Here is a 56,100-nt window from a genome sequence, read left to right as displayed (position 1 = left end):
CTAACAGCAAACAGATCACCCATCTTCCACTTTTCCTTGCACATTTATAATGATCAAAAGGTAACTCAAATAGCATAAGAGAGGCTTTTGGAGCACAGTTGTGCTACAAATGTACATCAGTTTTAAATCAGTTTGATTGTCATTATTTCATCTAAAGAAGTCTGGGAATTATAATTGAACGTGGAAGAGTACGTGTGAGTTTCCTGGGACCAACAGATTTTGAGATAGAGGGGAAGACATTCTAGAACCGAGATTATGGGAGTAGGTTGAGGTGTGGAGATTTGTAGAACCAGAGGCCTCTGCACATGATAGTGCACATTACTACAACACGCCATGATGACTGATCTCTGAAATGCTGTGTCAGAGGCTTTAATTCAACCTTGCCAGCCTAGCTTGTTTCCTGTTACAGAATCTCCCCATCATGGCTCTCCTCAATCAGAGGTAAATAGGAATATGTAAGGACAGCTGAGGGAGGTGTGGTCTTCAGAGAAACAGGACCGGAGTCAGAGGGAGACAAGAAAGATGTGTTGCTATAACAGCGAATAAGACTTTAAAGATACCCCGCACAACCAGTGAAGCTGAGAGGAGAGAAAAGCACTTCAGAAGACCAAGTGGCAAACTGGAAGTAACAGAGCTGGAATAGGTACAGTCAGCTTTAGGAGCTAGCCAGAGAGCCTGTCAGCAGAGGGGAATCCTCTGATGAGCCAACTAAATGACCTAAGTTGAGGAAAAGGAACGAGGAGGATTCCTGTCTTAAAAAGGAGGTCAGAATGTCCTGAATCTGGGATGAAAGGACATGAAAAGGAAGGGAGGGAGCACAGTGTTGCAAGCCTGCCGTGGGGGAAAGCACAAATCAGATTTCCTGTAACTGGGCCTGGTGTCAAAGTCTCATTACCTGATAGAGTGGTCCTGTGCTCACCTAACAAAAAAAGTGAAAAGGTGAAAGAATGGAACACACAGCCTCATTACTCTCCTGTTGTTGTTCAGTCACACAGTCGAGTCCGACTCTTTGCAGCCTCTTTGCATGCCAGGCCTTCCTGTCTTCCACCTAGAAGGCTGTAAAAAGACAGAGAATAATTTCTATCAGTGGGTTATCCACTATTAAATGGAACCTCCACACACAGAAGCACTATACTTCTGGATGCCAGAGTATCTGGATAATGATAATCTGGGGAGGGCTGTTGCCTTCATGCTTTGCATGTAGGTTTCTCCCAAATAATATCTGGTTGGTGCTTGGAAATAGAATATTAAAGTTTGATGAACCTTGCATCTGATCTAGTAGGGTAGGCTTGTTGTTTTAAAATGAATGCTTTATTAATTTAAATGTATAAAATAATTTACAATTCATAATTTACGATTTTAAAAGGAATAAAATCAATATTGTAATTCTTTTAACACAGTCTTATTAGTTATTCACATTAATTATATCTTGCCCTTTATCCCAAAACTTATAAATACATCACAGACAGATAATAAAGCTCAAATATATACTCAGGATCACCCCCCCAAACCCATGTATTTTTTTTTTTTTTAGCAGGAACGCACAGGAGCACAGTTCCGGTTGACTTGATGTCAGGGGTGTATGGCTGAATATGCAAATAAGTTCCTGCTGGGCTTTCCCTACAAAAAGCCCTGTGTGAAACAATGGTGGTGTCAGGGGGTGTAGTCTAATATGCAAATGAGTTTCTGCTGGACTTTTTCTACAAAAAAGCCTTGCTCATACCTTTTATTATAGATTAAGATTGAAAACGAAAATACATAAATATTTATTAATCAGATTTTTATCTCCTTCTTTCAAGGAGCTCAGAGCAGCACACATGCTTTGTTCCATTTTATCCTTATGACAATCTTGTGAGGTTAGGCAAGGACAGAGTCAGACAGAGCACAGTCTGGCAATGAGTTTAACAGTTTAGGAGAAGTTTGATCATGGATCTCTCCAGTCACAGTTCAACACCATAACCACTACACTGTCTCTATAATGCTACTGAAGGCCACACTACACAATAAATTTTTAAACAGATGAGGTCCAGGTTCCCATACTTGACTTGCTTTCTCCACAGAACAGCTTTGAGGAACAGCATTTTAACGGTCTTCAGGGCCCAATTTGGGACCACGGTGTGAGGACGGGAAAGTCTCCTGTTCTGTTGCACCATTTTCCTGAGCCTAAAGGGACTAATAGCTCCATTTTGTAACTGCATTTTGGAACCTGAGCCAGACTAGTTAAAAATGTGTTGACTAATTTGACCCTAAAATGTTGGAGTTTACTAGTAAGTACCTTGTTAGTATCCGTGCAAGCTAGAAAAATGATTGTGTTAGAAAAATGTCTAGAGTGGAAGTGTATGTTAGTGTGTAACATCCCACATAGTCTTGTGCTATTTAAAATACTAACAAACTTGTTACAGCAGTTTTTGTTTTATAGCCTTTTGGCACCAGCATTTACAACATTTTTGTCTAGTATAAACACAGTAAGACTAGAGAGCAAGCCTTGTTGATTAATACTATTAGATGTTTGTATGCAGCACAATTAGCACTAATCTCGGGAGGTTCTGCATATGTGTGAGTGCAGATGGTAACATAGTGAGGCAAATGGGTGGACAAGGAGAACATGCCAGTGGAGTAGAGCAGGGAAGGTCAATTCAGATGGGATTACTAATGCCTCAGCCATGGGCCTGGTGGAACATCTCTGGCCCTGTGGAACTGCATCTTGGAAAAGTGTTTCACCAGGCTGGTGCGAGAGCCAAAAAGGCTCTGGCTCTAGTTGAGGCTAAGTGGATCTCTTTGGGACCAGGGAAACGTTGGTCCATAAAGGAACCCAATGAATGAATGACCTTCAAAATGTCCTATCATTAAAAGCCTTACTCAGGTCTTGCAAACAGAGGGCCATGGCTTCCCTGCTTGGGTCAATCCATCTCATGTTGCGTCTTCCTCTTTTCTTGCTGCCTTCAACTTTTTATAGCATTATTTTCCAGTGATTCTTGTCTTATCATAATGTGACCAAAGTAGGATAACCTGAGTTTAGTAATTTTAGCGTCTAGGGAGAGTTCAGGTTTGATTTGATATAAAAGCCACTTGTCTTTTTAGTATCCATAAATCTCTTCTATCACATTTCAAACCAACTAATTTTCTTCCTGCAAGTTTATTCATAGTCCACTTTTCACACCCATACATAGTCATGGGGGATACTACGGTATGAATTTTATTGACCTTGGTCACCAGTCCTTATACATAAAGATCTTTTCTGGCTCCTTCATGGCTGCCATTCCCAGTCGCAATTTCCTTCTGATTTCTTGGTTGTAGTTTCCTTTTTGTTTGATGATTGAACCAAGGAACTGAAAATCTATTAAGTTTCTTCAACATCAACCTTAAAGTTGTGTAATTCCTCATTACTATAGTCTTCTTGATGTTCCGATATAATCCTGTTCTGGTATTTTCTGCTTTAACCTTCATCAGCAATCATTTAAAGTCTTCATTATTTTCTGCCAGTAATGTGGTGTCCTCTTTGCATATCTCATACTGTTAATGCTCCAAATTGTCACACAGCCATGACCACGAACTCTCAGTCAGGCTGTATGCTCAGTTCAACAAGCAGGTCCCCCTCCTCCTCCACTGATTTTCCCGTTTTTTGTAGTAAACTCCAAGCCCACTTAAGAGTTCAGGTGGTACCAAAAAGCTTGCAGTGTTGCATCATTTTGGTTGGTACTAATAACAAATTACACCGGAAGCTGGGTTCAGGTAGCCGGCTTGAGGTTGACTCAGCCTTCCATCCTTCTGAGGTGGGTAAAATGAGTACCCAGCCTCTTGAGAAATAGCCCTCTATTTAAACTAACAAAGCCAGAATGTTACCTAGATTTATGGCACTTCACACCTACAACACCAGTCTGCTTTTTATCTGCCCTGCTTTGTTCTAACGCTAACAAACACAGATCCCTGATTCTTTTAATCTGCTAAAAACATTCCCATGATTCCACATACCAACTCACTGCCCACTGGTATATTAAGAATTGCTGCTTGCCATTCCCATTTTGTCTGAAGTCTGTTTAAGAGCATACGAAAGCTTACATTCTGAATAAAACTTAGTTGGTCTTAAAGGTGCACTTGTCTACTGCTTTGTTCTGTTGCTTCAGACCAACCCGGCTGCCTATTGGGATCCACCCTGTAAAAAGTCTGCCGTGAAAACGTTGTGAAAGTAACGCCACCCCAGATTCGGAGACGACTGGTGCTTGCACAGGGGACTACGTTTACCTTTTTTTTTACACACTACAGTTGTTTAGGTGGGAGCCAAATTGAGGAGATTCACACAGCGACGCATATATATTTATTATGACAGTTATTATGGTGACGAGTTAAATTTTTGCGCCTTTGCAAGTCTCCCCAAGAACCTGTTCGCGCTGACAAGAGGGAAGAAAAATATTTTAAACAAACGAAACCCCCTAAATTCAAACGCTGGGCATAAATTTTATGGGGGTCCTCCTGTGAGTCAAAGAAGACTCATGTAATTATCCGTTTAAGAAGACGATGACTAACGATTACCAACGGAAAACCTCTCTAAACTCCGCCTGAAACATCAATCCCTCAGCAAACGTCTTTAGGCTGCACTTCGCAATCCGGATGTGGTTTTTGATACACCGGAAGTAATAGCCCGAGAGCGGGGGGGGGGTGTTGGGAAGAACTGAAAGTAGCTGGGGAAGGTGGAGAGAGAGGCCGGCTTGCTTGGACAGTGGGTCAGTGGCTGACGGGGTACTTGTTGAAGGGTTGCGTTGCTGGTGGTGTTGGGGAAGCTTTCGAACATACATAGTATGGTGAGGCCGTTGCAGTCTCGTTTCTCAACGGTTAGTGTGAGGGGAAAATGAAGGAGAGGAGTCGGAAAAATTGTCCAGAGTTTTTTTGGGAAGAAGGTTGGGAAGGAATTGAGATGGTCTTTCCCTCCACCCTTACTTATGATGAGAGGCAATAAGGTCGCCCTTTCCTGTCTCACAGTGTGTATCCTCTTTCCCAGCTGAATAGGAGGAGGTAAAACAGCACCAATACAAAACCCTCCCCAGCTTTCGTGTAATATGATATATATACGTCAGCGTTTCCCCCCCCTCTTCTCTTTAATTCGTCCATTTCATATAAGGTATCTTTAAAAATAGCAGTGGTCACTATAATGATGCTGTGCACATACTCAGATAATTTCAAAGGGTTTTTAAAAATTTCATCAGAGCCACTGTTTATGCAGTTGGTAAAGCATGGAGAGAATTGCTGCTGTTAGTGCTAAGGGAGATGGGAAAGCCCCAAGTTTTCAAAGAGCTGATAAGGTTTGTCCTATTTAAAAAAAAACAAAACATTTTCTTTTGGAAGGGAAATATAATTTGCACATTCTGCACAGTATTTTCCCCACAAGCTTCCCCAAAACAAAATTAAAAAACACTTGTTCTGTTTGAGGTACTCTGGGGAAGCCTTCAGTTACCAGAGGTCTTGAAAACAGAAGGAAGCAATCGTAGATAGCTGCCTTGGTGTCCTGTTGAGAGCAGAAAGAGAGTAGTGTTGGTGTTACATATTTTCTAAATAAAAGAAATGAAATAGTTGTGTGAGGCAGACTGAAGCTAAGCCATAGTGTGATTAGGGAAACACTCTTCTCCTCTCCCCCCCCCTTCTGTAAGGTTAAATTTAGCTCATCACTGTATCTCCATGGGGAAGGGGAGCTTCAGCGGCTGAATTTCTTGTACAGTACAGGAGGCCTACAAGATGGGGGTGGGAAGAGAAACCAGCAGCCGTTGTCTTTTGTGAGCTATTGTATTTTAAAAACAGTACAATAGCAATCAGTATAGGCTTATGTAATTGTAAAATGTTTGTTGACTAATTTTCATTTTGCCTTGCCTGAGTGACATAATAGGAGGTTACGGAAGCCCTTTGGCAGTGTTGTTCTGCAGGAATCATTAGGTTTCTAGTGCCTCATGATCCATGTTTGCGCTAAATGTGTTAAATGGACATGTGATTATTTTTCACGTGTCTTGTTATATGGCACAGCTGTTTCCAAATTTTCTAGCCTCAAGAACTATTCCTGCATTGTCTAGTGAGCTACCCAGGTAGAATCCTTCTGAGTTGACTAGGATTCTGAGGTACATGCTAGGGAGCACACTTAGTTCAAGCCTTATAGTCTAGTACAAACCACAGCTTGGTTCAGACATAATGCAAAATGGATGTTTATTTTAACAAAGATATTGTTAAAATTTGGTTCACAAATGATTATTCAACCTTGGTTTGCCTTGGCAAATTGTGATTTCAATACCTTTGCTCTTTTCCCTGTCGATCCTTTAGCCTGCATTACAGTGAGAGTACCAAAGAACTCCAGAATGTCTACATTTGCACATTATGCAAAACCATACATAAAATTAGGGTTTCACATTCTGGGCTTGATGTATTAACTAGTTAACAGATAATCTCATAAACTATAGTTTAGTTAAACCGTGGTTTTGTGTCTGAAATGCTCCTCTGTATCTGTATGTGGCAAGGAAAGGCAATGGAGGACAAAGCATGTTCCATGGAAGTCTGACTGTCACTACGGAACTTTTTACTGAGTACCTGATATGTTTCTAAGGAATGCCACATTCCTTGGAACACACTTGGAAAATGGTCATAATTGCTGTAGATATGTTCTTTTTATGCTGTCCACAATTGTACAAATTAATTTTGGACAATACAACATTTGAAAACTTAAATTGTTAGGTGTGGCATAGATAAGCATATAATTATCCAGTCAACAAATTATACTTGCAAGTATGTTAATGCTTATCTCTTCACTCCGTGTTATCTAGATGTGAGGGTTAAAAGTAAAAAGGATTTTTAAAAGAGAGGTGGTTATTCTAGCATTTATGATTTGATGCCTATATTGGATGTTCCTGTTCCTATGTATATAAGAAAGTTTAAATCCACCTCAAGTCTTAGCAAGAAAGGTGGAGTGTAAATAACTACACATAGTAAGCTAGTTTGACTTAGGTATAGTGATGGTGCAAAGGAGTTCTTCTGCACAGGCCCCATTGAAAGGAGTAGGTGATGTGTAACAATACTTTTGTAGTGTCCTAGGATTGTTCTGTTACAGCGCACAATTTGTGGAATGAAGGTAGATAAACACTTTTCATGCATAGAAGCAGTCTGCTCTGAATAACAGCTGTTGGGGGCAAGCAATGGGCAAAAGCTTCTAATTTAATGCCAGGTTTTTTAGTGTCTAGACAGAGACAGCTAGTCAGCCATTGCTGACAACTGAATGCTCAGCTAGATGGTCTGGTCTAGCAAGGCAGTTCTCTACTAATCTCTCCTGTTTTGTTGTCCTTAATGGTGTCCCAAATGGGTCACTTGTAGTAGTTTCCTTTTCTGGGTGCATTTTCTTCTGGGTGTTACTTGCTAGAAAATTACACACACAATTGTGTTTCTAACATCCAAGTTTCCACATCTTGACCCATGCTATTGTGTACAGCTGGAGATAGAGATGGTATTCCTAGGAAAGGCTGATAACTACTCCGAAGCCCAATTACTAACACTAGGATTCTTCCTGTTGTGCTGTTCCCAGTTTTGTCCCTGTGAGTCAAGGATGGTAGGGGAACACACATAAGATGAAGACTTAAGGCCCATGGAATGCAGTCTGATCCTGTTTATTTTCCCCTTCAATCAGCAAAAAAGTCTGTATGCAGACATCAGTCATCTTTTTTAAAAGTCCTGAACTCTTCCAGAGTGGCACATAGTTCTCCTGTCCTTTCTGTTATCATCACAATAACTCCGTGAACTATAGACGGTTTTAGTGACTGGTCCAAATGTCACCTGGGGAGCATCAAGACTGAGTGGAGATTTTGTGGGGATCCTTTAACTGGCCAAGTCTGTCGCTGAAAAGCACCTTGCAAATAATGGAGTGATTCTTTATATCCTGTATTGTTTGCTCATGTGTGTGTTTTTTAAAACTATATCCTTCCCTGTTCCAGTAACCATCTTCCAGCTGATAATGCTCAGATGACCAAGTAAATCGTCCCCTGCTGCTGTTTCCAAGACAGATACACTTGTTGGGGTGGGAAGGAAGTAATAAAAGTAAAAACAAGGAGTTTTTTTTTAAAGTGTGTCCATTTTTTAGTGTATCAGTAGGGACAGGGGATTATTTGATAATTCTTGGAACACCAGCCTGCTCAATCATGTACATACATTTCTACTAAGTCTGGTGGCATCAGCTAGGACAGGGGTGGCCAAACTTGCTTAACGTAAGAGTCACACAGAAGAGCTGCAAGACAGGAAGGAAGGCAAGTAGATGGGGGATGGGAGGTAGAAAGAAAGCAATTTTAAATGCATTCTACAATCCACCAGCTGGCTTGGCTTGGAGAAGTGATTTAAAGAGACAAATGCCTTCTCTAAGCCGGACAACAGGGCAGTGAGAGAGCCACCCAATATGTGTGAAAGAGCCATAAGTGGCTCCTGAGCCACAGTTCAGCCACCCTTGAACTAGGAGGACCATCGGATTGAAATGATACTGTTTTTCTCATGTGTGCTGAGAAACCAGCAATGGTGGCTGGCTTTCTTCAAATTCCATCTGCATCCCCTCTACCCAAAGAGCTGTGAACACACTCTTATCTTCTGTTCTGAAAGTAGATCTGTCTGTATGCAGCCTAAGGTTTACTAAATAGTGAATTGGAACCTCCATATTCAGAGGTGTTATTGCTGTTGGGTACTACCGGTTGGTTGGTTGCCCCTCTTTAGTTCAGGTCATGACCTTCTTAAAGGTAATTGGTTGCAGTGTATTTGACTAAATGGCCTGTTGCAGCAGAGCATCTCTTGACTTCCTTTTTGCAAACAAATACTTTGTGCAACACAAGTGATTTGATATCAGTCAAACAGGAATTCTTTGGGTTGGTCCTTTAGTTTATAGGGGCTTTTAAATTGTTTTATTCCCTAATGCATGGAGACTGGTGGGCCACATTGCAACAGTTCTTTTTCTGTTTTTCCTTTAAAGTTAGTCTTGGTTTGTGTGTAACACAGCTCATGTCTCTAAGTGCGGCTGTTGAATCAGGAGCAACCTGTCTTGTTTGTTGTTAGTTCTTGAAAAGTTTCTGATGTTTCCTCTGTGTGTGTATATGTATGTTTTAAAGGGAAAAATAACACAGCAGCATGCCAGCATTACCACTGGATGAGCTCCAGTTTACCAAGAAGGATTTGCTGACTGGGAAGCTGAAAACGTTACCAGCACTGGTAAGTGGAGTACTTCTCTCAGTAAAGTTTTACACACTGTCATCTTATTTCAGTGAGTAGTGTGAGTAAAACTGGCCAAGAGTCCAAAGTGCAGGCTCACCCATATAACATGAAGTGGGTTATTAGTAAATGGGCCTGAAATCAACCAGTGATCTTTGTGGATGGGAGGGAGGGGGGATGAATTTGGACCTACGCAGTTCTAATTTGACACTCCAGTAATTATAGTGGACTGGCTTTCATAATTCATTCAGCTTGATTTACTTTGCTTCTGCTAGTCATGGGGAGAGGCTGTACAAGGCATTGAAGCTCCACCCTTTGACTACTGGAAATCTTGTTCAACAACTTATTTGGCTTCTGAGAGTCTAGCCACAGGCCAGTGTGCTTTAAAGCATATTTTTAGTCTTTAGGACTAGAAACTTGCTTTTTTAAAAAAGAAAGAAAAGAAGCTTGTAATTCTCAGAAAGCTAAACTCCACGTACAATGCCACTGTTTGTAGTTTTGCTGTACTTTTCACCCACAGCGAGGAAATCAATGGTTCTTTGGTGTTTAACTGTGCATTGAAGTCCTGTTGATTTAAATGGGGATGAAACGTGTAATATTTTATTTAATGTAGCCCTTCAGTGAGTTATCAAACATCATTGTGAGCTCTTCAGCTTAAGCAAATTTCAAGTTTTAATGAGAAATCCTGAAGGGCCGGAAAAAACAGTGTAGTACAAACAGTGTTTTGAAAGACAGCCTATGTGTTCAAAAGTCTTGGACTGGGGAAGACCTGCATTCAGTTCTCACTCACTCAAGAAACTGAATGGCTGCCTCTTGGCTCTTGGCTGATTATACACTCTTAGCCTAATATACTTCATAGGATAAAATGAGGATGGAGTGAGAATAAAGTGGATGAGGGATGGAATAGTAGTGTAATGGATAGACGTCAATCCCACAACATTACTTCCATCTCACTGTAAAATGATAATCTGCACAGTTTCAGAATACATATTTTCTAGGTTCACACTCTGACCATGATCTGTTAATGCAGGATTCTGGAGCATAAACATGCATCATGTCCATCTATTTCTGCTTTGTTTTGGAAACATGGAAAGGTAGAGAAGAAGCTGGAAAAAACTGTTAGCTACTTATCTTCATGGAAGCAGGGCAGAAAAATGTAGTGAGGTGTGTGAGATTTAGGATATCCCTGAAACTGCTGCTGTGCAGAGCCTTTTGATTAGAAATAATGGAGAGCTGCCAGCATATGCTAAAGAGAGCAAATATGAGGGATGGATTCTTGCTAACCACAGACCAAGTTTCCTACCAACATGAGACGTATCTCTGGCTGTCAGGGCTTTTGCAAGATGCTCAAACAGCAACACCAAGGGCTACTGTTTAGTCTTTTGGTCAACTTGTTTTGACTTGCGGCATTTTGTTTTTCTGCAGCATCCTGAAAAGAAAACAGAACGTTCTTTTGTGCTCTATAAGCCACCACCTAAAGCCAGAGATCCTGCACTGGTGGAGGAGTTCTTAGAACGGGCCAAGTTCATCACAGATGATCTGGATTGGCTTTTGGCTCTGCCTCATGATAAATTCTGGTGCCAGGTAAGATCACTTTGTGCAAAGGGATTGCAAAACAAACAAATGTGCTTTTGAACGTTATATCTGTAAGCCTGCTTTTGCTTGGGTTTTGTGTGTGTGTGTGTGTGTGTGTGAACGTGTTTGTGTTCACCTGGAAGCCAAGGCAGCCTCTGGTGACTGACCCCTATTGGGGGCATGGAGGGTATTCAGAGAGGTGGATGAATAAAGCCTGCCCCTGCTCAACTGACTTCTGATATTCCAAGGAGGTCTCCCATCCAAGTACTTGCCAGAGTTGATCATGCTTAGCTTCTGAGATCTGACAAGATTGGGCTTGCCTGGGCTATCTAGGTCAGGGCTTTTGCCTGTCTTGAGGTCTTGGGGCAGGGATCTATATAAACAAGGGCAGTTCCCAAAGTTCCCATCACCATCTACAGTGACCAAGGATGAGCAACTGCAAATATGGTCATGCTTCACTTTTCAGTGGCAGAGTTGGTCAGTAAGAATAGTATAAAGAAGCAAATTTAGTTCACCACTGCCTCAGCCAGACCCCTTTTAAATTTTTATCAGCACGGCTGGGAATTAAATACAGGCTTCTTATTTTTTGTTTGTTTTTTAAATTCTCCTATATTAGTGGAGTAAAAAAGGAAAAAGAAAATATTCAAGATGGCATTTTCTAATTTAGTCTAACAAATTTCTTCTTTCATTTCCTTCTGTGTCTGAAAAAGGTAAATTCTGTGGACTTGGTGGACAAATGTATTCATTTGGGTTAAAGGCAGACAATAAAAGATGGTTCAAACTGTTTTATAGTACTAATTATAAGACATTTACTACTCTGGGAAAAATGCAAAGAAAGAAGTGACGTAACTAGGGGTGGGCTTGGATCGGGCCATGGACCAAATTTTGTTATGAACTGGGGCCTGGTTCATGGTCCATGAGCCCGATCCGTGCAGTCAAGTCTCTCATGGACTGCCCCCTTTTTCAGGGAGGTTCATTTGTCCATGGGAGCAGTTTGTGAGCCAGACATGCTGGCGCCCAAGACAACAATTGGGAGCCCAGGTGAACTTGGAAGAAATGCCTTCTGAGCTCATGCAGCAACTAGGGCAGGGAAAGTGGTGGAGAGGCAATTTAAAATACTCCCTTCCCTGCCTGAGTGCCGTGCCATGATTGGCTGACTCGGGAAGGGGAAATGGAGGGAAGCAATTTAAAGTGAGTGTCGCGCTGTAGTTGGGTGGCTTGTGCAGGGAAGGAAAGGCAGGGGGAGGCAAGGCGGGGAGACTCAGAAAGAGAAGGCAGGGGAAGCATTTAAAAGTGCTCCCTTCCCTGCCCAAGTGCCCTGCTGCATCTGGGTGACAGCCAGGGAAAGGAAGGCAAGGAGAAGCTTTTTAAAGTGCTCTCTTCCCTGCCCAAGTGCCCTGCCATGGCAGGGAGACTTGGGAAGGGAAGGTATGGGGAGGCAATTTAAAGCGCTCCTTTCCCTGCCTGAGTGCCCAGGCATAGTGGGGAGACTCAGGAAGGGAAGGTAGGGGGAGGCAATTTAAAATGCTCCCTTCCCTGCCCAAGTGTCCCAACATGGCTCGGGGACTCGGGCAGAGAAGGGAAGGCTGGTGGAGGCATTTAAACACATTCCATTTCCTGCCTGAGTTATCCTGATGCGGCAGGGCAACAAGGGAAGAGAGGGGCAGGCATGGACCATGGACTGGTCCATTAAACCACAAACTTATACAGACCTCCATTTTTCTGGTCCATGCCCATCCCTAGACATCATAACTGCCTGAAAGAGGATGGATGCCAAGATACAGCCTTAGTGTTGCATCTGCCACAAATATTTGGCAGTGAGCCCTTAAAAGTGGTTTTTCTGAGCTCTGTGGAATATGTTTCATTTGAGCAGCCTTAATCCAAACACCAGTGATTCAACACGCAACTTGGTGCTGTAGACCCTACTCTGTCACTCGGCATACATCCCTGAACAGTTTCCCATGAAACATTTTTTTCTTTGCTTCAGGTAGTATTTGATGAGACTCTCCAGAAATGTTTGGATTCATACTTGCGTCATGCCCCTCGCAAGTTCGACAAGGTAGCAGATTTGCCTCCAGAAGTGAATGACTTAATGAAGCACCTTCATCGGAATGTTTTCCTAACTTTCCTCCGAATGTCCACTCACAAGGAATCCAAAGTAAACATGCACTTTTCTGCTCTGCATACATTTTGAGTTATGTATACACCGTTCTCTGGGCAGGGGTGGGGGGAATAGCTGGTTTCTGTTTTTCTTTACTGATGTCTTTTACTTCATAGCCTTCACTTGTGTGTTTCTTTCCCCCTCATCCAAATACTATTCCTAGTCATCCATGAATAGAAGCCTAGTATGTATTTGTTTATAGTCCTTTTTTCTTAAGCATGGAATGAGAAGGAACATTCTCTTCTCTCACAAATTACCTTCTGAAGTAGGATTTGTTGTCCGTCTGAGTTGTATCACACTCTATCCTGTGAGCTAAGTGGCCTACAGCACCCCCCCTCCCAAACACAGAGTATGTTGTGTTTCTGTCTTGAAGAGGGAACTCTGTTATATGGATCTAGCTGCTTTGTTCATGTGACTCCTATTCTGAAATCTTTACACTGTTTACCTGTTTACTTTATTCAGGTATAGTGGTCTTTAAAGACATTTAAGAACATCAACTGTGCTGCAGGCTTTACAAAAGCAACTCAAACAATTTTAATTTATGAGTATCAGAAATGACTGAATATTTTAACAACCATTTCGCAAGAAAGTTCTCCCTAGCAATGATATGTTTAGAACAATAAAACAAAACATGCAGTAATGAATCAACCATCAACAAGCAGCAATCATGAAAATGTTATTCTGAAGGAAGCCTAGGAAAATGCCTCTTTACCAGTGCTTACCTGTTTGTTTCTATGTTCTATTCATGGTGCTGCTTCTTACCTTTAAAGACCCTTCATGACCTGGGATCCGCATACTCTTTCCCTGTATGAATATTCACACTGCAACTCTTACAATCCCTTTTGTGAGGCGTGTCACTGCCTGATTAAAGCTCCTTTAATCAGTCTGTTCAAAGCTTATACTTGAACTAACTTTTCTGTTTTTTGTTTTATTTATATGCTTTGCATATACATTGCAGTAAAAGAATGCAAAATAAGAATGAATAGTCAACTTAAACACTTTACATTTATGTTAACATTAACATCTGAATAAGGGAAAAAAAGGATGGACGGTCAAAAAGAGAAGCATTCTTAAACATGTTTAACATTTGTTTGAAAAAAACACAAATTTTGTTTAGTTGGGACATATCTTTCCTTTTCTTTAAAGCAGTCAAATTAATTGCCATTTTTTTTCACTTTATAAATTGTTCTTTTATTTTGGGAGTAGTATCCTTTCCCCAGTGTCTTGCATAAAAAAATCCAGCTGCTGTTATTAAGTGGACAATTGTATTTTGCAATATATTTGGAAACATGGGTGTGTAATTTAACAAGATAATATCTGCTAAATAAGGAAATTCCGAACCTAATTTCATACATTCTACCATGGATGACCAATAGCTTTTTGTCCAAACTAGCTTTTAAAATTATATGTATTACCTTTTTGTTATGCCACAGCTTGCACTGGGGGCTCTTGGGAGATGCTTATAAGTTCTATAAATAAAGAAGTAAAAACGTAAAAACTCTGCTTTGGTACATCTGCTCCAAACACAAGTTATGTGCAGGGATGCAGAGGATGCTTTGAAGAGGCAGCAAAACTGAGGAAATGTGTCTGAAACTCTTCAGCTGTGATCTTAAACAAAGGGCTTTTGCTTTTATCTATAGGCACAGGTCTGTGCTAATGCTACCCTCCTTGTGCCACTGCAGATGAGCATGTTGCACCCCTCTGCTGTCATAACAAGGATTTTGCTACTTATTGCCAACCATATGTTTTATTTCCTCTTCCTTTTAGGATCATTTCATCACACCATCTGTTTTTGGAGAAATTGTTTACAATAACTTCTTGTTTGATATTCCCAAAATTCTGGATCTGTGTGTGCTCTACGGAAAAGGCAACAGTACTCTACTCCACAAGATGATTGGTTGGTTGAAGATATAGAATGGGGTGAAGGGTTTTTTTGAGGGGGGCAGAGCTCTGAAATCAGGGTTTAGAACAGACTCTAAAGAGAGGCTTTTCCACTGTGATTTGCTAAGGAACATTGACAATGTCAAGCAAATTATCTATTTACTGAATTTGTTACCTAAGGATTTAGCAGACATCAGTGTAGATGGCTTTAAACAAGGATTAAAATAATTCATGGTGAGATGTATAAAATTAGCTGAATGGGATCTCCAAGTTGAGAGGTAATATATTGAGTACTAGATTCTGGGGATAAGCAATGTGGGATTATTATTATTTTTCACTTTTATCCTCTTCTTGATGTTCCAAAAGCATCTGATTTGCCAAGAACAGTGCACTGGGCTAGATAAAAAGGGTTTATCTTAAAGGTTGTCTACACCAAAATATTTTCCAGTCTTAATTTACAGGCATTTGATCCTGCAAGCCATGTGACAACAGGCCTAAGGCAGCCTGAACAGTTTAATTTTGAAAACTGTGTATGAGGGCTGACTTGAACAATAAATTCTAACCTGTAGAATCTGGATTTGTGACATGCTTCTCTCCAGTGCAAGCAAATGAAAACTGATAAAGGCTTAAGAAGATGAGACACTCAGAAATCTGTGATCAGCTCTCCCACAGAGTTCTTTTTCCATTTCAAAGTGTGTGTACATGAGGGGTTTGGGGAGAGGAATTGGATTAGGGAAAAGCAACACTTGGTGGAGCTCCCTCTCCCGCTTTTCTGATGTAAAGGTTCAGTGGTGGAACTAGCAGAGGGATAACCAGCAGCACTGTAGGGATGATTTGGACCTGGGGAAAAAAAGCTGGTGAAAACTCCCTTCCCATAGTGTGACTTCCCCAATCCATTCTCTGAGGCAGGGGAGCACATGAGGCTCATTGTAATGAATAGATTTTTTAAAAAGAGGATAATTAAAAGACGTATTAAGTTTTCAGTGGCACCATACAAAGATTCAGTGAATGCTGAATGAAATGTCAGATAAAGACGTGTCTCATGTTGCTGGAATTCTGTTGCCATCATTTTTTTAAAGGCTGGAGGCAGAAGCCTTGAGGTAGGGCTAAGCCAGCTGGCAGAGAATTATGCAACCATCCCATGTGATCCACTTGTTTCTCATATCACGTTATTTTTACTTTCCCTTTGAACATCCTGGCCTGAAGAAGGCCCAGTTCCAAGCTCTTTGCCTGGATCTTCAGCTTGAAAAATAAAAATATGGAGGAATTATATTATTTGGTGAGATGCAAGCCTATTTAGCATATGTTCTTTATATTTTTAAAATTAATATGTAGTAAAACTTTTTAGGGTGAGCTGGGCCAGTAGAGTGATTGGCTCAAGGCCTCACATTAAGTTGCACAGCTGAACTGGAATTTAAACCTGGATCTCTGCAGCATAAGTCCACTATGCTGTTTGCTGTGCCAGACTGCTATACTCTTAAGAATTACTAGTATGTGACACCCTGGCAAGCATGTACTCCCAAAACACTCATCTGCTGAAGTAATGCAAGGACAGGAGGTGTTTGTAGGGGGGAATCAGTGGGTGGGAGGGATGCCTTCCATTTCTAATTGGAATACCTGTGCTATTTCTTCCTTAGCTGAGGTTACTTCTGTTCTCCTTGATTTCAGGGAGTGGTGTTTGTAGGGAGAATCAGGAGGTTTGTTAATGTGATTCTGCCCCGCATTTGCTTTATGAGGAATATTTGGGATTAGAAACTGAGTTTCCTCTCATAAATCCAAATTCTTCCCTGTGTCTCTGTTTGTAGCACCAGCACAATATGAGGTGTGGTGTTTGAGGGGAAAATGTGAAAGATATGAGGTTGTTTGAATGAGGATGTTTGAAGCAGACTCTTTTAACCAGCCAGAAATCATTTTTTCTTTCTATCTGTTCTTTCTTTTCCTCCCCCGCTACAGAAAACATCTTTACTCAGCAGCCAAGCTACTTCAGTGACTTGGATGAGACTGTGCCTACAGTTCTTCAGGTGATCATTTTCCTTGAGTGTATTTTTGGTAGGGTTGTCAATATCCGGAGATTTTGGGGTTGGAGACTGAGGAGGAATGGGTTTGGGAAGGGGAAAGGCTTCAGTGGGATATAATGTCATAGATTCCACCTTCCAAAGCAACCATTTTCTCCAAGTGAACTAACCTCTGTTACCTGGAGAATGGTTGTAATAGTGGGAGATCTCCAGCCACCACCAAGAGGTTGGCAATTCTAATTTTTGGGCACCTCTGTGTACTTTTATATGTAGTTTAATTTTTAGCATAGACTTCATTAAAAGTTTCCTGGGAGACTATGTGGATATAGTGAAGTCTGAGCTGGCTACAGCTGCTGCTTCCTGGTGGCAATTCACCCAAGCACTTTGGCTGACAAAATATGCTGGAGAGTAGTGGCAATTGTCTTTGGATGTATCAGGTCATTTGTATGTGAACCACTTTATCTGCAGCGATAAATTAATATGTGATCTTAAGAGTGTCCACATAGTAGTTGTAACACAGGAAGGATGGGCAACCAATGCATATCCAGCCATTATCAGTCCGCTCAGTTCCCCATCCTGTGTAGGCAGTACAAAGCAGTAGCATTAACAACCTGCAAAAATAGATGTCTGTGTGTGAGAGAAAGCCATGGAGCTTACTCGCTGATCTTGCATCAGTTGGTTTAACTGAATTTCCTTTGTGCAGTTATTTGTGCTTGTTATTTCATTTGCATCCTCCCTTCTTTCAAGAAACTAAGGCTATTCATGTTGGGTTTCCCCCTTCCAGTTTATTATAAAATAAACTCAGAAAATTCAGCTGATTGTGTGATGGGAGTAATTTTTGCCCCAAAGTATGCACCCCTCAAGGTTTTCCCAGAAAACACTGATTCAGGGAAGCACTGTAAAGAGCTCTGGAAATATACAGCCCTTCCCACTTTTCAGAAAGATGGCCTGATAACATTTCACAAAACTGGTATAAACTATTAAATATTCAAGAGGATTTGAGAGAGATGAGATGCATCTAGACTCTGGATGTTTGAAACAGACTCTATGATTTATCCTCCTATCCTATCTGAATAGCTTATGCCTTCCACAGTTGGAAGGTGGTGCCAAGGGGTTTTCTTTTGGGGGTGGGTGAAACACTCGTTGTGTTTGGCCTGGTTTTTGGCTTAGGCAGGTCCTCTGTTGGGGAGCAGATAACCTCGGGCAGATGCTGACACAGGCAAAGTGTGCATGGCTGCATTCCACTCTGACACATTCACTGCCCTTTGCCTTCTAGGTATTCAGCAATATTCTCCATACATGTGGCTTGCAATGTGAAGAAGTCTCTGCTGAGCCGCAGAAACTGGAGGAAAGGATCAGGATTACTCCTGGGGACATGCCTCTGCAGGTGGGGGGAAGTTTGCTGTGACTAACATTTTTCCTCCAGGCTGTGTTAAACTTGTCCATAGTCATGCTCCCTTCTTATTACCCCCTCCCCCAGACTTATGTTTCACCCTGCACATGGTCACTAGTAATCATTGTTCTTGCCTGTCCTGTGACTGGGTGAGGCAGTTTTCCCAATCACATGAATTTGGGTATGCTTTGGTTACACATTTTTGAAGAAGACGATTAAGTGTTCTCTTAAAATATCACTAAACGCTTCTTTTCTTTTCAAGAAGCAAAATGAATCCTTCTTCACCTCTTCCATGCTACAGATGACCAAGGGAGGGGAAGAAGAGGATGGGGAGAGATTTAACTTTGTTCTAATGTGTTAGGTTTGAAATTTTAGGGACTGGGCATAGGTGGTACACTTCCTACTGCAGAGAAGGAAATACAGAAGTGGGGAAGTGCAACTTCTGGTGCCCATTCAGATGGTGGATTTTTAATAGTTCGATGCATAAGCATTTGTTTATGTATCGGTTTTATAATTTTGGTTGGTTTTGATGAAGGCATTTGTCTGCACTGTTGTCAACCAATCTGCTTTACACCCTCATCAAGTTTTGCACATTGTGATATACAAAAGCTGAGAGAGGTGTTTTTTTGAGGGGGCAGGACAACGCCGACAGCAAACAGCCTCTCTAGGAGTTCCTTAACAGCAGTATCTTTGAAATGCAAAGGAAGAAAAGCTTTTATGTTCTATGCTCAGTTCATTTTAACTAAAGTTGGTTATAGCTGTTGATTTTACTTACCTCAGTGTTTTTTTCTGTTTATTTATTTATTACTTTCAATTTATATCCCGCCCTGTCCGCAAGCGGACTCAGGGCGGCTTACAACATCATAAAATACAATCAATCCAATAAAACATATAAAACCATAATTTATGTATAAATTATGTATAAATGTTTGAGTAACAAGTTTCTGGAAGACATCTTCTATCATCGGTACCTTTACTCAAAACTTTTCTCTGTACATTTAAGGAAGATGTGAAAAGAGACATAGATGAGTTTGCATCCCTACTTAAGTTTGGTTTAGGGCTACAGAAAAAAAATGTGTCCATACTCTGAAGTTAAATATTATTACCTAACCTGTTACTAGTCTTGATATATTCATTTGTAAAATTGTAAGAGCCTCATGGTGCAGAGTGGTAAAGCTGCAGTACTTCAGTCCAAGCTCTCTGCTCATGACCTGAATTTGATCCTGGTGGAAGCTGGGTTCAGGTAGCTGGCTCAAGGTTGACTCAGCCTTCCATCCTTCTGAGGTCAGTAAAATGAGTACCCAGCTTGCTGGGGGGAAAGCGTAGATGACTGGGGAAGGCAATGGCAAACCACTCTGTAAAAAGCCTGCCGTGAAAATGTCATGATGCGACCTCACCCCAGAGTCGGTAACGACTGATGCTTGCACAGGAGACTACCTTTTTAAAAATAAATAAATAAATTTATTTAAAGTTGTCTCCATGCTGGGTTTTTTTTTTTAAACCCAGTTTGTCTTTCAGACAAGCCTTGGAATATATTCCTATAAAAGTTAATCTACTTTTGTTGCCAAAAAAAGAGAGCAACTTTTCTGGGATGTGAGGCATGTACAATTTCCATCTCCAGTTTGGTAAATTTCTGGAGATTTGGGGGTAGAGCCCAGGGAGGGGAGAGACCTCAGCAGGGTATAACGTCATGGAGTCCTCTCTCCAAAGCAGCCATTTTCTTCAATGAAACTGATCCCTGTAGTCTTGTGATAAATTGTAATACTGGGAGATCTCCAGGCTTCACCTGGAGGGTAATACTACTTCAAAGGGACCATGGTGTAGAAGGCAATAGTGGAATACTAAAGCACTGTGTACAAATATTTATATATAACAGTTGAAATAAATAAATGATATAAGCAATATCTGTATTGTATCAGTTGTTGTAAAGGTACAATATATTAACAAACTTGAATTACAAACGAAACTAAACACATACACAATGTTATGAGAGATTAACACTTCAAAAAGTTGTAAATTAATCTAGCTATCTGTGAATCTCTGCAGGATGTTAACACATTCTGAAAACTTCACTGGCGATTCCCTCTTTCAGTCAAATGATCGAAATCTTGAAAAATACAGAGCTCTTTTTGCCCTCATGTTACACTTCCAAAACTTTTGACTCAGAAACATATTGAGGCTGTAAGATCTGACAAAGATACATAGAAACAGGATTTGTCTTACTAATTCCCCATAGTCTTGCAAGCTTCATGTTGTGTACATGACATTCATTTACAACCTTTTGAAGTGTGAATCCCTCCTCACATTATGCATGTGTTTAGTTTTGTTTATAATTCAAGTTTTTTAATCTTTTCTCCTAGACAGTGGCAGCCATAGAGGTAAAAGAGTCATAGTGGTGCTGGAGAGGGTGTTAAATAGCATGTTGAGATCTTCATATAGTTTAGGTCCCATGCCGTTCTTTATTGCATGTGGTTAGTATGTGTCTTAAATTTTTAGTAAACTTTTTAAAGTAGAATGTTGAGTCTGTTTTAGAAATGTTGTTGTGCCTGGTTTTATCGTAACCATGAATTTATTCTGCTTAGGGGCCAATGATGATCCAAGACACTTCATTTTCTAGGCCAAAAATCCAAGGATAGTGTGTCTGTCCATGCCATGGTACTAAACATATATTAGTCAGTTGCTGTATAGTTATATGGGGAAGGCAATGGCAAACCACCCCATAAAAAAGTCTGCCGTGAAAACGTTGTGAAAGCGACGTCACCAAGAGCTGGAAATGACTGGTGCTTGCACAGGGGATTGCCTTTATATAGTTAGCTTGATATAGTTAGGAATTTGTTGCCTTTTAATGGTATTCCAAATTTGTTTCCTGCTTAATAGTAGAACTAGTTTGTTGGCACTCATAGGGGCACCTGATCTGTATAGTCCAAGCTAGCCTGATCTCGTTAGATCTCAGAAGCTAAGCAGGGTCAGCCTTGGTTAGCATTTGGATGGGAGACCATCAGGGAGGTCCAAGGTCGTGACATGGAAGCAGGCAGTGGCAAACCATCTCTGAATGTCTCTTGCCTTGAAAACCCCACAGGGTCTCCATAAGTCAGTTGCAATTTGATGACCAAAAAAGAGAGAGAGAGACCAAGACCCAAACCAAAAAGGCTATTGCTTTGAATGAAGACAGTCCTAGGTTTAGTCTCTGGTATCTTCAGTTAAAGGATCTCAAGTTACAGGTACTGAAAGTTTTTTCTTAGCTGAGATCCTGGAGTATACAACACTGAGCACATTGGACCAAGGGCATAAGAAAGAGAGCAACTTTCAAAGGGGGAAATCTGAACACATTAACATGTGAAACTGCCTTATATTGAGTCAGCCCTTTGGTCTATCAAGGTTGTCTACTCTGACTGATAGCCGCTTTCCAGGGTCTCAGATTGAGGTCTTCCACATCACAGGCTATCTGATCCTTTCAAATGGATGCATCAGGGGTTGAACCTGGGACATTCTGCCTGCAAAACGGATGTGTTACCACTGAGGCACAAGACCTGTCTAATTTGTTTGTAATTAATTACTTTTACTTTTTTCTTTCTAGGAGCTGATGGACATTGTGCTGTACTTGAGTGATACTTGTATCACCCTTTGGGCCTTTCTAGATGTGTTTCCATTGGCTTGCCGAACATTCCAAAAGCATGACTTCTGTTACAGGTATGTTTTTAGGAACTGTGTTTCATATGCACCCAAAAGAGACATGTCTGAGGGAGCCAAACTGTCACTTCCCAATGATTGTACACTGAGTTTGGGAACACTTGAATCCATTCCAATGCCATAATTGTGGTGGGGGGGGGGGAGGAGCAGGAGACGGACAAATCTGACCCTAGCTGACATAGTACACACCGTTCTGCTCAAGCTCCATTGAAATGAAAAGAGAGACCCAAGAATGCTGCTTTGTGGAAGGGTTAACATTGGGATTTTCTTCCTCAAGCATCAGAATAACTTTGACATATCTGAGCTTATTTGAAGCAATTGTGTTGTCTTGCTGGAGAGATCACAGTGGGTTATCTTGTGTCACAGTCTTGCTGGAGAGATCACGGTGGATTATCTGCTCTAGTCGTATAATCTCCCACTGAGTTGTTGCTCTTCTAGGTTCCTCTTAAGCTTCATTGAAATGAAAGGAGAGACCCAAGAATGCTGCTTTGTGGAAGGGTTGACATTGGGATTTTCTTCCTCAAGCATCAAAATAACTTGGGCATATCTGAGCTTATTTGAAGCAATTGTGTTGGCTCCAGTTTTAAAACAATTTGTTCCATACTCCTAAGGGTGCAATAGTAAAAGGAATAAGCTGCAGCTTATATCCAGGGGTCATTTTGTAGAAAAATAGGTGGTGGAGCTCATCCAGGGATTGTTTTGCAGCTGCAGCTGCTATTCAATGGAACAAGGTAGGTAAGTGGGGGGGAGGAGGAGGGGGAACCATCTGTTAACTCTTGCTGAATTCAAGGCTAGCTTATATCCATGAAGATATGTGTGAAGCTGTATTACACAAGGCGGGGCCTTCAGTCCATCTAGTCCATTGCAGCAGCATTCCAAGATCTGGGGTTATCTCACAGTCTTGCTGGAGAGATCACTGTGGGTTATCTGCTCTAGTCGTGTAATCTCCCACTGAGTTGTTGCTCCTCTAGGCTCCTCTGCATTTACAATGTTAGATCTTTACTCCCTTGTGTCTCCTCTCACTTCAGTTTGTGCCTTTAAAAAAAGTATTTTACAGTTAAGTTTAGCTGTGTGTGTTTTGTAGGCTTGCTTCTTTTTATGAGCTGGTGATACCTGAGCTGGAGTCTGTAATTAAGAAGAGAAGACACGAGGACAGCAGGTACATTTCTGAGATATCTTTCCACTTGCAGTTAGGTGCACAGACATTTCCAGGCGTGTGTTCAGCACTTTATTAGTCCACTATATGGGTTCAAATCTCCTTGCATATTATTTTAAAAATCTTATTAAAACAAGTATCTGTCACCTTTTTACCTTGCCTCTCTTCCACAGTCCTCAGGGTAACATACATGGAAGTTATCTCCTTTTTATCTTTATAACATCCAAGCAAGGTAGGTTAGATTTGAAAAGAGACTGGCTGGCCTAAGCTCATCTAATGAGCTTTCTGGCTGAGTGGACATTTGACTCCTCGGTTGTGCTTGTCTGAGTCCAGCACGCACCACAACCAGCTCCTGTCTTACTTTTGAGGGGCTATATGAGTACTCGTGTAGAGCACTTGGGAAATGTTTACCACTGAAGCAGATGGGAGGGTGAATTGTGTTTTGTTAATAGTGTCACAAGAGTTGGTCAACAGGTGTACATGACCATCACATAGCTGCATTGCACACAGCACTGTAGAAATAGTGATGAGCTTGTGTGTATGTGCATGGGAGCAGGATGGCATATAACCCTTCCCTACAGTGAAGCTGAACAAAATTCTTACAGGGTCCATGGCTTGATCTGTGCTAGGGTCCCCAATTTGTATGAGCACTTTTGGGGTTTTGAGAACAGGTAGAGGGGTGCCATAACAAAATGGCTGCTGTAAGAGTGGGGCCAATCACAAAATCTTGAGAAGCTTCAAAAAATGTTAAGAGGTTCCAAGCCCAGTATCCTCCAAAGATACAAATAGCTGTTAAAAATGATGCTTTTTTGGCTTTTCTGAAGCACTTCCTGTTCAAGTGGAGGAAAGACAGGATTGGCTCTTTGCTTTAGTGAAGAGATACTTTTGGAAAGAAACTTCAGGGAACATCTTGCTGTACACCACTGTGCCCACAGGTGCTACTTTTGTTATATGTGGTCTGTACACACACACACTCACACGCACACAGGGGGAGAGACAGAAAGAGAGCACAGATTGTAGTGGTGGAATCCTGAAGTGCTAAGGTGGACTACAGATTGTAGGTGGAGGCTGGAGTGGGGTGCCTTTTTGAAAGTTTGGTCATTGAGAGCTGGTGTAGCATTGTGACTAAGAGAATAAGCAATAAGGTAGAAAGGTCCAAGTTTTGTTTCTCTCCTTCTTTATTAGCTCACTAAGGCTGCTTCCATGTAGTGAAGATTCTCCATGTTACATTCCTTGCTGCTACAAATGCATGATATGTACTTTGGGCAGAGGAGCTTCTAAATGTGGGAATTTCCTGCCACTTTCCTCTGTCTTTTCCCCCCATGACTTTTTCTTTCACATTTACACCTGCATGAGCTCCCAGGTATGGTTGCCATGGTGACTTACAGTCTTTTTTGTTTTCTTCATGCGTGTCTGACAATAGATGATTACAGCACAATACCAAAAAATATATGCCAATATATCTTCATAAAGAACAGCAATGACTTAACATGGTGCATTCTTTCTTAAGAGAGTAAAACAGGTTTGGGAAAGAGCATATTGAAGACAGGGAAAAACCGGAAACAGAATTTTGCAGCATGATGCTGTGTAGAAGCTAAAAAAGCAACAATTTGGCAGCCAAGATGGAGAAAAACCTCTGTGTGGAAGCAGCCTTAGGCAAGCCTCTCAACTCATCCTTAGTAACTCTGCAATATTAGAAATGACAGAATAGCCTAACTTACAGATTTGTTATAAAAGATAAGACATATGAAATGCTTATGACTTTAAAAATGCTGCATAAATGCTAAATAATAAAATAGCCCTAAGTAAAAATGTACTTAGATGGAGCTCAGCCTGCTGCTTACGGAACTGTCTTTCTACTTTTAGGAGGTTTTTTAAAAAAGGCATGCTCTACCTGCAGTCTGAAATAGTACAGTCCACAATGTTTCCTCATTTGCACTTCATTCTGTTGCACACATAGACCATTCTTGTGGCCTTTGCAACTAGGTCAACTACTCAGCTGAAAGAAGTAGATGCCAGAACACTATTCTATTATCTGCTGGGGTGGAGTGGCAAATTGCATCTGATCACATTAGCAAAAGTTTGAGAATAGGCATAAATGTCTTGAAATGCAAACTCTGGTTCCCCACCCCTCCCTAATAAATTATTTTTCTCTTCCTGCTCAGTGCAAATTGATGTTTTACTACCAGACGGCTCCCTTGTCTTCCATGTTGGAAATAAATCACATCAGAGAGTTAATTTTCCATCTTTTGTTGTTTTTCCTTTCTAGCTTAATGCTGGATGTGTGGAGGAGGCTGTCTCATTCTAGAAAGAAGGTGGTAGAAGTTTTCCATATTATTGTTAACCAGTTGTGCCTTCAGCCTATTTTGGAAAGCAGGTATTTTTCTTGCGAGGCCTAGTTGTAGAGGGTTGCCCCATAAAAGGTGATTGCAGTTACTGGGGCAGACAAAAGATCTTGGGCAGGTATTATTTGAAAGTAAGGGGTGTGCATGTAGGTCTTATGGATGCAGTGTTTTTGGGAATTTCTCCCACCCTTTTCAAAGTATTAGTATTCAGTGAAGCTTTTGGCAGTAGGTCTAGGACAAAACAAAAGCAAGTACTTCTCCATGCAAGGCATAATTAATTTATGGAATTTGCTGCCACAAATTTATTTATTTAAGTCATTTATATCCCTCCTTTCTCCCTAAAGGGGGCTCAAAGCAGTTTACATCATTTTCCTCTATTTCTTCTCACAACAGCAAGGTGGCATGTAAACATTTTTAGTAAAATAAATGATAAGCATACTCAGAGGCAGTGGGGTTGGATCCACAGGAAGACTTCATGAAAGGAGCTGAAGGAGCATATATTTCCTTGCCTTCCCCTTCTTAAAGCATCCTGGCATTCAACTCCTCTCTGAAGATCAGCCGAGCCTCATAAACTGAGCTACAGAATGGTTGCGGCAACAATGAGGGATAATAAGATAAAATCACCTCTTTTCTCCTCCTCTGCTTGCAGTTTTTCACTATGGAAGAGAGAATGTGATTTTGCTTGATACCTGCTTGTCGCTATAACCCCCTGTCCTGTAGTTCATTTCACTGGCTAGGCAAGGGTTTTGAACAACCAGATCTGGGATGAGTGGTTTGCAACCCCCAGGGCCCATCTTCTATCATCTGGATCCCAAATTGTAGAATGTGGGAATATTGAGCCCAAAAGTAGAAGGTCCAGGCAGTTCCTATTCAGCATGGCCAGTCCAGTCACTGAAAAGCATCTGAACTGGCCAGACTGAGCATCTGTAAAGAAAAGGGGTGGCTGATGCTGTATGCTCCTGTTTTTTTCTGTGCCTGAAGGGCTGTCTGTGGCGTCAACACACATGCAGATCTAGGAAACTCTATGAGCTAGATTGCAACCCTGCCATCAAAGGTTCCTGGTTCAGGCTCCGAAATTCTGATGCTCTTTTTCTTCCTTGCCAGTCAGTTTCCTCACAAAGATTAAGGTTGTAGGAATGCCTTGTACATTGTGAAGAGTCCAAGAAATGCCAGCTGTAAAAACATGCAACCAAATAAAACAAACGAACTACAAAAGGTGACAGGTTGTGAAGTCACAACCAAAGTTAGGTACCTTGGAATAGAGATAACAATGAAGAACATTGATTTATACAAAAACAATTATGAAAAACTGTGGTGTAAGATGGACAAAGATTTGATGAAATGGAATAAACTCAACTTGTCCTTACTGGGCAGGATAGCTGCAATCAAAATGAATATTTTGCCAAGGATAATGTATTTGTTTCAAACCATCCCGATTGTAAAAGAAGCAAAACAATTCAACAAATGGCAAAGGAAAATCTCTGATTTCATTTGGGCCGGAAAGAAACCAAGGATAAAGATGAAGATCTTAACGGATGCCAAAGAGAGAGGAGGTTTTCAACTTCCCGATCTAAGACTATACCACGATGCAGTTTGTTTGACATGGATAAAAGATTGGATAATGCTGTTAGATAAAAAACCTTTGTGGTTAGAAGCTCACGGAAATAGATTCGGCTGGCATGCATACATGTACTATGGGAAGAATAAAATGGATGGTTTTTTCTCTCACCACTATGTCAGAAATACATTACTAAATACTTGGATAAAATACAAGAAATACGGGGACGAGAGAAAACCATTATGGATAGTGCCAGCAGAAGTAATAAAAATAACAGCTGATTCTGAAGAAAAAAGAGAAATGTCATATAACCAACTGCTTAAGATTCAAGGAGACAAAATTGAATTAAAAACCTCAGAAGAGCTAAATAACAATTATGATTGGTTTCAAATGCAACAAATTAAAAGTTTGATGGAAAATGACATAAAATCAGAGGGGATTAGACGAGAACAAACAGAACTGGAAAGAGTCCTGTTAGGTGACAATGAAAAATTGATATCAAAAGTATATAAGTTATTATTGAAATGGTCTACAGAAGAAGAAGTAGTAAAGTCTCAAATGGTCAAATGGGCAATTAATGTGAATAGAGAAATACAAATGGAAACATGGGAGCACCTCTGGAAGAACTCAATGAAGATATCAACTTGTCAAAGCATTAAGGAGAACTGTTTTAAAATGATGTATAGGTGGTATATGACTCCGAAAAAATTGGCTAAGATAAGTAAGAAAATGTCGGATAGATGTTGGAAATGTAAAAAACATGAAGGTTCTTTCTTCCATATGTGGTGGACATGTGAAAGAGCGAAAGAATTCTGGAAGATGATACAACAAGAAATCACCAAAATTTTGGGCTATGATTTTAAGAAAATTGCAGAGACGTTTTTACTTGGATTACAATTAGAAAAATACCCAAAAGAAGACAGGACTTTAATTTGGTACCTGTTATCAGCTGCTAGGACTTTGTACGCGCAGCTTTGGAAGCAAGAAAAAATACCAGAGAAATGAGAATGGACCATGAAAGTTTTATCGTGGTGTGAAATGGACAAATTAACCAGAACACTAAGAGACTATGACTTAGAGATATTCAAAAGGGAGTGGAGAAAATTTAAAGGATATATGGAGAAAACTTGGAAAGTAAAGAAATATTGGACATTTTTTTAGTTGTAAGAATATATATACGGAACTTTGAGCAATCAGAAGTGCCTTTAGTATGGATTTGAACTTATAACCTCGGGGAAGTCAACATTGGAGGGAGGGGGGATGGAAATGTCATATGGGTTACTGTGAAAAAAAAGAAAAAATTAAGAAATAGATAAGCTTTGTAACCATATGCTACCAATAAATTGTTTAAAACAAGAAATGCCAGCTGATGAGGTTCATCAGTCTTTTTGTGAAATAATCAGTGAACAAAAATTGAACATAAGAAATTGCAACAATCAGAAACTGGTTGTGAAACATTTGGATCTCCCGGGGTGTACTATATTGCTCTTCTACCAAAAAAAAAGTTCAAAGGGAATAAACAGTGTGAAAGTGCTGAATTAGAGCTCATCATAGAATTAAATGCTACATGTCATCCTGATGTTAAAAAGAGGTGTAGGTTTCCTCAGTCACTATAATCTCTAATAGATCTACGGGACCCATTTTAGACATTTTAATTGGTTGTTTAACACATTTTATTAGATTTTAACCTTGTACCAGTATCTACATCTAGCTTCTCCCTTTCTCCCTTTAATTGAGATTTACACTGGAAAGACTCATGTTGTAATTCTCACCAAGTTTTGACCTTAAGGACCAACCTGCACCTTAAAGACCAACATGGCTACCACTTTGCTATTTCTCTACCTGCAGTGTTGCTTGTGTCAAATATATATGTGCATTTGATGAGCTTTTCAGACTTCTCTGAACGCTCTGCCGCTTTGTCTGTCCTGAAGATGAATTCCCCTATGGAGCCTGTCAGATGGCTCACTGGAGTTTTACCAGTAATTTGGCTTAGTTTTGACACTTGCTGTTTTAAAAGTGACTTCTCAGGAATATCTATGATTCTACCAACCAAACAGCATGGATACCTGAACCCAGGATCTCTTTAAACTATAGCATGCATAATGTCCCTAGACTAACAAGCTTGGTCAGAATTTTTATAAATCTTTGAATATTATTTTTATTATCTTCTAATTACAGCTATGATAATATTCAGTCCTTTATTGAAGAGTTCCTACAGATCTTCACCTCTGTGCTTCAGGAGAAGAGGTGAGAACTGGGAGGATTGGGCTTGGGTGGAAGAACACCGGTATTTGTCCAGATGTTTGTTTTTGAAAGCACTGTGTAATCATCTGGAAGGCTGCTAGGAGTTTTGGCATGCATTTTGCAAACAAAACAGTAACGATCACACTTTGTGGCAGTGATGCAGAACTGACTGTGCTGGAGGGAACTGCTTCTTTCTCAGTGTTTTTAAAGTGTGCTCTTATAAACTGTCAAAGGACATTCAGAACTGTCTGATCTTGGGCTGTCTTATTTATTATGTTACTTTTGGGGGTCATGGTTTGGGGTGGGGAGGGACAGAGTGGCAGTGAGTTTCAAAGCAGTGTGCTGGCCCCAAAGCCCATGCTATATTGTATGAGGCTGCCCCTTCCTTTTATTTGCATGATCCCTATCTAGCCTCCGAGCTGCACTCACAGCATGTAAGAGACTGGAAGGGTGTGGCAGTTAAAAAATTGACCTAGTGTGACATAGTCACTCAGTGCTTTGCATTGTGTGTGGTGGGGTGTCTGCCACCAGAGGCACATAAAATTCCAGGGACAGCCTTGCAGGCAAGTGGATACAACAGGATGCTTTCTCCAGTACTCAGAAGAGTTCTTGCAGTGGTCCCATTAGGCATTTGGAAACCACACACTTGTTCCCATGGAGGGAATCCCTGTGTTCCCTCTACAACAGAAAAGGAGGAAGGAAAGCAGTGAGTCAGTGAAGCTCTTTAGAATGCTGCTGTAAGTGCACACCCCTGGCAATAAAGGCTTGATCATACCCTTCTCAGCTCTCGCAGAAAACTCCAGATCTCCTGAATGTTACCCTACAGGTTCTGAAGCCCTTTTGTATGTACTTTTCCATGTTGTATACTTGCAGGTTTCTCTGTGACTATGATGAGTTGTTTCCTGTGGCAGATGATGTGAGCCTCCTCCAGCAAGCCTCCTCCAGTTTGTATCCTTTGCCGTTAAAGAAAGTAAGAACAGCCCTGCTGGTGGCTGGACAGATCATTTATTTTATTGGTGGTCAGATGGATTATTTTATTGAAAATATTTGTTTCTTCCCCACCCGCCCTCCAGAAATCCAGTCCAAAGCAGTATCTACAATTATTAAGCAATGAAATCAATCCACCTGAAATTGCAAACTACTTAAAACAAGCCAGTAGCAAGAATTTGAAGCAGAGAAAAATGGGAAAAGAAATAATCAAAAATAGTAGAATAAAAAAGTCATGGACTAGCAATGGAATGCTAGGACTGTGTCCAGCAGGCCCCTTGGGGGAAGGAATTTAGGAGATGTGGCATGAACAGCAGGGAAGACCCTATCGCTGGTCACTGAAAAGGTCTTCCAGTAAAGATCTAAGTGACTAAACAGTTTCTGGGAGGCCCACCACAACATGTGAAGGCAAAAGCCCTTCCTTGCTGTTGTTGCCTTTGAACCTAGAGGCTTAGTTTAGTGCCTCTTCAGGGTGGAGGGAAACAACTCTGTAAACCTCCTCCCATTCCCACTTCAGTTGTGTCACTGAGACCAACCTTCCAAAAAATTGCTTCTTTAGGCTTAAGTTGAGTTAACGGTGTCTCTAAGAATATGCAGAGTGCATTTCCCTTATTGCTGTACACCTCTGGGATTTGGAGCATGGCTTCCAGTTGCTAGTGTGTTACTTTCAAGCCAGCCTGTCTCTAGAAACATTGCACGTTTAGTAGGGCTTGAGGTTTGATCATCAAAGCTGTCTGCCGGAGTTGCATAGATGGTGCTGACCTTGCCAGAGCATTGCACTAGAGGTTGATGGCAGTGATGAAACAATTAGTTTTAAATTATTTTATCACTGATGAAACTTGGAGAAGACACTGAGGACTTGGATGAGATACTTCTACAACAAGACAAACTTCGACAGACTTTAGAACTATGCTGGGTAAAATCCCATGGTCAGAAATACTTAGGAAGAAGGGGGTTCAAGAGGGGTGGGAGTTTCTTAAAAGCGAAATACTGAAAGCGTAATCACAGACAATTCCTATCAGAAGAAAAATTGGAAGAAGCCTAAAGAAGCCGAGGTGGCTCCATAAACAGATCTCTAAAGACTTGAGAAATAAAAGACTCCTTTAGGAATTGGAAGGAGGGCCTTATAACCAAGGATGAAAATAAACAAATCACCAGTGCTTGTAGAGGAAAAGTTAGGAAAGCTAAAGTTCAGTATGAGCTTAGGCTGGCCCAAGATGCTAAAAACAAAAAAGAGTTATTTTCTTAAGTTCAGAGTAAGAAAAAGAGCAAGGACATGGTGGGTCCATTGCAAGGGCAGGAAATTGTAACAGGTAATGAAGAGAGGGCAGAACTACTCATTTCCTACTTTTCCTCAGTCTTCTCTTCTGAGGGAAACAGTGCTTAACATGGCAAAAATAGAACATATAATGAGGGTATGGAGTTGCAATCTAGGATCAGCATAGGGATAGTACATAAACACCTAGTTTCTTTGAATGAAACTAAGTCCTCAGGGCCAGATGAACTGCATTCTAGGGTACTAAAAGAGCTTGTGGATGTAATTTCTGAGCCTCTGGCCATTATTTTTGAGAATTCTTGGAGAACAGGAGAGGTGCTGGAAGGTTGGAGGTGGGCGAATGTTGTCTCCATCTTCAAGAAGGAGAAAAAGGAGGATCCAGGTAACTACCGACCCATCAGCTTGACATTTATACCTGGAAAAGTTTTAGATTAAATCATCAAATAGTCAGTCCTAGAACATTTAGAAAGGATGGCTGTGATTACTAAGAGCCAGCATGGGTATCTCAAGAACAAGTAATGTCAGACTAATCTGATTTCTTTTTTTGAGAAAGTGACTACCTTGCTGGATCAGGGGAATGCTGTAGACATCGTTTATTTTAATTTCAGTAAGGCTTTTGATAAGATTTCACATACTGTCCTTGTTGACAAGTTGGTAAAATGTGGTTTGGATCCATTAGGTGGATCTGTAGCTGGTTGACAGATCACACCCGAAGAGTGCTTGTGAATGGTCCCTCTTCCACTTGGAGAGGAGTGACAAGTAGAGTGCCTCAAGGATCTGTCCTGGGACCTGTTTTGTTCAACATCTTTATAAATGTACAGTAGAACACGGCACTTGAGCCCGAAAGATTCTACAAACCCTAATCTTTATAAATGATTTAGATGAAGGAACAGAGGGAATGCTTATTACATTTGCAGATGATACTAAATATTGGGAAGGGTTGCAAATACAGTAGAAGACAGACAAAGGATGCAGGATGATCTTGACAGGCTGGAAAACTAGGCTAAAACCAATAAAATGAATTTTAATAGGGGTAAATGTAAAGTTCTGCATTTAGGTAGGAAAAATCCAATGCATGGTTATAGGATGGGGGAGACTTGTCTTAGCAGTAGTATGTCCGAAAAGGATCTAGGGGTCTTAGAGGACCACACGTTGAACATGAGTCAGCAGTATGATTTGGTGGCTAAAAAGGCGAATGCAGTTTTGGGCTGTATCAACAGAAGTATAGTGTCCAGATCATGTGAAGTGATGGTATCGCTTTGCTCTGCTCTGGTAAGACCTCACCTGGAGTATTGCGTTCAGTTTTGGGCATCACATTTTAAGAAGAATATAGACAAGCTGGAATGGGACCAGAGGAGGGTGACGAAGATGGTGAGGGGTCTCGAGACCAAGTCCTATGAAGAAAGGTTGAAGGAGCTGGGCATGTTTAGCTTGGAGAGGAGATGGCTGAGAGGTGATATGATCACCATCTTCAAGTACTTGAAGGGCTGTCATCTAGAGGATGGTGTGGAATTGTTTTCTGTGGCCCCGGAAGGTAGGACCAGAACCAGTGGGTTGAAATTAAATCAAAAGAGTTTCCAGCTCAGCATTAGGGAGAACTTCTTGACCGTTAGAGCGGTTCCTCAGGAGGTGGTGGGCTCTCCTTCCTTGGAGGTTTTTAAACAAAGGCTAGATGGCCATCTGACAGCAATGAAGATCCTGTGAATTTAGGGGGGGGGGCGTATTTGTGAGTTTCCTACATTGTGCGTGGGGTTGGACTAGATGACCCTGGAGGCCCCTTCCAACCCTATGATTTTCTAAATCCCTTTCAGTCTGGCTTCTGGCCTAGTTTTGGAACTGAAACTGCTTTGATCACCCTGTTTGATCATCCTTGTTGGTGCTTTTGGATCTCTCTGTGCCTTTTGATATCTCTGTGCCCTTCTGGGCCAATAGGCTGGAATGGATCTGGGGGACACTGTTTTGTGGTGACTCATGTGGCTGAAGGGTCCCAGAAGATAGTGCTGGTAGGCTACAGTTTTTACTTTTGGCTTGTGGGGTACTACAGTTCCCAAGTTTTTAAATATAATGGATGAAATAACCTGGACATTTGGAGCAAAGTGTCATCAGCACACTTATGAGGCACAAATTCTTCATTTAAATCCAGGGAGGCAGTGGAAACCCTGGACTGGTTTCTGGACTAGTGGCAAAGCTTAATCCAGACAAGATAGAAGTGCTGTTGGTTGGGGTTAAACTCAATAGGCTTAAGTGCTGTTGGTTAGGGTTAAGCTCAACTCAAATTACAGCCTGTGCTTGATGACTAGAATTTCCCCTGAAGTTACAGGTATGCAGCTTGGGTTTTTTTCTGGAATCTGCCCTGCTGCTTGAAAACCAGATAGCTGGGAGTGTCTTTCTCCATCTTAAACTGGCTTACCAGCTAAAATCATTCCTGGAGCTTCAAGTCAACCCTTGGTTGCAAATATCTTGGCAATGTTGAGACTGAATTACTGTAATGTTTTATTTTCCCACTGCTGAGTTGACAGGTCATTTTTCTAGAGTCCCATACTTATGTGATTGCGGGTCTGGAACTGTAGAAACACTTGGTCATCTTTTATTACATTGTCATCAGTGGTCGATTCCTATCAATTTGGATAACTCCTGTTCTTATTAAACACCAATTACCAACTGAACTTTGGGTGGTCCCTTATTTGCTGGCAGATACTAATCCTGAAACCACCTATTTTACAAAATTTTTAACGATAATCTTATCTGTATAATGACAGAAATCTGGATTGATCTGATGGTAATGGAATCTGGCATATATTTGGTTAACATGACAATTTTAGGTTTACTTAACTGTATGATAGGTTTTATTAGAAATTCCTGTTTTAACATTTTATTCACTTTTAGATTTGAATATTTTGACTGTAACATTTGAATTCTGTGAATATGGTTCATTATGTTGTATACCAATGCATGTTTTGACAATTGTCACATCCTGATTGAGCTTAAGACCTTTGGTCATAGAAGCTAATAAATGAAATGGAAAGGTAATGTTTTATGTGGCAGCTGCCTTTGCAGATGTTTGGGTTTGTGCAAACTGGCCCAGATGTGGCAGACTGGGTGCTAATTGGGATGTGTCATAGGGACTATTTCTCCCTTATTCTGAAACAACTTCACTGGCCTCCCAGTCTGTTTCTTGTCCCAATATAAAGTACTGCTGCTGACTTTTAAAGCCCTTACTGACCTTGGACCTGGATACTTGTAGGACCACCAGCACCTATGTGAATCTGCCCTTAGCTCGAGATCCAGAGCTTGGCCTTCTCTCTGGGCAAGAGATATTTATTTTATGAAGGGTAAGATAGCCAATTTCTTGCTGGAAATATGTCCTATTCCTTAAAAGAGGCTTAATGAGATCTTATTTACCAAGTGATGTTATTTACTTCCATGTCATAAAAAACTTCAGTTGTCCATGTTGCCACACAGATTTTATTAAAGGAGCAGGGCATTTTTCTCTAGGCCTTTTGGCAACCCTACTGGGAAGGGCTTTCAAGAGGAACTGAAAGAACCATCTTCCGTAAGCTGATCTAGTTTTTGGTTTAATATTTTTACTCTGGCTTCTTTTAAAGGTTTCAGGTTTCAGCGTCATGTCTGAATGTGACATGGGAGGGTTTTTAACTGCTGCTATTTTACTGTTCAATTTTGCTGTCCAATAATTTCATTTTACTTGTTTTATTCAATATTATTTCATTATTTTTTGTAAGCCACCTGTGTGCTTTTTAAGTGGAAGTTCAGGGTATAAATCCTCTGCATAAGTAAAAAAACCCCAGTCCTGTCCTGATGTGTTGGGTGAGGGTGGGGAAAGGAATATATATGTCTGTTATCTTTGGTTATGTTCTTCCCCTAACTCTTATGATTTTAGCAGGCAAATGGTGATTTGTGTGACAGATTAGTTTACTATGTATTTCAACCAGCAACATACCCTTAACATAAATATATAGGGATGAAACCCGGACAACTTACATTCTGCAAGCTGTGGAAGGTGCCTGGGAGGGAGTAGACAGAAGGAAAAAAACAACGAAAGGTCCATCCATGCCAGCAGAAACAGCTGGAACTTCAGCAACGCCACCCAGCAGCAATGAGGGGTTGGAGAGGCTCATAGAAGATTCTATAGAGGTGGGTTCACAAAATACACTTTGCCTTGCCTTAGTCATGAAGAGAGATGTGAGGACGGCAACATAAGCTGCCCTGATGTGTCACGGTGTTCACGTATGCATTCATGAAGGCCAGTCTAGCCTGTTTGAATTTCATACCAGAAGTGCTTCAACTCATGGCAAAGATCAGCATGGGCTGCAAATAGTCCCCCCACCCCAAATCAGATTGTTATCCATCGTCAGACTCAAAATAACTGTGTAGAAGCTCTGTTTCTGAAGCCACTATATCTTTGTTCAAAGCAATAGGCCTTCCCTGTCCTTCCAGGTAGAAGACTTGAAGCCCCAGTGCACCAGCTGTTTGCATCTTACAGGTGCTGCCTCTGCTTATTCCTACTTCATCCCTGGCTCCCCCCCGCCTCCCATCAATCTGAGTACTTCCTTCTCACTCTGTATCTGCTGCATCTACCTAGACTACCTTTCCAGAACAAACCTCAGATTGCTTTTCCTGCTTATTTTAACTTGTCCCTGAGTTAGATGCTTTGGTTTGGTTGCTTCTTTGGAAAAAGTTTGGTCTGCAAAAGATCCATCTTTTCTTTTCCTTTATCTGAGGGGAGTTGATCCCACAGGGGGGCATGGTACTGCCTCCAGAGCAAGGCAATTTATTGCAGCAAAGCTTTCCTGAATAAAGTGATTCTGACCTTTCCTTGGGAAGCCTCTATTCTTAGTCTTTCTTTCTGTGGTGCTGAACCAGAAGCACTCAGTCTCTTTGGCAAAGATGAAGAGTCCATAGTGAATTTAGTGGCTTTCTGAATGTTTGGTTGAGATTCTGTTTGTTCTGTGGCAGTCTTCTCCCTGTATTTTTTGCACCCTGCTTCTTTTAAAATATTGTGACCCTGCCTGTTGTGTTTGACATGTTTAGTGTGCTGGAGCAGCTGCAATGCCAGCAGCCAGGGTCTCTGGGGTAGAGCTGGATTCTCTGATCTCCCAAGTGAAAGATTTGTTACCTGATCTTGGAGAGGGCTTTGTCCTGGCCTGCCTGGAAGAATACAACTATGATGTTGAACAGGTGATCAACAACATTCTTGAAGACAAACTAGTGGCATCTCTGAAGAAGTTGGACCATGCAATGCCAAGGTGGGGCTAAAACAGTTTTTTTTCCTTTTAATGTCCTTTTAACTTTCTGAAAGCAAATGCTTGTATGACTTGTGTACTTTTTGAGATGATGGCTATGGAACACCATCCTTTATATACAGACATTTGATTGGAAGAAGAAAGAGTTGGGTGCTCAAGTTGATTTTGGACATTTTAAATTAAGGTATTATTGTCTGCTTTGAGATTTTGAGGATCTGACATACTTCTTTTAAGCAATAAGAATCTTCCTCCTGTGCCCTTCCCACCCTGGAGGCCAGTTTCCTGTTCCTGGGATGGGTGGATGCAATTTTAAATCGGGAAAACAGTTCAGGGAGGAAAGGCCCCTATTGGCTTTCTTTTAAAAAGAATTTTGGTCCTAGGACTCTTGCTGTCACATGTAATTCAGTTCCAAGTTAGAACATCAGAATTTCTGTTCTTTGTGTCATGGTATCTTGTACTTTGTGACAAAATGCTGACCTTTTGACCTGTTTTCCTCCAGGCCAGTGAAACAAGATCCAACCCCCCTAGTCACTGCACGATGCAATATTTTCCAAAATGATGAATTTGACGTTTTCAGCAAAGATTCTGTGGACATGTCCCGGATACAAAAAGGCAAAAAGTGAGTTATGTGTCTTGTGCCCCACAGGCATTCGTAACAAGCATTCTGAATCTCGTATGCAATTCCAAACACTTTGCTGGTTAGTTGGGAATTGGTTAGGAAAACATTGTTGTATCAGTTTCCCAGTCAATGGAAGTGTTATTCCCTCTTCAGAGTGTATTCTGATTGCAGTATAATGGAATGCAGCAGTGGGGCTGTTTTCCCTATGCTATTTTCTCAATGACAATTCACATCCCTCTAGTGACAATTTGCCTTCTGAGGGGGAAAATCTGTATAAAATTCTCTCCCCACTGCCACTTGCTTGAACAGATTGGCAGCCCTTTTATCAACTGTTGCATTTCAGTATTTTTTTTTTTAAAAGAGGGATTGTCAGGAGACCTGTCTCAGATCTCTGACATGACATGCAGTTTGTCTCAGTCTATAAGGAGCCATGTCAATTTTTTTGTCATCTTGCTCTTCCAGACTGACATGTGACACTGCAGCTCCATGTTCAGATCCCCAGGCATGTAATTTTTAGCTGCAAATAGGCGTCACGAAGGGCCTAATATAGAACAGAGCTGAAATGCTGTGGAAAGACAGTTTAACTCTTTCCCTTTATGGCTCTTTCTCTGACTGGGCTTCCCCATTTTAAACCCCAGAAAGGAAGCAAGACAGTTGCCTGGTGTTGGCTTGTCTTTTTTTTCTTCCTTAGTGCTTCAGGCGAAACTGTGTGTGTGGGTGAATTAACTTTCCCCTTCATCTTGCAGCGTTGATCACCATTTTCTCACATAGCTAACTTGGGTCTGTGGATCCAGATGCAGATCCCAAGCACTATGTGCAGTTCAGTGCTAATCACTCTTGTAAAAGATACTGCAGCTCTTCTGGAAGCAGCTAATGCCTTGTGTATTTCTGAACAGCTCTGTTGCAATGCTGCCTGGCTGGCTTGACAGGAAACAATTACTGAAGTGTCATCAGCCTGTTTGCTGAGCACCAGCTTGAAAATTCTTTTAACCTTTTCAGGTGCATGTGAGCCAAGCTGATATTGCAAAGTGCTCATGAGGGTGAGCAGCCAGATTTTTGGGCAGTGCTGGCAATAGTGCAGTGTTTAGTAGCGGGACAGGGGTGCTTGAAAGCTAATCTTCCATACTGCGTGTAATTGTGATTGTTGCATAGAAAGGATGCCAAGGGTGGAGCTGCACCATGTAGATTCCCTGTGCTTCCATGTAAGGCTTTCATTAGCCTCTATTGCTCCGGGAAACTGGTTATTCCAGATTCATCTGCACCTGAGACATGATCTTCCACCACTGGTATGAGGAGAATACAGAGATGTGGAACTCATAGACTCAGGTAATACATACATTCCTGAAAGCAAAATGTTATTAGCTGTGTAATTTAGAAAAGGGATTTCCACATAGTTTTGCAGAGGAAGTGCTTACATAAGGTCTTGATGAAAGCATCAGCACTGATAAGTCAGCTGCCAAAGCTGCTTTTGAATGAACATCTGCAGGATTAGGAGCCAGTGTACGCGGCATGTTCTAGGTGCCATTGGTTGTGAAGTTTTAAGGTATTGTTTAGAAAAGGCAGCCAAAAATAATTTGCTGGCTAGAATAAAAGCTGCTAGCTCAAGGGAAATAAAATGCACAGAAAGTGGTAGTTGTGCAGAGAAATCTGGAGGCAGGTGTAGGAAGATGGCCAGGCTAAGACTTGAGCCTGATCTGGAAACATTGATAGCTAGACCAGGTCAGCCAGAGCTGTTGAGCTGGCTGTCATGTCAATATTATGATAATATTGCCCACTTTGCCCTCCATTCTGTAGAGCTGTTTCCTTCCATAATGGCCACTGCCATGCAGATTGGGAAGCTACCAGCTCTAGTTGTATAATAAAGTCTGTTCACACAATCTAAGTCATGTGTGTTTTGCCAAATCTTTTCACACCCTGTAAAACATTTGTCATTGTGCCGTTTGGCAGTTGGACAGCTCACTTCACCAGCTACAACACATCCACATGTTGGCATATATAGAGGGGGCTATGTGAAATGAAACTTAAATGACTTTCAAATAAGTCAGCTTCTGTTTGTGTTGGCTTAGGTGCTGTGTCATGGCTTCCCAGTTATAACATGGGTTTAATGTTTCTTGCCAGGGTGTGCAAAGCATGGGAAATGCTGTCTTCTGTATGATTTCATGTTCTTTAGTAATGATATTAGTATCTTGGTGCAGAATACAAATTCATGAGTAACCTCTGCTTCAGCTGAAAACAAGTTATATTACTTTGTGATTCTAGCAGTGTGTTAGAGATTAGGTTTATAACCTGCCCTTCACTTCAAGAGGGGAATCAAACCTCGTTCTCCGAGATTAGAGTCTGTGATTTTAATTATACCAAACTAGCTTATGGCTGCCACTGTAAATTGCATCTCCCACATATGTGAGCCTGAAGAAGCAGCACAGCCCAATATGTATGTACAGCATGGCTTTCTCTGTACAGGAATGCTGGCTTCCATGACAAGGCAAAATTCATAGAGCCTCTAGGTTTTGACTGTTGGTTGCAAAGATGGGATGTTTTTAGACTTCTCTAGTAGTTAGTGTCTCTTGGGCTACAATTGGGCCAATTTCAGCTTATTAGATGGTCTGAAAACATTTTAACCATTGTGGGGGCAATCTGAATATTTCCTTCTGAGAGAGAGAAAGAGAAATGTACAAAATGCCTGTTTTAAGGGTTTTTTTTTTTAAAAAACAATAACCGGGAGTGTCTTACAATGATGTCCTAAGCAGAGTAGCACCATTCTAAGTCCAGTTATGCACTGCTAGTGCATCAAATGGCATATATAGCTGCTCAGAGCTGATGAGATTGGGCAAGTTTAACATCAGGGCTAAAAGCAGCCTGGGAAAACACTTTCTGATTGTAAGCAGGGGATGAGGAAAGAATTACCCATTCCTTGACATCATAGCTCTGCCCCTCTCAGCTATTTTTTTGCCTTTAAATTAAGGTCCAGTGTTGGTGGTGTTTTGGCTGGCCCATCTGTTTTTAAGTACTCACTTGCTGCTGCACTGTTCCATAGCCACAGGTGGTTGGAACTTTGCCTTTTGCATTTGCGTAATAGCGCACATTACAGTGATCCAATGTTCAACAGAATGAACAAGGTATTTGTAGATGACATTAGGGGGCGCTGTGTACCTGGAAATGCGTCTTCACTGCCAGATTCACCCACTCCATTCATGAATGCAGGACACCAGTCCCTGCAAGTCCCAGCCCATTTCCAATTTGTCTAATTGCATCTGGCATCCCTTGAAACTCCCTGCTCCAATTTCAGCCTCCTGTGGCTGCTTTCATCTTGGTGGATGCTGCTAAATTGCTGCAGCCAGAATTGTTTAAGCAGTCCTGAGAGGGGCTTAATTCAGCGAGCTATATCCATGCAGGCATCTGTGATCCCGTGGCCTCACTGGGGCTAGATCGGGGAACTTTTTAGAGCTGTCTGGTGCCCCTTGTGAGAGCCACTCAGTGCTGCAGATTGAAATGTTTCCAAAGATGCTATGTCTCCTCTGAGCATCTGGAGGCCTCTCCTTCCCAGGTAGTCCATTGGTCCTTCTTGACCAAGCAGGGCTATAAACACATTCAGATCAGGCTTTAATTTTGCAAGGTCACATTGATCTTATCTAAAAAGCATCCTAAAAATGCTTACAATAAATAAGTTAAAAATGCCCACTTCTTGGTTATGTAAAGACTTGATTCCTTGCCTACTGGATCCCCCTGAGGCTTTGGCTTTAGGGATTCCTGATTCCCACGTCTCTGCATCTCAAGGCTTCCTATGGCTTCATATAGCAACATGTAGAATGAATTGTTCCCTGTCAGACTGTACGTGATTAAAGGAGGAGGCTGTGTTATGTACCGTTCTCTGCAAGCGTTTTGCAAAGCTAGAGAAGGCCCTGAAAAAGGCAACTGATAGAATCAAGGGTTTGTAGCATCTTTCCTGCAGGAAGTTAAAGTGTTGTGCAGGCTTTTTTGTCCAGAAAATAGGCAGGGTATTATTTTACTGAATATATAAATGTAATAAAGTTCTAATACAATCTTGGAACTGGAATAGTGATTTAATACATTTATGGTATTTCATTCCCTTGCCCCAAAGCAGAACTAAGATGCATGCAGTAAAATTGATTGGCAGCACATTCAGGATTCAAGACTGACATCCTTAACACACAGGATTCATTTCTGCAATAGGTGCTGATGGCCTAGAGACTTAAATAGCTTTAAAAAGCCCTAGACTCATGGAGCATAGGTCTGTGGAGGATTAGAGCTTCCCCTTGAGTCAGGATTTATCTCTCTTCTTTCTTTTCAGTCAGTGGGCTACCACCATGTCCTTTTTCAGCTAGTCCTTTCTTTCCTTGGCAGGAGGAGCCAGCAATCCTTTTAGTAACTTGAGAAAGCAGTTTGGCCTGTAGTGAAGGTGCCTGGGCTAGCAAGTGTTTTATTAGGGTACATAAAGCTAAGGGGGAAAAGGGGCCAAGACAGGTAGGTTAAACGACTGTAAACTTTCTAACAACCTTGTTCATGTACTTGAACATTTAGACAGGTCCTCACCCCCACCTCATATTTGAGGTTTAACTTTATCTTTGCTCCAGATTTGTAATAGTCAGACAAGCAATTTCCAGTTCTAAAGCTTGAGGGAAAAGGGGGGAAGTGGCAGAAGAAAATTTATCACCCGATCAGTTGAGTGAAGATAGTATGAGGCTCCCTCCCTCAGATTAGGGTGATAAAAATGGGTTAAGGCAGGAAGAGCAGACAGGCATCCCAGTCCTTTGGGGTGGGTTTTATGTACATTGTAGAGTGTGGTTTGTGTTCCCTTGTATCTTCATCCTGTTTTACGTAATTTTTTCTCCACATGGTAGTATGTGGTTGTGCAAAGGAGTTTGTGGATGCAAACCACAAGCAGCTAACTAAGTTAACTTAGCTTACTTTACTTAACTGACAAGCAGCTAATTTATCTGCCATTCTGGAATGAATCTCTTTTATGGGCTATTGCAAAAGCAAAATGTCTGTAAGCCCACATGGCATCCATTGTGGTAATATGGATGGCAAAGGCAGGAGAAAATCTTGCAAAAGAGCAGATTGCATATAGGCGTGGTTCGTGTGCCTAGTTATTAATGAATTCTAGCAAACAGGAAGAAGAGTTCATTGAGTTAATGTATGGTATCACTGGCACTGATAACGTCACTGCTTTCAACACTAGTTCTACCTGCTGCATCAATTTTATAGTGCAGAATTCTCTACTCGCCCTGCCTGCCAAATAACATGTACTCCTTGGAGTAGTCCCTGTTTACATTTAAAGATCAAGTGCAATAAGTAAGACCAAATGGGGAACTAGTTTTTGTTTTTTGTTTTTGCTGTCAACACTTGACTTACAGGAGTGACAAAGCCACAACCAAAGTTTTATTGAATGACAAGAGCATTGTGGCTGAACAGAGGGAGCGCTACAGTCAGTACTCTGTGATAGTGGAAGAGGTCCCAGAGCAGAGTGGAGAGGGCCTTTTCTACCAGGATGATTACGAGGATGAATATGATGATACCTATGATGGCAACCAAGTGGGAGCAAATGATGCTGATTCGGATGATGAGCTGATCAGTAGGAGGTGAGTTTGGGGCTTCCTGTGGATTGGCCTATGTCATGGCCCATTAGGGCAGCAAAGACAGAACAAGTTTTTATGTTTATAGTTAAAACCAGATTGGGATTTGAAACATTGCGTGGTGAGAAGAGATTCTATCTAAGAGCTGTTGCATAGTGAGAAGAGGTTCAAACTAAACACTGAATTCCTTTCTTATAAAAGGTATGGACAGTCATCAATAAAAAGACCTTCGATATTATAAATAAAACTTTACCAACTTTATTTGGAGATCTTTATCCAAACAAAGGCGAAGGCTGTTCCTTAAAGATACATATGTGTATCCCACAATACCATGCAATCAAGCAGCTCTGTTTCTCAAGTTACACGGTGATTTGCTTCATATAAAATATCAATCAACTGATACATGAAGTGTCGCACAATACCTGCTGACTTGAATCAGCCCTGCTGATACGTGCCCACTCAATGAATCAGCCTCTGGATTCATGTCGAGGTGGTTTTTGTTGACTGAAGCTGCAGCTGCCTCTTACATTACTAAACTGCAGTCCTGCCTGGAACAGGTCAACTTTATCCCGTATTATAGCAGGCTGATATTAAAGATGGGTTTATTTTTATTTTAACTGATTTTACCTTGTGTTTCTCCCCCAAAATGGAACCTGGGGTGGCTTACTAGAAAACTTGTACTAAACAAAAATAGCATGCATACAGCAATGTCATTTTAGAAAGTGTTATCCCTGATCCTGGATTCAATCTCCGTACCTTCATCCGAAGTGTCTTGTATGGCTGTTTGCTGCTCTGTTAACAATGGGTCAACTGGGAAAACATTGGCAGAACAAGCTGAAAAATGGCTTGGACAGTTATTAAAGTGTTTTTAGTCTTGTCCTATGGATAGGGCAGTGATAGTGGCTTGGGAGCCATATGTGGCCTTTTGACATGTGGCTTTTCTGAGCTCTATTCCCACCCCCAAATACCCCAAAGTGGGCTTGTTGCTGACAGTTGGTTCCCACCTTGAAACATCCACCACCAGAGGGACTGGAGGGTAGGTGAACTGCAGGCCCCATGCTACAGACAAAGGACCCAGAAACTCATGTGGATGCAGCCATGGGCATAGTTATATATTTAATAGTTGTATCTTGTATCTGTATATTTGATTGGGTGGTGCACTGGGTATACAGGGTACACAGTAGTCATGTGGCTGTTTTAGTTTCTGGAAATTGCTAATAAAGCTTTCTGGAAGCCACAACTGATTAGCACTGGTTCAAGATTTTGGAATAGAATTGGGAGACCTGGGCAGAGATGCAGGGGGTGGACCCCTCTAACAGTGGGTCTTTTCATTGTGTATGTACTGGTGGAATGTGCTGGTAGTGCCCAGCACAAGTATACCCCAGAATGACCTGCTTCCATTAAAAGCTGAGTGGAAGGAAACAAGGCCAGATAAGTGAGTCATACAGAGATGCCATAGGAAGCCTTTTCTGTTGATAGGGTCTTTGGGGGCTGGTAATTATTTAACACATTTTTCCCAGCCCACTGATCAGACATCAAATTAACGTTTGATAATATAACATTTGAGATACATGAGGAGGAAGGGTTTATTAAAATTGGGTTCTGTTTTTGTATTCAAACCTGCAATTCAGCCTTTTACAAGATCACCAAGGCTGCTTATGATAGGAAGAATATTAAGAGTAAAGTGATAAAATGTGGATGCGTATTGAAAGCCCCTCAAGTGTGCTTCCCTCTTCTTGCTAGTCTCAACAAAGCAGATAAAACCGAGTTTATCACCAACTTGAGGGTGTTTATAGATGTGAGCACGTCAGTCTCTCCCAACAGTACATAATGGAGGAATTCCTTATTTGTGTGATGCACATCCACAGGCAGGGCTAAACTTTATGGGAATTGTCACTGTGAATTTTTCACCTTGAAATTCTCACTGTATTCTCTCTCCTAATCCACCTCACCCTTTCCCTATAGGCCATTTACCATCCCTCAGGTTCTGAGATCAAAAGAGCAGGAAGAGGAGGAGGAAGAGGAAGAAGAAGAGGTGGAAACCAATACAAAGGAAGCTACGAAGGTGATTTGATTTGCAAGGGGGTGGAAAGGGTCATGGAGTAAGCACTTCCATTGCTGTTTCTAATGTGACAAGGCAGAGAACGAGCAACAGCATTTTTTACTGTGCTGCTTGTAACACAGAGGATGAACCAAGGTATGAGGAAGGCTTGCACATTTTGCAGTTCTGCTGGTTTGGTGAGAAGATCTGCAGAGGTTGCCCAACAGGAGCTGCTTTCTGTAATTTCCTTCTCCTCCTGGCTCCAGCCTGAGCAGAAGGCATCCATAGCCCCCTCCCTTCTAACACAAAGGCTCAGCAGCCTCTAGCTTTTACAACCAAGTCTGTGCCCTCATTACCTAAACAGTGATGGGTGGGTTGGTTGCTCTGCACCAAGGCAGCTGTTCTGAATAGCAACATTATGGAATCCTCTGCCTTCATCCTCACTAGGTGGCTGGCTAGGACCAGTTGGGGTAGCAGGCAGTGAGGCATTGTCAGTCATGGAGAGCACTTTGTGTGCAGTGCAGGGTAGGTTTAGCTCATGAGCTCAGAGCATCCTCTCACCATGACCACTTTCAACATATCTGTTTCTGAGACATGCTACCTCTTGATAGATTCTCAAGGTCCAGTGTCTGATCACTAGTTTGGCAAGGCTATCAAGAAAAGGTTTCCTTTTGTAGAACAAGGCCTCTGCTACCGTAAATACTGGAAATGTTCCACAATCTGGGTGGATCAAGATGGATAGTCTTGTTAGTCTTTCTGTAGCAGTAGAAAAGAACACGAGTCCAGTAGTACCTTGAAGATTAACAAAATTTGTAGCAGGGTGGGAGCTTTTGTCAGATCTGAAGAAGTGAGCAGTGACTCATGAACTCATCCCCTGCCACAAATTTTGTTAGTCTTTAAGGTGCTACTGGACTCTTGCTCCTTTCTTACACTGTCAGGGTGTGAGGCAGCAGGTATGGAAGTCTGCAGCCTGATCTATCCTCTCCAACCTCCTCTTGTTGCCCATGTCACTAAGCTCAAAATCCAAAAATAAGAACAAGATCTGTGCAGCACCTTTTGTTAGGATCAACTGCAATGACACAAAATAGTGTGCCAGCTTTTGAGTACCCCAGAACTCTTCCTCAGGCTGATGCAACAAAGTAAAAAAATAAAAAGGTGGTGGGGGAAGCAAAATATATATTCCAGGCCATGATTTTGAAGGACTTCTCTCACTGACATTCTTAATGCTGAATATCAGAGCACATAGATATACATTGGTGTCCTTGATCTACGGCTGCATTCAAGTTCCTCTGCATTAAAGAGAGAGGAAAAAGAAGCAAACAGTGTTTCTCTGTTGGAATGACGAAGATCAACAGAGTTCCTTTGATCTGTCTGACACTAAGAGAAATACACAGCTGTCTTATAAGGCTGAAAGTAAAGGAACTCCTTGATAATTGTTGCTAACACTAAGCCAGCACTTCTTTGAAACGGAGAAATGTTCATGTCTGAATGCAGTAGGAGCCAGGAATCTGTGAAGAGTAGGGCTGCTCTGCATTAAGGCTGCCTTATTTTAAAGGTTGTCATAGCAGTGCTGAAACTAGCAATGCTTTCCTTAAAAATACTTTAATAAATGTATGCATAAAAGCACAAGGAACATGCTATTAACTGTCTTATACAGTTGTATGCACACAGAAGGTACTTCCCGTTTATCACAGGAAATTGCTGTGAGCGTAAGTCCTCCATATGTTCATTTATATTTCGATAATGTGTAAACTTCTTTCCCAAAGCTCCAAAAACTCCAACACAACTTTATTTTTCTCCCTGTCTGAATTTGATTATAGTCATTAATTTGCTTATAATAATAACCTTCCAAGCTTTTCAAAAGTCATTTATCTATTCTTGGCTTCCTGTCACTTTCCAAATGTTTTGCTCAGTTAGGAAATTATCCACCAGCATCCTTCCTAGCAGGTTGGTTGAAGAAAAGAAATATTGTCTTGGGGTGGGGTGGGGGAGCTCTGAAATATAGTACTGGGCTAATCTTCCTAGCTGAGGGCACAGTTTGCTTTCCATGTTGAAGATCATCAGGTCACTTGCAGGTAGCAGGTCTGGAAAAGAGCCTTGCCGGAATGTTTTGAGAGCAGCTGTCTGGCAGACTAGATGAAACTGGGATAGATGGGCCATTGTTGAGTATGATTGCCAGAAAAAATACAACAACGAGGGTCAGTCTTAAGTAAAAATATAAGAAGTTCCCACTTGCCAGTATAAAACAGCAAGCATGTCAAGTGCTGTGTTTGAGCACAGACAAACCATACAGTCGAACTGATAGTTCTGGTTAGTTAGAATTCTGTCCCACTGCAGTTTGAATATGCTGCTTTCTATTTTCCTCTCATAAACTGTATCCTCTAAAGTTCATGAGCAGGACCACTTTTTTGAAAGCTGCCCTTCCCCATCTTGCAGGGTAGGGTGGGATATAAGCAGCAAGAAATAACAAAAATAAAAACCTCAACAAGAAATAAAAATAAAAACCTCAACAAATATAATGTTCTTTCTTTTCTGTGACAGGACCACTTTGTGCAGGACCCAGCAGTGCTGAGAGAGCGAGCTGAAGCCAGGCGGATGACCTTCCTTGCAAGGAAAGGGTGAGGCATACCCCTGCTCTGTGGGATGATAGCTAGAAGGGAACAGCACCACTTCCTGTTGGTGATGGCTCCAAAGAACCTAGTCCTTTGAGAAATAAAAGCCATGGTCCTTGATGTCTGTAGCTGGCTAGTCCCCTTTTTTGCCACCTCTTTCAGATCTTGTATACTGTGGCATTTGGCAGAGACCAGTCACCCCATGAAGCCCAAACATTTATATATCTTATTTTTAAAACTGGGGCTAAATTAGCTACCTTCCATTCCTCTAGTAAGAAGGTCAGGTTTAGTAACCAGCTGCATATTTTGGTTGGAAGATCAACCATTTCCCACTCAAGATCCTTAATACTCAACAAGTTACTTTCTGCCCTTAGTGACTTAGTAATTTATTTTTAAAATGTCTTCCTTGAAAACAGTGGTGCAGACATGGGCATTTCTGCAACATCTTCTGCAGAGAACACTCCATTGCAAAGCATTCATTCCACATTTTTTGAATTTATTTATTTTATTCTATTTGTATCCCGGTCTCCTCACCTAGGCGGGCTCAGGGCGGCTCACATAGACATGCCTGTGCATGAGTAAATACAGTAACACATTAAAACCATAAACCATGGAATAATATAAAAACATAAAATACGTAAAATATTTTGCCGAAATATTTTGGCGAGAATTGTCTTTCTCTCCACCTTCAGAATTTTTTTTTGACAGCTAAGATGCCTACCACCTTCTCCTTTGGTTGAATTGTTTTCATCTGATGATTTTTCTCTCCCCTTCTGTATTCTACATGTCTCAGTGAGAAAGGGGGGCTATAAATAAGATAAAAAAGAGGCATTTTTGTTGACTGTGCCAATGTCCTTAATATGCTTACTTGCATTTCCTTACTTTCATCATGGCTTTGTTTTGCTTATGGCTAGAGACATGTGAAGCAGCCTAAATCTCTCTTGCAGTAAATAGGAGCTAGAAACATTTGTTGATTCTTCCAGCTGCCTGGTGCAGAACTTATGACAAAGGTTTTACTTTCTGTCTGCTGCAGGCATAAGCCAGACAACTCAGCAGCTGTTGCTGGTAGCACCAAAGGACATGGCCAGAGTCGAGAGACAGCACAGGAGCGGAGGAAGAAAGAAGCCAGCAAGGGGACCAGAGCTAACCATAACCGGCGAGCCATGGCTGACAGAAAGCGTAATAAAGGCATGATCCCATCATGAAGAATGGGAGAAGGGGGCCATACACTTAGTCACCTTATAGTCGACATCACAGAAGGCATCATACTCTCAAATTTAGCACTTATCCCCTATTAAAGGGTTCCTGCCTAACAGTATGACTCTGGTTACTACCCAACGTATGTAACACATTTGATCTCATTACATGGGAGAACTGCAACAGCTGTGTGTTGTGATATTTATAGTGATGGCATAAAATGCTTTTATTCCCACTCAAGGAACCTTGCTGTTCTTTCAGCTGACCTATAAATTCTCTTTTGGTACTGATAATTTGAGTGCTTTGCTCAATCAGGCCAATTTGCATTCAGTCCAGTGTTGTTTCCAGCAGTCGGAAGCTGGATGCCTCTGGGGAGTCATGCAGAGCATGAAGGAAGTGGCTAGCCCGTTCTGCCTCCAGCATCTGTTATTCAGAGGTCTAGTGCTGGACATGGGGGTTCTAGCTGTGTTGATGGATAGATGTATGGAAGACAGCCCTCACTTTTAAAGAAATATAAGTTAATGGCTATTATCCCATTTTGTAAGAATGAATGCCACAAGTTCATCAAGTGTGTGCATTGTTCCAGAGTGCTGCCTTTGACTTAGCCCTGAAGATGCTACTAGTCACTTTCATTGGGGTGACTGCTGAGATCCAGCATTACAAGGGATAAAAACTTCCATCAGGACTAAAGTAGATGAGATATAACACCCATGACTGGATTAGAGTCTTTTATTGTTAAGCAGTAGCTGTAGGGGCCTCTGGTTTGGGCTACAGGGGAAGAAGAGGTTTAACCCCACCCCCACCCCCATGGTTGGTGCCCCAGTCACAAACTGTGCAGTGTTTTGTCTACTGTGACTGTTGCTAATTTTATAAACCTCTTATCCTGCTCTGCTTACTGTCAACTTATTTTGCCAGACCAGGTGCTTTAGGCTTTTCTTATAAGGAAGTTTCTCTAACTGCTTGGGCAGTAGTTATTTCTAGCTCTGATGGCCTTTTTTGAGGTGCAGTCTGCAGATATCCACAATGTCCATTCCTCCATTTTTTCCCAGTGGTCACCTGTGTCAATAGAATGGGAAATCCAAGGATAGCCATGCCAGATGCCTAACTGGAGTGAAGACAGAATGGAGAAGTGTTCTCTACTCCCAGAAATCTCTACCATTACAAAAGAAAAAGGAAAAAAGGGGGAGGGTTCACCACAAAGGAGGGCTGTCCTTTTACCACATAAAGACCTGAAGAGGGATGATTGGGAAGGGAGTTGAAAAACTGGAGGACATGTTTCCTGTTGGGCCTATTTCCCCACCACAGTTTCTATGGAACACCAGTTTTCACCTTTCCTAATGGAAAGTACACTAAGCTGCTGTCGTTTAATTACTAAAAGAATGTGCACTGACCTATGAGGTGACTGGATGCAAGCCCCTGTCTTTCAGCCCTTTTCTTCCATGTACAAAACTGGTAGTAATACTGGCCTAATATATAAGATTGTTTCATGTTTCACACATACACTCTGTGATGATAGTGGGGTGGCTGTGTATGTCAGAGAGGGTATACAATCCAGTAAGACTGAGGTCAGAGAATTAGATTCCCTTTTATAAATGCTTTGGGTTGAAATAGAGGGCCCAAAAGGAAATTTAACTATGGGAGTTTATCGCCCACCAAATCAAAAGATAGAGGACGATTATAATATGATGGAAGGATTAAAGATAGTGGCTAAATGTAAAAACTGTGTCGTAATAGGTGATTTTAACTACCCGCAGATTGATTGGGTCAATATGTGTTCAGGTTGAAAGAAAGAGATTGAGTTTCTAGATGCTCTCAATGACTGTGCTATGGAGCAGATGGTCTCAGAACCTAACAGACGTGGGGCGATCCTGGATTTGGTCCCAAGTAATGCTCAAGACTTGGTAAGAGATGTAAAAGTGATCGCACCACTTGGGAGCAGTGACCATAACATTATTGATTTCACCATTTGTATAAATAGGGAGTTGCCCCAAAAGACCGGCACAACCACGTTTAACTTTAAAAGGGGTAAATTCTCTGAGATGAGGAGGCATGTGAAGAGGAAACAAAGGAAGGGTAAATACGGTCAAAACCCTTGGGGAAGCTTGGAGGCTATTTAAAACTACAATCCTCGAAGCTCAGATAAAATATATACCACAAGTTAGGAAAGGCACAAACAGGTATAAGAAAAGGCCTGCATGGTTAACAAACAAAGTAATGGAAGCTTTAAAAGGTAAGAAGGACTCCTTTAAGTGGTGGAAAGCTAGTCCAAGTGAGATTAATAAAAGGGAACACAGGCTGTGGCAAATCAAATGCAAGACTGTGATCAGGCAGGCAAAAAGGGACTATGAGGAGCACATTGCAAAAAACATAAAAGACCAACAATAAAAATTTCAAGTATATTAGAAGCAGGAAACCAGCCAGGGAGGCAGTGGGGCCCTTGGATGACCAAGGGGTAAAAGGATTACTGAAGGAGGATAGGGAAATGGCTGAGAAGCTGAATGAATTTTTTGCCTCCGTCTTCACTGTGGAAGATGAGAAGTATTTGCCTGCTCCTGAACCACTTATTTTGGAAGGGGTGTTGAAAGACCTGAGTCAGATTGTGGTGACAAGAGAGGAGGTCCTACAACTGATTGACGAATTAAAAACTAATGTCACCAGGTCCGGATGGCATACATCCCAAGAGTTATGAAAGAACTCAAAAGTGAACTTGTGGATCTCCTGAAAAAAAAAATGTAATCTTTTATTGATATCTGCCTCCGTTCCTGAGGACTGGAAGGTAGCAAATATCACCCCAATCTTTAAAAAGGGTTCCAGAGGAGATCCGGGAAATTACAGGCCAGTCAGTCTGACTTCAATACCGGGAAAGTTGGTAGAAACCATTTTCAAAGACAGAATGAGTAGGCACATTGATGAACACAAGTTATTGAGGAAGACTCAGTATGGGTTCTGTAAGGGAAGATCTTGCCTCACTAACCTGTTACATTTCTTTGAGGGGGAGAACAAACGTGGACAAAGGAGATCCAATAGATGTTATTTACCTTGACTTCCAGAAAGCTTTTGATAAAGTTCCTCATCAAAGGCTCCTTAGTAAGCTTGAGAGTCATGGAGTAAAAGGACAGGTCCTCTTGTGGATCAAAAACTGGCTAATTAATAGGAAGCAGAGTGAGTATAAATGGGCAGTCTTCGCAGTGGAGGATGGTAAGCAGTGGGGTGCCACAGGGCTCAGTACTGGGTCCCATGCTCTTTAACTTGTTCATAAATGATTTGGAGTTGGGAGTAAGCAGTGAAGTGGCCAAGTTTGCAGATGACACTAAATTGTTCAGGGTGGTGAGAACCAGAGAGGATTGTGAGGCACTCCAAAGGGATCTGTTGAGGCTGGGTGAGTGGGCGTCAACGTGGCAGATGAGGTTCATTGTGGCCAAGTACAAAGTAATGCACATTGGGGCCAAGAATCCCAGCTACAAATACAAGTTGGTGGTCATGGTAGATAACTCACTGAAAATGTCAAGACAGTGTGCGATTGCAATAAAAAAGGCCAACGCCATGCTGGGAATTATTAGGAAGGGAATTGAAAACATATCAGCCAGTATCATAATGCCCCTGTATAAATCAATGGTGCGGTCTCATTTGGAATACTGTGTACAATTTTGGTCACTGCACCTCAAAAAGGATATAGCATTGGAAAAAGTCCAGAAAAGGGCAACTAGAATGATTAAAAGGTTGGAACATTTTCCCTATGAAGAAAGGTTAAAACGCTTGGGGCTGTTTAGCTTGGAGAAACGTTGACTGCGGGGTGACATGATAGAGGTTTACAAGATTATGCATGGGATGGAGAAAGTAGAGAAAGAAGTACTTTTCTCTCTTTCTCACAATACAAGAACTTGTGGGAATTAGATGAAATTGCTGAGCAATCAGGTTAAAACGGATAGAAGGAAGTACTTCACCCAAAGGGTGATAAACACATGAAATTTGCTGCCACAGGTGGTGGTGGTGACTACAAGCATAGCCAGCTTCAAGAGGGGGTTAGATAAAAATATGGAGCAGAGGTCCATGAGTGGGTATTAGCTACAGTGTGTGGTGTGTGTGTGTGTGTATATATATATATATATATTTGGCCACTGTGTGACACAGTGTTGGAATGGATGGGTCATTGGCCTGATCCAACATGGCTTCTCTTATGTACAGATAGTACTATATAAGCTAGGCATGATTAATGTGCTTCTTTCTATGCCTTTCCCCCACCCCCTTGGTAGTTGTACTCTGGTCTCAGACTGCTTTTCTACATAGTTGGGACGGTTCAGACCCCATCTGTATTTACTGACATTATAACCCTGCTATTGTCAGTTTCATAGGCCACATGCGGTTATTCTTGGCATTTATAGTACTTCCAGACCTGTATCATCCGGGTTTTTGAGCAGGAATGCAGTTCCAGCTGGCTCAGCGTTGGGGGCTTTTTCTACAAAAAACCCCCTGGTTGTTATTGTCCGTGTTGCATGCAGGGACTAAGAGCAGCCTCTGTATGGAACCTTGTGGCTGAGCAAAGCTTTGAACCAGACACCTCCCTCCACGGCATCTCATTCTTATAGCCACTGTTATGCTTTTAAACTGTTCCAATTTAATCTTTACAGGAGGCTCTCTACAGGAGCTGTTTACTGCTTGCTGTTTTTACTATATCTCTGCCTACAGTGGTGGCTAGGGCACCAGTTTGCTCCTAAAGGGACTGTGGCTCAGTGAAAGAGCCTGTTTTGCTTGCAGAAAGTTCCAGGGTTCAGTCCCCAGCATCTCCTGTCAGAGGAACCAGGCAGTTGGTGATGTAAAAGATCTGAGAGCTGCTGCCAGTTTGACGTGACATTGGTGGCCCAATGGTCTGATTCAGTATAAGGCAGCTTCAAGTGTATTCATGCAAGTAGGGTGCTACAATAAAACGACTGGTAAAAAAATCTGGCACATGACATCCTGTGATAAAATACCCCACACAAACACAGGATTAACTGCCTTTCTAGCAAAAGTATTAAGACCCTGGTTATATACCCAGGTCATCCACTGACTCTTATCTTTAAAAAGTGTGACAACTGGATTTCTTCATCGGTGAACCCTACCTAATATGATCTCCAAGGTAGAGCATAATGTCAGATGCTGAGCCAGTTCAGTGATGTATGCCAGCTCTGCAGGGAGACATAACTGACACTTGAACACTGTCAACGGCATTCTCAGCAAGAAGATGGAACTCAGCCAAGGGGAAGGTACATGGTGAATCTTGCTGAGCAGCTAAACCTCTACGTAAAAGCTTTAGGTTGTCAGTATTCATTAAACAGAAATGTGCTAAAATCAAGTGCTTCTGCAGTGAGCAGATGGCAGGAAGAAAAAGTATCTGGGGATGAATATTCTGTTTCTTACCATATTAATTACTTTATTTCTGTGCTATATATTATAAGTAAAACATAGATTAAGGGTTTAGTTTTCATTTGATCACAAAACAACTGTTTAGCTTTTATGACTACAGAAATACAATACTTGACAGTCTCAAGCACCCAAGTCCAGGGTCAACAGTGGTCACAGTAACAGAACTCCATTGCTTTGTAAAGTTCTTAGACCCTTCCAATAGCAACCAGAAGCAGACCTACATGTGCGTAATTGCACACTTTGTCCCATACAGTGTTCCTGCACTTTAACCTGTAAGCACTTTTTCTCTCCTGTATTTCTTCCCCAACATAGCTCATTCCAACCATCTTAAGATTCTTAAACGAAGTATTAAAATCTTACAAAGCCATAAGATTTAGCATAAATATTTTGACCAAGCAATCATTGGCTCTTCAGAATGAACCGCCATCAATTGTTTGAATGGCAATGCTTTTTACAGTTACTTTAACTTCATCATAGCTACCTCTTAGGAAAAACTTTTCTTTCTGTAAAGGAAGAACTTACCTGCCATCTACAGTGCAATAGTTTATATACTTGTAGCTTGACACCAGGGGGCGGGACTATCGGGTCACTACAGGTATACAGCAGTGAGTGACATCTTTCTGATCTGTCCAGCAATAACCAGCCCTCACTTCTCAAGATATTGCTCTGCCACCTCCTCCTCCCACCCCACAAAAGCATAGGGGTAGACTAAAGCAGAAAGGAACTATGTAATGAAGCATCGCCTTCTGCTGCTAATTTCAGCCAGCACCTCTCAAAAGTTATAGCTCCAGGTAGCACAAAAGACCTTATCTAAAAATAAGCCATGCATTTCATTTTCCAAAATAGTAAATATTTAAAGTGCAGTCTTCAGCATGTGTATTTAAAATTAAATCCCTCCAAGTTCAATGGAGTTACTCTCTAGGAAATGTGTTTAAGCTCTTACGCTACAATCCTTTGAAATCAATGGGCTTACACTAGGAGTACAATCCCAGCTCCAGTTTGTCTTCATATTATAGGTATAGTTTTAACAAATTAGTATGCATGGTTATTTGGGAAGGAATAATGGATGTCAGGAAAAATTGTACAGCCATATTGGTGCATGCAAAAATAAAACAACAAAATCCATGTAATAAAGCTTGCACAGTGTTGTATGGATTTGAATGGTCCTACCAGGATGTTGTACTTCAATTATGTCAGCCTTCCCCCTGTATCAATGCACCCATCCCCACCTAAAGTAGGAGGTGGCAATCTATTTTCTAAAACCATGTTCAAGAAAACAAGCAAAGGATGGTAAGCCCTGCCTCAGCTCACTTTCAGTACTGCAGTCAGGCAGGAATAAAATGCTGAATACAAAGGCAATGTTTAGCTCCCCTCCCCAATGTGCTTGGTTTCTTAAGAATTAGATAATACTCCACCTTAATACATGAGCCAGGGGCATGAGTATAAATACGTTCTGATTCCCTTGCCATGTGCAGTCTGGCTTAAACTTCATCCATAAAGAGGAGCTACTCAAGAGAAGAGTCACAGAAGGTCTGAAGTACAAGATGTACACATCTGAAAACATTTTATTAGGCTACATTTTAGGGCAACAAGCCCAAGTCCAGGTAGCTTTGTCACTCTTGAGAGATGCACTCTGTCTCAGATAGACACACATGGATGGACACACGCCTTCTGAACAGCTGGCAATCGGGAAGATGGGTTGTACTGAAGGGATCACAGAAGGTCCCACAGGGAGTCCAGCAGCTCCTCACTTTATTCTTCACCAGTCTCGTACTTATGCTTGATGTGCTTCCACATCTTCTGCAGAGCAAAGAGACAACAATATTCTCTAAAGAGCTACAGGGATGTCTGCCTCCAAACAAGATATTACAGCCTGGCAGTGACC

General features: G+C 41.5%; 2 protein-coding genes across 3 annotated transcripts in view; one reads left to right on the top strand and one right to left on the bottom strand.

Moving 5' to 3' along the window:
• The first annotated feature begins 4,592 nt into the window (after positions 1–4,592).
• ASCC2 (activating signal cointegrator 1 complex subunit 2) lies at positions 4,593–49,052 on the top strand. Of its 2 annotated transcripts, none has more exons than XM_060249331.1 (19): positions 4,593–4,721; positions 9,108–9,207; positions 10,633–10,791; positions 12,770–12,940; positions 14,711–14,840; positions 16,778–16,845; positions 18,116–18,226; positions 21,810–21,922; positions 23,007–23,081; positions 25,348–25,455; positions 29,160–29,228; positions 30,099–30,173; positions 35,466–35,640; positions 36,538–36,752; positions 37,249–37,368; positions 42,744–42,968; positions 44,928–45,027; positions 47,545–47,621; positions 48,649–49,052. In XM_060249331.1, the coding sequence occupies exons 2-19, from the start codon at positions 9,127–9,129 to the stop codon at positions 48,818–48,820; spliced, it is 2,244 nt and encodes a 747-aa protein (XP_060105314.1). In that variant the 5' UTR covers positions 4,593–4,721; positions 9,108–9,126; the 3' UTR covers positions 48,821–49,052. The 2 variants fall into 2 exon arrangements, with proteins under 2 accessions (XP_060105314.1, XP_060105315.1); XM_060249332.1 differs by having other exon boundaries at positions 4,648–4,675.
• Positions 49,053–55,762: 6,710 nt separating this feature from the next.
• The window catches only part of LOC132579420 (cytochrome b-c1 complex subunit 9), a 2,853-nt gene continuing 2,515 nt past the window's right edge, over positions 55,763–56,100 (bottom strand). Inside the window, exon 2 of the mRNA XM_060249755.1 lies at positions 55,763–56,015. Within this exon, the coding sequence (XP_060105738.1) occupies positions 55,968–56,015 (48 nt within the window). The 3' untranslated portion in view covers positions 55,763–55,967. The remainder of the gene's footprint in view (positions 56,016–56,100) is intronic.

The sequence above is a fragment of the Heteronotia binoei genome, chromosome 11 (genome assembly GCF_032191835.1).
Source record: "Heteronotia binoei isolate CCM8104 ecotype False Entrance Well chromosome 11, APGP_CSIRO_Hbin_v1, whole genome shotgun sequence".
Lineage (NCBI taxonomy): Eukaryota > Metazoa > Chordata > Lepidosauria > Squamata > Gekkonidae > Heteronotia > Heteronotia binoei.
The sequence above is the reverse complement of the archived record's forward strand: the minus strand, read 5'-3'. Positions and strand labels throughout refer to the sequence as shown.

Bases quoted from the DNA above. Each gene is read 5' to 3' on its own strand.
- ASCC2 (XM_060249331.1), top strand. From the start codon at position 9,127: ATGCCAGCATTACCACTGGATGAGCTCCAGTTTACCAAGAAGGATTTG. The intron at 35,641-36,537 runs GTGGGTTCACAA...TGACATGTTTAG, and splicing joins TCATAGAAGATTCTATAGAG to TGTGCTGGAGCAGCTGCAAT. The intron at 42,969-44,927 runs GTGAGTTTGGGG...CTTTCCCTATAG, and splicing joins GATGAGCTGATCAGTAGGAG to GCCATTTACCATCCCTCAGG.